Consider the following 72,089-nt stretch of genomic DNA (forward strand, 5'->3'; position numbering starts at 1 on the left):
TTCTAGCTATAGCCAAATAAATTTAGCATTGCTCCACATCAATAAAGACAAAATCGTGTGACAGGAACCCGAATGCATAGGAATCTATTCTCATAACAGGAAGTGAAAGTAACCAACGTAATGGCGTCTTAATTCTTTGAACTAAATTTGACATTGGGCAGCACTTACAGTTCACTAAACACATGTCTTAAACGATAGTAACAAGTGTCACTATGCTATGGGGGAAATGGCAAATGTTTTCCAAACGGAAACTTTTGCCATCCTGAATTTAACCGATTGGATAATCAGGAGGAGATGGAGCGGGAAACAGATTGGAGTTTTCAACTACAGTCAGACTGCACTGAAGACTCTGGAAAACGCGAAGCAAACCTCGAAGATTGTTCAAGAATGTAAGAAGAAGCTTAATTCTGTCGCAAGACAGAAAAGGCTTGTACTTATATCGGTTTCACAACACTCCGGGGTTCAAGGAAAGGAGATTGCCGATGAATTGACCAACCATGAATCAACGGTTCCAGGGACCAGAGCCAATAATCGGAATCAGTTCCGCAGGAATCATTAATTGCATCAGGGATAATGTATGCAATTTACATAAAGAGCGATGGTCCGGTCTAGAACGCTGCAGAACTGCAAAGTGTTTTATGACAAGTCCGAGCAGAAAACTGTCAAACTACCTACTACAACTTGGAAGGAAAGACGTTCGGTTGATGATCGGTATTATTACAGGACACAACCCATTGAGTCAGCATATGACCATCATTGGAATCATTGAGGACCCGATGAGCCTGTCTTGCTTGGAGGAGGCAGAAAGCACTGAACACTTTCTCTGTGAGTGTTCTAGAGCATGGCTACGAATTTTGGGCTCCGATTTGTTCTCTCAAACTGGAGAATATTTACAGATTTGCCAAAGAATTTGGAAAATTCTCACAGGACTAACCAACTTTGTCTCTCTCTCTCTCTCTATTCTTTCTTATCCCTTTCTCTGATACTTTTCTCCTCTCCTCCTTGACTATCTGCCCTCTTTCTAGAGCTCTTAATACAATGGGCTTTTTAGCCTGAGTGTTTTAGGAGCCCCCAAATCTCTTAGTGCTCCTTGGCTCGACCTATTTAAATTTCAAATTTCAATCACATGTCCAATAGTCCAGTATGTATGTACATATAATTGGCACGAACACCCTTTTTGGGTATTTGGCCGAACTCCTCCTCCTAATTTGTGGTGTACGTTTTGATGTTGTTCCACAAATGAAGATACCTACAGTTTCAAGCTGATTCCGAACGGCAGTTATTTTGTATGAGAACCTTTTTCAAGGCAGAAATACACTCGGAGGCTTACCATTGCCTGCCGAGGGGCGACCGCTTTAGAAAAATGTTTTTCTTAATTTTAGTGTTTCATCGAGTTTCGAACCTACGTTCTCTCTGTGAATTCCGAATGGTAGTCACGCACCAACTCATTCGGCTATGGCGACCAATAGTCCAGTAGCTCGCGCTTTTTCCCCCCGTCCTTCAGATGCTGCCTTAAAGTCTGTCTGTAAGTCTCGGGGTTAGTTAACTTTTTCTTAGCCCTCACGTCAACTAAACTCTTATTCAAATTTGTTAGACTTAAGTTAACAAGATAAACCGCCTCCACAGGGTCCTTTACAAGACCTTCGAAATGGCAGTACTTCACAACGGCAACATCAGCGACCCATTCACCACCAACGCAGGCGTAAGACAAGGTCGTCGCCTGTCACCCCTCTTCTTCGCCGTCGTCCTAGATGACGTTATGAGCCAATCAAACCTGCACAAAAGACGCATCGTAAGGAGTTTTAGCAGGCATCTTGTGGACCTGGCCTTCGTCGATGACATCTGCCCGCTCTGTCACAAACTCTTTGACATGCAAGCAAAGGCGGACTGGCACGCTGGTGTTTTCGAACTGCAGGTATGCATCGATGTGAGAGTCAACCACAGCAAAGAGAGAAATATTGATTGACGGGTGCCCGGTGGAATTTCTCGAAAGCTCCTGCTCCCTCGGCTGCACTATCACGACGGATGGCGGAGCAGAAGAAGATGTCAACTGCAGGCTAATAGTATGGGCGAGTTAGCAAATCTCCAGGCGCACTAAACTGTGAATATTCCGCTCATGTGTGGAGTCTATATTCTTAAAACATGGCTGGTCTACAACAACATCACACTGAAGCTACAATCTTTCGTCAACAAATGCCTCCGCATCATCTGTGGAATATTCTGACCGAACACTATCTCCACAGCAGATCAACGAGCCAAGAAGGAGCCAAATCAAATGCAGAAAGTGGCGATGGACACGTCACACGCTTATAAAACCACCAGAAAGTATCACGAGAATGAACTGAAACCCGCAAGGGCGCAGAGGTCGCGGTCGGCCAAGGGTCGGCGCAAAAACAACAGCCCAGAACCGCATACGATAGAGGAGTCTGGTCGAGATCCTATGCTCCCGAGCGGAGTGAAGAAGGATATAAAAAAGCTATCTCGTCTTTTCTTAGACGCTTTCCTCGTATCTTTGTTCACTTTCTTATATCTCGAAACACCATTATGGCCTTGTATCCAGTACAGACTTGTGCTATGCTGTATATTTTGTTAGAGAAATCACAAGCTTTATTCTCCGTACTGTGAGATAGGCGTTATAGACCAACGTAAAGATCCCAAGAGAGTTGGTTTTTGCGTTACCTCAGCAAACCGGACTTATACCCAACTGAACTTTGCTCTTTGAGGTCGCAGTGCTAAATCCCCTCATAATAATAATACAAATAATTATCCAACTGCCCGCTTAAAAACTTTCACAAAGCTTAGAAGGATCAAACTGACCCATTCAAGTAGAAGCGAGATAGTTCAAATCTTCTACACAAAAGTTGCTCACTAAATTTTACTATAGGTTTCTGAAGACCAGAAGTGTATTTGGAATAAAGTTATAAGTAATATTTGAAGTATTTGAAGTAAATTCAGATTAAGGCTTTAACTCTGTCTGAGCAAAATCTTTTTGTGGTTTGACCATTGATACTAACTTTCGGATTTCACTTTATAGCAGCCCTAGAGTGGTTCGCAATTATAGATCCGCAATTATGTTATTAAACGAAATGGAATTATAAGTAATGATTATGATTATAAAGAGATTATTTATTTTATTTTTTTTCTTTTGTCGACATATAGACATGCATACATACACGGATACACGTAGTGCAGTACATTCAAAGTGAAAGTTGTAAGTCAAAATCTAGCCACTCGGTACACATCTTTGTCGGCAGTCTGCAAGTGAGCAGTAACGGTTCGGATTACCACCACAACCATTATAGTGAAAGCTGGCACAATTTCTAGTTGCCGGATTGTACCACCATCTGGTGCCAGGTATACATCCTCTGCCACCGAATCCGCTATGAGGGAGCCCACCACATACGGTGTGTGCTGCGGATTTAATAATTATTTAGAAATATTTATGATTGATCCACTGAGATTTTTATATTACTTGCATATATTTTTTTTTTCACTTACATGGTTGATTCGGGCACTGAGCTTCAGTTTGGTCAAGGAAAACGCAAGCTGCTAAGATCAAAAAGTAAGCAAGAAACTTCATTGTGAACGATCAAAAAAACAGCTCCTGGTATTGGATAGAAGTGATTCCAGTTACTAATAAATTTTAAGTGCTCAGAGGGCGCTTTTATAGGGAAAAATTTTATATTAAATGGTTGACTTACAAAGAGTGAGTTCACTTGTTTTCCTTTTTTTGCAACTTTCATTGCCTTTTTACATTTTTTTTTGTGGCTAAATTTAATCACTAGGAAAATATGTTTTTGAACAAAAGTTGAATATGGCATTAAATAAAAAATGTGCAGTGCGTGAATAAAAAGTTTGCAATATGTGATTCACCCTCTATTCCAAAAAGAAACGAATATTTTTCAATGAGAAAATCCAGTGCATATTTTGTGGGAAATATTTTTTGTTGGTCAGTGAAGGCATTCAGAGTGCACTTGATAAAATACAATCCGATTTTCGATAATAATTTCCATGTATTTTCAAAAGATGATTTTCTTTTAGTTTTAATAAAATCTCGAAACTTTTCAATGCTTCCCAGGGATATTCTACTCTGCGGACGACCTGGCCTTTCATCGTCAGTAACTGCTTCTAAACCCGATTACATGTTTCTCGACCCGATTAACATCGTTTCTGCTATTCATAAATTGTTGCACGCGTAAAAAGTATGCTTCTTTAGGCATTTCATTTGTTTCGGTAAAAATATACTAAGTTCAACAAACAAAAGTCAATCGCAGCTCATTGGTTGAAACTCATTTTTTGATCGCACTAAAGCGCAAACTACCAAGGATGATGCGATAACTAAACTTCTTCTTCTTTCATAGCGTTACAAGGCGGGGTGCGTCAAAGCTTCCTTCAAATTGCTCCTCCAAAGCGGTCTATCTTGAACTGTTGCTTCGTAGTTACGTATTCCCAGCTTCTTAAGATCGTGTCCCACTGCGTCTATCCAACGGTTGCTCGGTCTGCCTTTGGCCTTCATGCCCATTAACTTTCCTGTCAAGGCTTTCTTCACGGTACAGTCAACAGGCATACGGATCACATGACCTAGCCTTCTTATGCGCTGCGCTTTAACAAAACGCACAGCTGTATCGTTCTGAGTTAGATCGTTCAGTTCAGAGTTCAATCGGATTCTATAGGTACCATCATCCATTCTTATTGGGCCAAAGATCTTTCTTAAACTTATTTGCATCCAAATTCCATTATTATTTCGCAGTAGGGTTCTGAGGTAGTATGTATATCGAACGAAACGTTTTTTATAATTTCTTTTATGAACAATTCGGTTTTTTTAGAACACAGGGTGCATTGCCTTATAGGTAATGGACGTTTCAGCCAAGGTGGATTGTTTACGAAAATCTGTTTGAAAAGGGATTTAATTTTATTCAACTCTTCGGCCAGTTATATACATTAGGATGCCTCACCAAACGAAAAGTTAGAGGTTTTCCTTATAAATTTCAAAAACTATTATATTTTAAGATTTACCCAAATTTTTCGGAAAAATATTACGTTTTATTAGAGATGCATTAATTTAAAAATTCCTCTAAAAATCGGGTCTTTTTTAAATAAAATTAGGTTGCAAACATTTTTTCTAAAAAATCTCCTCAGATTATAGGATAGTTCAAGCTCAAAAGGCTTGCATAAAAATGTGGAAAAAATTTATCAACGCAATCAAAATAATCAGATTTTTAGAGATACTTTCAAATCGATACAGCTCCCATAAATCCATTTAACATTTCGAAATATTTTGACGGAAATCTTATAATAAAAGGTGGTTAAATTTTAAGGGCCGATGTTGAATGTGAACCACATCTAAAGGTCAAGTTTTTTTTGCATTTCATTTAACATTTTTCAATTTCAGACTAACTCAATTTGAACCATGGAAAGATACATAATCGAGCAACGCGTTAAAGTTATTTAGGCTTGTTATGAAAACGGGCGATCAAATCAAAATGCATATCGCGCACTTCGTGATTTCAGTGATGGGCACATTTTCACCTCAGTGGATTCGTCAATAAGCAGAATTACCGCATTTGGGCGAATGATAATCCAAGAGTGATTGCCGAAAAACCAATGCCCCCACAAAGAGTGACTGTTTGGCGTGGTTTATGGTCCGGCGGCATCATTGGGCCGTATTTTTTCCAAAATGAGGCCGGTCAGGCAGTTACTGTGAATAGTGTTCGCTAGATGACATCGTGAGATGATAACGAACTTTTTATGGCTTGAATTGGAAGATATGGATGTGTACGATATGTGGTTTCAACAGGACGGTGTCACTTGTCACCCAGCTAACGAAACAATGGCTCTTTTGCCCGAAAAATTTGATGGCCAAATAATCTCACGTCGCGGCGATGTCAATTGGCCGCCAAGATTATGTGATTTGACACCGTTGGACTTCTTCCTTTGGGTTATTTTGAAGAAAAGCTGTATGTCGATAAGCCAGCAACAATTCAAGAGCTAAAGGTTGAGATAATTTGGCACATTAACGGCATAGAACCAATTATGTTTCAGCATCATCGAAAATTTGAACCATCGGATGGAGGTGTGCCGCCGCGGCCATTTAGCCGATATTTTACTCTATACGTAATTGAGCTATACCAATATTATCATAATGAAGAGAAATGATAATCATTTCTTAAAAAAGTTGTATTTGATTCAAAATCAACGCCGGCCCTTGAAACTTAACCACCCTTTATAAGAAACTTTCTAAATCGGACCAAAAAACCCGCATCGATTTTTTTTATATGGAGAGTGGTGCACCCTAATGCGCAATACATACATATTTATATTTATAAATCTGTGTACATAATTAACAATAGTATTAAAATAATTCTGTGTTCATAGCCAGAAAAAGAATTAACAATAATTTTTTCGCTTCCATTTCAACACCTGCAGTCAAACTTTCTAGTAGATAATTAAAAATCAAGCAAGCAATACTTTTTTTTTTTTTTGTAGAAACATTAAAGGTTCCTGGTTTCATTAAATCTTCTAGCATTCGTTTTTAAAAGAAAAAAAAATTACTGGGTACGTGAATGAGTTCCACCTTTTCTTCGCTAAAATTAATTCTTTACAATGAAAAAATTCAGCAATGTGTTCTTGAAAATAGTCAGTTGATCTTTTTTTTGGGGCAGTGTAAAATACAGTACTAAAAAAACAACTCATATTTTGAGATTATTCGCGAATCTTCTCCAATTTGTTGGCTTTATTTTATAAGAAAGATGCTGCTCAGAGAGAAGATGTATCACTGAAAGGAAGAAGTGGAAGGTGAATGGGAAATAAACATTTTCGTTTGAATAGTTTAGTACCCAACAAATCCAAACGTGTCGTCTGGAACACCTCGAGACAAAACGGGAACCCTCGAATGTGGCCATGTTCGGAACACAATTCTTTGAAATAGAAAACAATTCGCGCTTTAGTCGAAATATTTGACAGAGCTTCATTTAAAGGGTTTGAGTTGGCGTAAAATATATTTTCTAAATAGTCCTAATGAAAAATATTGCATGTGGAAGTTAAAGAAGAATGCGTTTGCTTACTGCATCCCTTCACTTAGGTCGCGTTTTCTCTCTTCTTTCTCTTCGAGCTTCGGTAGCGCATGTCGCATTCCCCCCCTTTTTCTTGATGCGCCCTGTAACAACTCGTTGTGGCTCATCGTTAGCCTCAAACTCATCTTCACTGTCGGATGCAGAGATCGGCTCGCCTTAAATTATATAGTCAGTTCATATTCCTATCAAAAATTGTTCAAAAAAAAGAGGTTGTCTATAAAGTCGGTTTACTGACGATAGTTTAACGTGACAACGTCATAAGAAAAGACTGATGTAATGGTTGCATTTTTTTAAATTCTTCAAATAAATCAAATTAATAATCCTCATAGTTCATTACCATGCACACAGGGAGAAGGAATATGCAAATATTTACAAATATGTGAATTTCTATACAAATGCGCATATACATGCATATACATATATGCTCACTCAAGTAGGACAGAGCCAGATGTCGAACGTTGCCGAACGCGGGGGCCGATTGTGCTCTTTGTCGTTCGTTCCGCGCTCTCGCTTGCAGTTCAAGCACATTAGCTTACATTTGCTTGCATACGGAATAGATTCGTATATTTGATATGTCCATATTAGACGGAGAGCTGGCGGCCGCGGAGGTACTGCGATAACTCCTCCGGCTAGAATTTTGAGAAGTGGTTGGGAGAACCATGAAACAGTGCCATTTGCAAGGATTTTGCTCAAAACCCCTGCAAAAAAGACGTCAGACGACTTAAAGTTGCAAAAAAAAGTTGCTAAAAAAATTTTCGTACCTCCGGCTGAAAATTTGTAGGCTTACTGTTTGAAGGTCACAAATGCTGTATATAAATCGTCAGACGTCTAGATCGCTGCAAAAGTAGTGTCAGACGACCCCAAATTTGTAAATTTTTTTCGAAATTTTTTTTTTTTTTTTTACCTCCGTCTGACGGTCTCACATATTATAGTAGGCACTATTTTAAGTGTATATTTAAATCGTCAGACGGAAATACCGCTGCTAAGTCATCCTACAACATCCGTGAAGTTCCGGTCTGCCTGAATTTTTTTTTTTTTTTCGGAATTTATTTTTGTTACCTCCGTCTGACATTTTTACATACTATTGCAAAAAGCATTTCAAGTACACATTTAAATTGTCAGACGAAAATACCGTTGCAAAATACTTATCTCAAGCTAGTATATACTTGATATAGAATGCGGGAAAAAAACAGGCGAAAATCGCATTTGAAATTACGATGAAATCGTGTCAAATATATAAATATGTACGTAGCCATAAATGTGTGTGTGTATATATGTGTCACGAACATACGCAAATGTGTCTTAGGGCCTAGCCGCTATGCCCGCTTTGTATATTGAGACGGGGAGAGGAATAGGGAACAGACTGGGGACTAAATATACTGCGTAGAATGTATAGATATATAGCCATAAATGCGTGTGTGTGCGTGTGTATGTGTTACGAGCATGCGCAAATATGGCTTAGGGCCTATCGCAGAGGTATTTTGCAACGGTATTTTCGTCTGACAATTTAAATTTGTACTTGAAATGCTTTTTGCAATAGTATGTAAAAATGTCAGACGGAGGTAACAAAAATAAATTCCGAAAAAAAAAAAAAAAAAATTCAGGCAGACTGGAGCTTCACGGATGTTGTAGGATGACTTAGCAGCGGGATTTCCGTCTGACGATTTAAATATACACTTAAAATAGTGCCTACTATAATATGTGAGACCGTCAGACGGAGGTAAAAAAAAAAAAATTTTCGAAAAAAATTTACAAATTTGAGGTCGTCTGACACTACTTTTGCAGCGATCTAGACGTCTGACGATTTATATACAGCATTTGTGACCTTCAAACAGTAAGCCTACAAATTTTCAGCCGGAGGTACGAAAATTTTTTTAGCAACTTTTTTTTGCAACTTTAAGTCGTCTGACGTCTTTTTTGCAGGGGTTTTGAGCAAAATCCTTGCAAATGGCACTGTTTCATGGTTCTCCCAACCACTTCTCAAAATTCTAGCCGGAGGTGTTATCGCAGTACCTCCGCGGCCGCCAGCTCTCCGTCTATAATAGGAGAAGGAGCTCAGCCAAACACCAGTTTGAGGGTTTCGCACTTGGAAAGGCAGCAGACTTAGGTCGTACAACTACTAGGACCAACTTTCAGGCTAACTTTTATATAGATAGTCAGGCAGCCGTTAAGGCAATCACACCGTTTAGTATATTATAAAGTCAAAGATAGTTCTTCACATCAGTAGAGAGGTTGACAACGAATTGTAAGCTGCTTTTCTATTGAGTTCCAGACCATAAGGGCATTGAATGAGAAGTAGAGGATTTAGCGAAAAACCGGGTCTCGCTTTCTTCGGATCTTGTTATCAAAATAGAAACATTATATAACGAACAAGACAAGAAATATGATCAGAAAATTCAGGTCAAGTGAAAGAGTCTGCCCACTTGCAGGGGCATGACGATCCTAGACGCACTCGATTTACACTATCACTAACACAAAGTGATTGTAGAACTATGAAAGGCGTGCTGACGGGGCATAGCCCAGTAGCAGCGTATGCTTACAAAATAGGAATCTCGGACAGCGAGGAATGCAGAAAATGTAGAGAGCAGGGTTCAAGGGAAACTGTAGAGCATCTCCTTTGCGTTATTCAAAGCACGCTTAAAATAGCTGGGGTCACAACGGATTGGGTGGATTGGAAATGTTTTCTTAATTTTGCGATAGAAGCAAGCACCATGCGGGTAGACTATTTCAAAACGCATAACTAATGAAGAACTCCATCTGGTATCGCTATGGACCGAACCGGACTACAAGTCAACCAAGTCAACCTAACCTAACCTGTTCTCTATTACAATAAAACTGCGGTATTGACGCAATGGATAAAATGTTGTCTGAACAGTCAACCATAAGAGCAACAACATGTGGGCCTTTGGCGATGTTTTTCAATTTGTTGGACATTTCAGCGCTGGCAGCTTTTTGAACAATTTTTGATAGGAATATGAACTGACTATATAATTTAAGGCGAGCCGATCTCTGCACCCGACAGTGAAGATGAGGTTCAGGCTAACGATGAGCCACAACGAGATGTTACAGGACGCATCAAGAAAAAGGGGGGGGGAATGCGACATGCGCTACCGAAGCTCGAAGAGGAAGAAGAGAGAAAACGCGACCTAAGTGAAGGGATGCAGTAAGCAAACGCATTCTTCTTTAACTTCCACATGTAATATTTTTCACTAGGACTATTTAGAAAATATATTTTACGCCAACTCAGCCCCTTCAAATGAAAGCCTGTCAAATATTTCAACTAAAGCGCGAATTGTTTTCTATTTCAAAGAATTGTGTTCCGAAAGTGAGTCACATTCAAGGGTTCCCGTTTTGCCTCGCGGGGCTCCAGACGACACGTTTGCGTATATTGGGTACTAAACTAATCAGATCAAAATGTTTATTTCCTATTCACCTTCAACTCCTTCCTTTCAGTGGTACATCTTCTCTCTGAGCAATATTTTTCATAAAAAAAAAGCCTACCGATTTGGAGACGATTCGCGAATAATCTCAAAATAGGAGTCTGCATTTTACGCTGCCACAAAAAAAAGATCAAATGGCTATTTTCAAGAACACATTTCTGAATTTTTCCGTTGTAAAGAATTAATTTTTGCGAAGAAAAACTGGAGCTCACTCAAGCACCCAGTAATTTTTCACTTTCAAAATCGAATGCCAGAAGTTTTAATGAAACCAGGAACCTTTAAAGTTTCTACAAAAAAAAAAAGTATTGCTTGCTTAATTTTTAATTATCTACTAGAACGCTTGCCTTCTGTGAACGTTGAAGTGAACTACATGCAACAGGTGTTCCTTTATGGTAAATGCGATTCAGAGTATTTTTAAGTTTGCCTTCAGGTGTTGAAATGGAAGCGAAAAATTGTTGTTTATTCATTTGCTAGCTATGGGTACAGAATTAATTTAATACTATTGTTAATTATGCACACAGATTTATAAAAGTAAATATGTATGTATTGTACATTAGGGTGCACCACTCTCCATATAAAAAAATCGATACGGGTTTTTTGTCCGAATTATAGGTTTCTTATATTTTAAGACTTTCGGCAAAATATTTCGAAATTTTATATGGATTTGTGAGAGCTGGATCGATTTGAAAGCATCTCCAAAAATCTCATTATTTTGATTCCGTTGATAAATTTTTTACATATTTTTATGCAAGCCTTTTAAGCTTGAACCATCACATAATCTGAGGAGATTTCTTAGAGAAAATGTTTGCAACCTAATTTTATTTAAAAAAACACGATTTTTGGAGAAATTTTTAAATTAATGCATCTCTAATAAAACGTAATGTTATTCCGAAAAATTTTAGGTAAATCTTAAAATTTTAATTTTTGAAATTTTTAAGGAAAACCTATAACTTTTCTTTTGATGAGGCACCCTAATGTATGTTTGTATATATATAATTGGCAGAAGAGTTGAATAAAATTAAATCCCTTTTCAAACAGATTTCCGTAAAAAATCCACCTTGGCTGAAACGCCCATTACCTAGAAGGCAACGCACCCTGTGTTCTAAAAAACCCGAATTGTTTATCAAAAATTATAAAAAACGTTTCGTTGGATATACATACTACCTCAGAACCCTACTGAGAAATAATGATAGCATTTGGATGTAAATAAGCTTAGTTTTCGCATCGTCCTTGAGAGTTTGCGCTTTAGTGCGATCAGAAAATGAGTTTCAACCAATGAGCTGCGATTGACTTTTGTTTTTTGAACTTAGTAAATTTGTTCCGAAACAAATGAAATGCCTACAAATGTATACGCTGATGATTGTTTATCCCGTGCCCTAAATTATGAGTGTCACAAGCGATTTTAATTGGGTATAGCAACGCTTGGTGACGATGAAAGGGCAGGTCGTCCGCAAAGTAGAATATCCCTGGAAAACATTGAAAAGTTTCATGATTTTAATATGTAAAACTAAAAAGAAATTGTCTGTGAAAATACATGGAAATTACTCTCGAATATCGGATTGTAGATTTACCAAGTGCACTCTGAATGCCCCTACTGACCAACAAAAAATATTTCTCACAAAATATGCACTGGATTTTCTCATTGAAAAATATTCGTTTCTTTTTGGAATAGAGGGTGAATCACATATTGCAAACTCTTTATTTACGCAATGCACTTTTTTATTTAATGCCATATTTAACTTTTGTTCAAAAACATATTTTCATAGTGATTAAATTTAGCCAAAAACAATGTAAATAAACAATGAAGGTTACAAACATAAAAAAAACAAGTAAAACCCTCTTTGTATGCCAACCATTTAATATAAAATTTTCCCTATAAAAGCGCCCTCTGAGCACTTAAAATTTATTAGTAACTGGAATCACTTCTATCCAATACCAGGAGCTGTTTTTTTGATCGTTCACAATGAAGTTTCTTGCTTACTTTTTGATCTTAGCAGCTTGCGTTTTCCTTGACCAAACTGAAGCTCAGTGCCCGAATCAACCATGTAAGTGAAAAAAAAATATATGCAAGTAATATAAAAATCTCAGTGGATCAATCATAAATATTTCTAAATAATTATTAAATCCGCAGCACACACCGTATGTGGTGGGCTCCCTCATAGCGGAGTCGGTGGCAGAGGATGCATACCTGGCACCAGATGGTGGTACAATCCGGCAACTAGAAATTGTGCCAGCTTTCACTATAATGGCTGTGGTGGTAATGCGAACCGTTACTGCTCACTTGCAGACTGCCGACAAAGATGTATACCGCGTGGCTAGATTTTGACTTACAACTTTCACTTTGAATGTACTGCACTACGTGTATCCGTGTATGTATGTATGTATATATATCGGCAAAGGAATAATAAAGTAAATAATCTCTTTGTAATCATAATCATTACTTCTGATTTCCTTTCGTTTAATAACATAACTGTGGATCTATAATAGCGAACCAAATACCAAACCTTTGTATTAAACTGTGATAGTCAAATCTCAAAAAGATTAAGCTACTTAACCCTTACTTGCAGGTTATGATCATCGTGCAGGATGATCATGGACCGTTGGAAAAAAAACACTTTTTTTAATACGCCAGATAGAGCTTGTTTTATTCCATTTCTATTTAAACCAGTTATTATTGGAAAGTCATCTAAAAGAGTAGCAGAATTGCAAAATGAGAAAGATTGCGAAAAGCGAAAATATTGTCTAAAAAAAACACTTTCAGAACACAGGCCCACCCTTCAATCCCAAAAAAATATTATATTAAACATTCCTAAACCTATTGAAGCTATAGTTGTTCAACATGAAATTTTTTGTGTACCTACTTTCCAATATTGACACGCTGCCTATATCTTAGCCAAGCCCGGGCTCAGTGCTCGAACTCACCAATTAAGTATTCAATTTTGTATGTTATTGGGCCAGAAATCATTGATGGTGCGCTAGAGAAATTAGCGGAAAGGAGACGAGTGTGGGTACGTGAAAATAATATGACGGGAGTACCAACGAGATACTGACTATTGACAACATGGCCAGCAGCTAAGCGGACTCGCTTAACAACTTCGGAGCTGAGATGAGGTAGTGAGAGAATCCATTCCAGAATCCTGCGAAAACTAACGTTTTTACATCGGGAACAGCACTTCTTGAAGGACTTGTGTAGTCTAGGGTCAGAGTTGCTCATCAGTTGAGTGATTTAATTATATGCAAGATTAAAACTGTGGAAACCATATGGCTGGTCCGGTCCGATCTCTAGTATACAAGATCTCGTTGGATGAGAACGAAATTTGTCAGTATAAAGCTCTAACAATGACATGGCGCTCTCCTCTCAGTGTACTTCCGCCATGAAAAAGCTCCTCATGCCATTCGGAGACGGCATAAAGTCGTAAGTCTTTCCATTGGCAGGAAAACATCACGAGGCACACAACAAATTGGGGGAGGAGATCAGCCAAGCCCCATACATCAAAAGATGTTTTCGTGACGAAACCGATATATGTTTCATTAAATTCACTTATATATACAAAATATCAAAATATACTCAGTAAAATAAATACAATTTTTTAATAAATCGCGGTTCTTTTTCTTCATTTTACATAGTTCTACTCCAAATTCCAGCCATATCAGAGAGATTAAGTTGAAATAATTTGCATCGCAGCATTTTAGAGGACAAGTACTGAATCAACCAAAGGGGTTGGTAAGGCGACTATTAGGATGAGTCGCTCTTTTTCGGAAGAGCTTTTTAATGCAATGCGGATGAAATTTCTCAAAAGTATGCATATTCATCTTTACCGACCATTGCTCTTTCTTTAGGTTGAAATACCTTCTGGCTGAGCAGCACTTCCATTCTTATAATAAATACCAAATATTTGAGACGATTCGAGAGTAATCTCAAGAAATGAATCTTTTTTTTTGAAACTGCATTCTTATATGTATATAATTGGCGCGTACACCCTTTTTGGGTATTTGGCCGAGCTCCTCCTCCTATTTGTGGTGTGCGTCTTGATGTTCTTCCACAAATGGAGGGACCTACAGTTTTTAAGCCGATTCCGAACGGCAAATATTTTTATGAGGAGCTTTTTCATGGCAGAAATAGACTCGGATGTTTGCCATTGCCTGCCGAGGGGCGACCGTTATTACAAATTTTTTTTCTTAATTTTGGTGTTTTCACCGAGATTCGAACTGACGTTCTCTCTGTGAATTCCGAATGGTTGTCGCGCACCTACCCATTCGGCTACGGCGGCCGCCTGCCGAAACTGCATTCTTACACTACAACGAAAAGAAAGAAAAAGCTATTGCCTACTTTCAAGAATATATCTCTAGTTTTTTTCATACTCATTTTATTTTCAATTAATTTTTGCGAAGAAAAAGTTTACCTCATTCAAGCTCCCAGTAACTTTTCCATTTTAAAATCGAATGGCAGAAACTTTAATGAAACCAAAAAAATTGTATGTTTCAACCAAAGTAATAAATTGCTAGCATAATTTTTAAACCAAGGATGTTAGATTTGAGAGAAGTTTGCTTTTTAACTATGGTGAAAAAGAAAACTTCGGCTGCCATATCACTTAGGAGATTCGGCTGCCGAATTCTGAACGATCATTTCACATGTATCCAAGGCGAATTTATTACAGGTGACAGCAAACACATATAAGTAAAACCCTACATGTATTTGTTGTTGCGTTTGGTGCAAGCATCATGTCAAAATCAGCAAGCAAATGTAAACATACGAATGTAAACATACCAATATATACAAACAAAGCATATCATTTTGACGTAAGCCATCCCTACGGCGAAAAATTCAGCTGGGTGAATGCTGTCACCTTATTAAATCCATCTTGCATGTATCCATACACTCGTCCAATCATTGATTGATTTTTTTCGTATATCACCACCACAGTCTCAGTTATTTCGTATATACATTCCAAGTGACATCAGCTCATCAGCTGTTTCTGTCGAATTCGCTCAGAGCCGAGTGACGGACTATTAAAGAGCACACCTCTAAAAATATTTTTACCACGCGTGAAAGCTTGCTTTGTGTGCGAGTTGAAGCGAACTACATACAACAGATGTTCCTTTGTGCTAAATGCGATTCAGAATATTTTTTAAGTTTGCCTTCAGGTGTTGAAATGAAAGCAAAAAAAGTTTTTTTTAATTCATTTTCTGACTATGAACACAAAATTATTTATAATTTATAAAATTTATTATAACTCAGAAAAATAATAAGATTTATGAGAGCTGGAGCGATTTGAAAGTATCTCTAAAAATCCCATTATTTTTATTCCGTTGATAAAATTTTTAGTGCACTTTGTTACACTCTTCCATCATCTGAGGCGATTTTTAAGAAAAGTTTATTTATAAAAAACTCGATTTTTTAAGGAACTTTTTACTTGGTCGTATTCTCATAAAACGTAGTTTTTTCCAGAACACTTTAGCGTAAATCTTGAAATACCACCTTGATCAAAAAGTTCCCGGAACAACCGCCAGTTGAAGCTCTATGTCAACCGATTTGCCCTCTTTTTTTTCTTTGTTAGGATACCACATCTCTGATTAAGATTCCTACAAAAATTGTATAGCCATTGCTGACATTTGTAAAAATTACGCAGCCTTGAGCAAATCTTCCTCACGTGCAGATTTTTTACAGTTTTAAAAATGGATTTGAATTTGTAACGAGTTTTCATTCGAATGCGAAAATATTGGAAATGTTGGGAAACTGTATCGGTAATGATAATCTAAAGAAAATAGCCGACAGCCCTTTACGAGTGGCAAGAACACTGCAGAAGAAATCGAGGATGACGGACGTAGAATGCAGCCCGGTGATATCGAAAACTGATGAAAACATCAATAAGGTGAAAGAGAAGTTGACTGGCGCCGAAGTCATAGCATATGTGTGTGCAGACTGTGTAGAGCGGATAGCAGGCAGTCACGTTAACGCCAACATCAGCATTAGCAGCAGTAGTAGGTGAGAGAGTAGCAGTGAATACAACTGTTAGCGCCGAAATTGTATTGTGCGAGTGTGAAGGAGCACTTGACTAAGCATTAGATCAAGATGGCAAATGATTAGCAGCGATGGTCGAAGAAAAGGCAGCATGAGAAATTAACGATGGCGGCGGTGAGCAAGTAGATTCAGCATCTATCACCTCCTTTACTGCAGCATTATCACTACCAAACTTCTCAATAGCAAACCAAATGTAAGAGCGTAGGTTATTAACCTCAGCGGTGAGTAAGGAAACCACATCATCTTTTTCCAGCAGATTTCGCTGCATAGAAAAAAGATCTGAGTGCATGTCCTCAGTTTTAATAACTAGTTTTCTGTTGTCTTCAAAGGAGTAAAATTGAACAAGGAATATTTAATGCACTATGAAATTCGTATAGCAATTCAAAACACGTCCGTTCAGCGCGACAACGAATAGCATATTCCGGAAACTTTTTGATCATTTGTGTCTTCTTTCATAATAAGCTTTAAAATACCTTTGGAAAACTTAGAACCTTTTTTTTTTGGTGAGGCAATACTGAATAGCTCTATTTCCTATTCCAATTCCTAATAAATAATATTTCTCCCAAAATATGCACTGGATTGTCTAATTGTAAAATATTCGGTGCTTTTTGGAACAGGGAGTGCATTGCATATCGTAAACTTCTTATCTACGCAAAGTAGTTTTTTTTATTTAATTAAATATTTAACCTTTGTTCAAAAACATATTTTCCATAGGGATTAAATTTAGCCAAAAAAATGTAAAAAGACAATGAAAGTTGCAAAAAAAGCAAAACAAGTGAACTCACTCTTTGTAAGTCAGCAATATAATATACAATTTTTCCTATAAAAGCGCCCTCTGAGCACTCAAAAATTTATTGGTAACTCTAATTACTTCTATCCAATACCAGGAGCTGTTTTTTTTAATCGTTCACGATGAAGTTCCTCGCTTGCTTTTTGATCTTAGCAGCTTGCGTTTTTTTTGAGCAAACTGCAGCTCAGTGCCGGAGTCAACCAGGTAAGTAGGAAAATATAATATGCTATAAATATTTATAAAATGTTTCGTTATATTTCTAAATATTTATTATATTTATTATATCCACAGCACGCACCGCATGTAGTGGGGGCCGTGATAGCGGAGTTGGTGGCAGACAATGTGTACCTGGCAAAAGATGGGCGTTCAGTACGGCGGCTAGATTATGTTTTAGTTTTGACTATCTGGGTTGTGGTGGTAATGATAACCGTTACTGCTCATTTTCAGACTGCCAGTCCGCTTGTGGACGGCGTGGTTAATTTTTAATTTAATTGAGTTTGAAATTTAAAGAGAAAATTTGTGTAAGAGTCACCCAATTTGAAAAGTTCAATGGCTGAAAGATGAGCTTAATTGTTCACTAAAATTTACTATATAAGTAGTTCTCTGAAGCCAAGAAGTGTATTTAAAATAAAATATGCTTAACACCACACAAAAGAAGTTTTGGTTTTTGGATTGGGATTACTTCATTCTAGCCAAATTTCTGCAGATCTTTTCAAATCTGTGGTCGAAGTTTCTATATCAGCTATGGTTTGGAAAGTATGACACATAGGCTGTTTTACAACAAATCGTCTTTTATTAAATTCTGTTTTTGTTTTTTTTTTGTTATTATTCCACTTGGAAACAAAGTTGTTATGTTAACCGCTTCTTTCTTTACAATATGCCACGTTTGGTTAACTGTTTCTAGTTCACGAAGTTTAAAACGCCTCAAAGTATTTCGTGGACGACCGTGTCGTCTGTGTCCTTGTTGGTTCCATTCCAATGCTATTCTAACTACAAATGCTTTCCCTGTACTTTCTGAGAGTGTGCCCGATTTATCCCCATTCACGATCACTTATCACCTTTTGTGTTGGATCTTGCTCGGTGATCTGCCATAAGTCCGTATTTCGCATAGTGTTCGGCCAAAAAACTTTACATACTATCCGAAGGCATATTGCAGTGAGCTTGATGGTATTAGAAGCCTGCTGGAAATCAATGAACACCATATAAAGAGTGGTGTTCCATTCCAAGGATCGTTCAATAATTATCCTCAGAGTATTCGCCTGATCTACGCAACTCCGGTCGGGACGGAAGCCTGCTTGTTCATCGCGTAATGACATTTCGTCCATCGTTGAAGTCTGTCCAATTTAATAGTTGCAACAATTTTATAAATAGTTTAGAGTAACGTGATGCCTATCCAATTGCCGTATTCCCGAAGGTTGCCTTCTTTTGGCACCTTGATCTCAATGCCTTTCGTCCAAGACGTCGGGAAGTTTTCGCTCTCCCAGGCTGAAGTTGGAAAAACCTCTCTTGCATAAGACTTACTAACAGAACTTGAAGTCAGAGAGCTTTTCTGAATGCTCCAGCAATATGATTACACGACAAAAGAGAATAACCTCGGCAAATGTATTGAAAATTTAGTAGACTTGAATTTGCTTTCAAAGTTCCAAAAACAGAAATCTTTAATTATCAGTTCGGCTTCAGTGGAAAATTTTACAACTTCAGTGGTTCTGGGAATTTGTGAAAATTTTTTGCCTTGTATAATCAGCCATCATGTTTCAGTAGCATTGATAGCATAGCTCTAACGCTATGTTCTTCACTTAGATTACCGTGAAAATAGTCGAGGTGGTTGTGATGAAAGTATATCCAAGCGTTCGAAATTTACTCATTCCTTGTCAAACGTTTCAAGAGGAATCACCACTTTTCTTATTTCCTGAAAACGGTTGAACAACCCAAAGAAAATCATTTCGTGCCTTTTTCTCGATTCCCGTAAAATGTGTGCCCTTTATTAATAATCTTATCTGTGGTCCGTCAAAAGTGTCCGCTATTATCATTTCATTTTGGGACATTTTTTGATAGACATTTTTCTGTTGATTTTTAGCTATACTATCCCACAAACAGGCCTTAGAAACCGCTCGTACCTCTTCAAAAACTGTTCAGGAATGTAAGCTGGGGCTAAACTCTCTGTAATATGAAAGGAGTTTAGACTTATGTGGCTGTTGGGATACTATAGTGTTCAAGGCAACGAACTGGCTGATGAATTTGCAAATTGTGGTTGCTAGGAGTGTGCAATTGGTCCGGAGCGAATTATAGTTCGAAGTATAGTCGGAACAGTCGGGTATGTCAAGGCTCTCAGTAATAAGTCTCATAAGAAACATTGCGACTTGCAAAACAACCAAGCGTGCCCTAAAAAGGGGTCTTTCAAGGTGGCAGCAAAATTCATTATCACACATGAGTAGTGAGCTATGAGCCCTGATAGGACTAACGACGCGGCACAAACCATGGAGACGACATACGGTCAGCATAGGCATCATCGAAGATCCTCTTCTTCTCAGTTCCTGTCATCCTCAGTGGAACATAGGGCATCAGTGCACAGTGAAGCTCCTCTGTGTATTTGTTATTTAGAGGAGAGGATAGTTCAGAGCATTTCTGCTGCTGCTGTTAAGATTTGCCAGACTTAGATGGCACATTTTTTGGTCGGACGTATTGAGAATGGACGACTGCATCCTCTTTTTCGCGAAAAATGGTGCGAGGTTTGTTCTTGAGTAATTCTCCCAGTTTAATTATGGGACTCTTCACTCCAACTGCCCTATAGACTCTTCACTCCAACTGCCCTTTCTTATCTTGTTAAATCCTTTCGCTTAGCCTTAAGTGCAATGGGCAATATCGCCTGAGTGCTTGGAAACAATTCCGGCGATCCACAATTCCATTCCATTCCAAAACTTGGTGTTTTTTGTTAAAACATTCTAGGCAAAAAGTCAGATTTTCCTCGCCATCGCAACCGAATGGGTTGATGCGTGACTAGCATTCGGACATGAAAAACCAAATGTAAGAAAAGGTCAGACCATTAACCGGCTCTCAATGAGCGGGCAGAATTCTTCCCAATGACGTAGCAGCCTTAGTTACTATCACAAATTTGTTTCTCTCCATTGTGGATGGTCAAACCTGGTAATCTATCAACCCTGATATAAATATAAGGCAAGCATTAAAATGCCATTTTGTGGTGCTATCGGACTGTTGAGATGACGATACCCTGTTTTCGTTTCCTCCAAAACGTGCTTCGTACTTAACATCACGACGTCTTGCTTGCCTTTCCATTTTGCCGGCGGGTATGCGTCCAATGAACTCCTCCCTTCGGACCTTGAGTTCTGCCGCGTCTATTGGATTTCCGCACATTGTGTTACGAAAATCGACGCTCTGTGTCAAAAGTCAGACCAACTTATGCTGTACAGCGATGATGCCTATTTTTGGCTTAATGGCTACGTTCATAAGCAAAAGTGTCGTATTTGGGCTTAAGAGCAACCCGAAGCCATTCAAGAATAGCCATTACATCCATTGAATAACAACCGTTTTGTGCGGCCTATGGACTGGAGGAATCATCGTCCCATATTTCTTCAAAGACGAGGCTGACGCCAATGTAACAGTAAATGGCAACCGATATCTCGCCATGATAAACGATCAACGACTTTTTGATGCCGGAAATCTCCACTCTCGGCGAACAAAACTAACACTCTACTAGGCTCTCATCATGCTTGTCCTAATGTATGGCGTACAAGCGTGGACGATGACAACATCCAATGATGCGTCCCTTGGGGTGTTTGAGAGAAAGATGTTGCGGAAGATTTTTGGACCTTTGCACGTTAGCGACGGCGAGTATCGCAGGCGATGGAACGATGAGCTGTACGAGCTTTACGACGACATAGACATAGCGCAGCGAATAAAGATCCAGCGGCTACGTTGGCTGGGTCATGTCGTCCGAATGGATACAAACGCTCCGGCTTTGAAAGTATTTGATGCGGTATCAGCTGGTGGTAGTAGAGGAAGAGGAAGGCCTCCTCTGCGTCGGAAAGATCAGGTGGAGAAGGACTTGGCTGCACTTGGTGTGTGTCCAACTGACGCCGCTTAGAACGAGAAAGAAACGACTGACGCACTTTACTAAACTCGGCCAAAATCGCGTAAGCGATTATCGTGCCAATCAAGAAGAAGAATAACGTTTTAAGCACCACCCGTAACGCTATCGACTTCTTCACAAGCCGCCTTAGAACAATTCCTCGTAAGGGCCTTCCTACCTAAGCTTCGGAGCTCGAGATAGCTACATGGTTGCAGTGTTGTTAGTGAGCAACCTCGTCAGGGGATTTCAATATGTTTTATGTGGAAAATAAGTCACACTGAGGAAGGGTTTCAGAGGTTTCCGAAAAGGCGAAGTTAGTATATTCAAGGTGGTGCAAAAGGCTATGAATCAGCGAAGGACTTTAGGCCAATCAGTCTGTCGTCCTTCCTTGTAAAAACTTTTGAACGTCTTTTATACGACCGGTCGGTTATACGACCAATATTATCGTATGGTTCGGTAGTTTGATGGAAAGTTCTAGGGAGAGATTACAATACCAAATTACTCGGCAGAATACAAAGAGCAGCCTGTGCAACAACGGTCAGTGCTATCAAATAGACCTACATATTAAGAAGAGGGCTACAATGAGTGCATTTAGGTTAAATGAAGCGGGTCGCTGGAAAGAAAAAACTTATGGTCATGCCAGTCTAGTACTGCGACAAACTCAGTAAACCTCGGTGAGGACTGACTACATCGTCCCGACGGTAACATTCAATAGGAATTTTGCCACTATCTTTCCATCTAAGGAGGAATGGTATAAGGGATTCTTACTAAGCAACTTCGACACTACAGTCTATACAGATGGTTCTAAAATGGATTGTGGTGTTGGAGCTGGTATACCATATACATAGGCTTAAAATTGAAGAATCTGTGCGTCCTCCCAAATCCTGCAGTGTCTTCTAGGAGGAAGTACTGGCAATTGGGGAAGCTTGTAGGCTACTTATCGCAGTTTTCTCTTTTAAGGGCAATATCGCTATTCTTTCGGATAGCCAAGCTGCAACCCAGGCACTGGATTTAGCTACTAGAAACTCTATGGGGGTGGAACAAAGTAGGCTCACCACCATGAGTGTAAACCATAAAGTTACCTTAATCTGGGTGCCGGGACATAGGAATATTGAAGGTAACGAAAAAGCAGATGAACTGGCAAGAAGGGGATCTGCCATAAATAACGCTCTTGCAGAATCGGTATTCATACCATTAGGTGATGTCAAGACTACAATTTCCCTAAAATACCTTCGAATCACGGATTGTAGATGGAGAGACCAGAAACAACAACCGGAGAAAAAGGAAACGATCTTCCACTTCCTCTGTGAATGCCCTGCCCTATGGAAGGACAGAATGTTAACCCTGGGTAGGCCGCTGTTCAAGAGTCTCGAACAACTGTCTGGCTTAGATGTCAACAACCTAATAAGATTCTTAAACCGCACAGACTGGATATAGTCATGCAGTAAATAACTGGTAAACAATTTGGTAACGAGGATGTGGCAACAAAATGGTGCAGAAGCGCTAGTTGAATTCTGGAAGAATCACCACAAAACCGAACCAACCTACCGATAGGGTGATTAATTTTGCGCCACCTCGTACAAGCGTATTTATGCACCTTAAAATAAAAAAAAACAGTGCTCCACGAGTAAGTTTTTAACTTTACAAATTAGGACGCCAACAAAGAAACATTCATAGCTAAGTAGTTTAAAAAAAAAATGTAAAGAAATATTTTAAATAAATACACAAAAGCATTTAAAAATAACTTTCAATTATAACTGTAAGTGTACGCACATATACATATATGATTGACGTGATTTCCAGATGTTCCGTCTACTATAAAAACTTGTCATTGTCTTTTATTCAAAAACAGTCGCGCTTCTCAACGCAAAGTTGCCAAAAACGATGGCTTACGCTATGAAATCGGTAATATTTTTCTGCTTCTTCCTGATTGTGTTCAGCCTTAACGCTTACGCCCAGCAGTGTGGACCGCTCAGTAAGTTTATTTTCGCACATATTTGTGATTTTTTGGGCAAATCCGCTTAACTAAGGTTTGTAGGCTATGCATTTCCATTAATAATTCATCATAATTTACCGAAAAAATTAATTTTTTTAATTCAAATTTTATTAAAATGGATTCATAAACTAAGACTCTAAATGATTAACTCTTTAAATACTTCATTAAAACTCTGTAATTTAGTATTTGACCGGTAGAAAGTCCTAAGTTGACTTAAGTTGTTTTATCAAATGTCCACAGATTTGTGTGCACTTCAATCATTTATTTTTTTGTATTATTTTTTTATGAATGTTTTATTTTATTATAACTGTTTTATTTATTAAACTACTAGATTCTCCGACATGCGGTGGATCAGCTGACCCGGGCTACGGTGGTGGCGGCTGTAATGAGGGCGTCAGATGGTATTACAATGGCGGATCAAGACGTTGTGAATCATTCTACTATTGGGGTTGTGCTGGCAATTCGAATCGTTATTGTACCCAATTTGCGTGCCAGCAACGTTGTGAAATATTTTGATGAGAAGAAAATTTGAGCCCCACTCTAATGTTGATGTTCGTGCACGCATAAAAAAGTAATAAAAATTTTGAAGAAATTAATTTACCTTTGAGAAATTTTGATCAACCCACGTATACGCTTTTTCTAGTTCATTCAAAGTTGGGGAGGATTATAAATACGAGGGGTGCCTTTTATATGTCGGGATTAGAGAATTTTAATCATCGAAAATCACTTTATTGTTTTTCAAAATATTCTCCATGAAGATCTATACCCTTTTGCATGCGTTTGAACCAATTGTCGAAGCACTTTTGCCACTCTGAATGAGGTACCTCCAAAACATGCATTCTGAATGCCGCAACCGCTTCTTCAGGTGTCGAAAAACGTTGACCTCTTAGTTTGTTTTTTACGTACGGGAATAAAAAGAAGTCATTCGGTGCCAAGTCAGGACTATACGGCGGATGACCCATTAATTCGATGTTTTGGGTGCTCAAAAATGCCGTTGTTTGAGCCGATGTGTGAGAGCTCGCATTGTCCTGGTGAAGAGTGATCCGTCTTTGGCGATTGGTTTTCCTAATTTCTTGGAAGACAACTGGCAAATAAATGGTTGTATACCACTCAGAATTTACAGTTCTGCGTTGTTCTAGTGGTACGGTTGCGACATATCCAGTTTTTCCGAAAAAACAGGCGACCATTTGCTTGGAAGTGCTTCGTGCACGAACAACTTTTGTTGGATTTGGCTCATCTTGAAACACCCATACAGTCGACTGCTGTTTACTTTCGGGCTCATACGCGTAAATCCATGATTCATCACCTGTCACGATGTCATAGACGTATTTCGAAGCCCTGCGATCGTATTTTTTGGTCCTTCGACCAATCGACGCGAGCCTTTTTTTGAGCGATTGACAAATTGTGTGGGATCCAACGCGAACAAATTTTTTTGACAGTCAAATGTTTACGCAATATTGAATGTATGCTGGTCCCACTAATGCCTAAGATTGTCTCAATCTCACGATAGGTCACATGACGATCTTGCAATATCAGTTCGCGCACAGCATCAATGGTTTTCGGAACAACAACTGATTTTGGACGACCTTCACGAAATTCGTCTTGGAGTGAACTACGACCACAATTGAATTCACCATACCATCGATAAACACTGGTCCTTGATGGAGCTTTATCGCCAAAAAATGAATTAAGTTCATCCATGCAATGTTGCTGAGTTAATCCACGTCGAAAGTTGTAAAAAATAATCGCACGAAAATGTTCACGATTTAATTCCATTTTTGGACCGAGATGAATCTTTTAAGTTACTGTAAACAACACAAATAGCGCTGGTATTTCAAAACGTTCTGAGTACGTAAAAGCCAAAAAATGTCAAACTTTGCGATACAGCTGTCAGTTGCCAGATTGCAACACCAGGGTTGCCAAATCCCGAAATATAAAAGGCACCCCTCGTATATTCTACGATACAGATATCGTAGGCCTTATTTCTTCTTTTTCCTCTCTGCAATGGTTTGTCGCTTTGCTGATACCAAAAAACGTCACCAGTTACCTTATCCCTTACAAAAATACACGCATTTGTTGGTAAAGGTTGTACTGAGCTGAGCTTTTTTTGTGTCCACTTTTTTGTTCTACTGAGCTGAACGTTTTTTGTGTCGACTTTTTGTTCTACTGAGCTAAGTTCTTTTTGTATTCTTCTTTACTGTAAACACCCAGGGGTACTACATTCAAAGATCCTTTCACCGAAACATCTGTGCCAATCCATATGATTTCAGTATCAGCGGAGTCGTTGTATTTTTTATGCGGACAGATCCATAGATCTTGTATAGAATTATTCTCCTGAATGCTTTTGGTGCCGTCTCGTCTTTGCTCGAGATTTTCTACGTTTCTGCGCCATATAAAACTGCACCCATAATGAAATACTTGTAGAAAGGGTTTTTGTTTATCGATCCACTTTACCCTTTTTATAGCCAGACTAAAAAGATATTTATATGTGATTGGCGTTCATTTCCATGAGTGTTTGGCTGAGCTCCTGCCCCTATTTGTTGCGTGCGTCTTGATGTTTTTTCACAAATCGAGAAACCTACAGTTTTATGTCGCCTGTGAAAGGCAGATGGTGTTTATAAGAAGCTTTTTCATGGCAGAAATTCACTCGAAGTTTTGCTATTACCTACCATGGGGCGATCGCTTTTAGAAATATCTTGTGTAAAATTTGCGCCACAATGGGTCTCGAACACGGACGCTACTGAATGGTTGTCTTTCGGCTACGGAGGCGCAAAAAAACGGCGGATTAAGGCGTATGTTTCAGTACACAGAGACCTTTTATACATACGTAAGCTTATTGCAAGGAGGTCTTTGGTTTTTCTCATTCACATCCAATTGCGATTTGAGAAACCCTATAGCAGCTCCTATGCTACTGTCCGGCTCTCTCGAAAACTGGACTATGCTACCTGACCGCTTTCAGTTTTGAAAGGCTAGAATGTATACCTGAACTGAAGTTTGAGCGACTTCTGAAATTCGCTAAAAGAGGACTCTGATCTGGTAGTGCTATAGACTAAAATGGTTTTTGCGTGGCTTCGGCCAGCCAGTATAAATTAACTTGACCTACGCACGTTTTGAACATCCTTCATTATCGTTTTAGTATGTCTAGGGTTAGCTTGATATGGGGGACAAGAAAGCTCACACTACTTCAGAGACAACAGTCCGTTGAGTGTTCATGCAAGTTTTGCATTTTCTTAGCGGAAAAAGAGAATCATTTAAGAAACGGATTGATGCTGGAGACAAGACCTCATGACAAGACCTCATGAGTACCTCAAGTCAAAGTGAGACTTTATGCAGTGGCACAAAGTAAGATCAACATCATCTAAGGAGCTCAAGGTGTCGCAATCGGCTGTACTGTACTCGAGGTGTGCTTCTTTTGCACCATCCTGCGGCCGTTTACAAGAGTCATGCTCCAATTATAAGGGTCATGTGCAAATCTGGAACTGCGCCTTCTCTAAATTTTACACCTTCCAGTTATATTTATTTACTTGATTTTATCAGCGTCCTCGCCCGCACAACCGTAGCCAACAAACTTTTTCCGTATAAGATTTTCCTAAAATTACTTATTCATCCCTTCTACTCAAATATGAACGAGATGGTATCAATAAAACGGTCCGCGGATGACATATGGCAAAAATAAATTTTTTGTTTTTTGGTAGGACTGTTATAAGCTTACATGGCAAATTTCATCGTGATATGTCACATAGTTTGTTTTCTGTGCTACTGTAAACAAGTCAAGCTCGAGTGTGTTCTTCGAATTCTCTTTTATGACTTCAATTGTCTCAAAATGTTTTTCACGGAGCGGCAACTTGAGCTAGGGAAACAGGAAAAAGTCACATGGAGCCATATCAGGCGAATACGGTGCTTGCGGAACGAGGTTAACAAACTATGTGACATACCACGCTGAAATTTGCCATGTAAGCTTATAACAGTCCTACCAAAAAACAAAAAATTTATTTTTGCCATATGTCAACCGCGGACCGTTTTATTGATACCGTCTCGTTCATATTTGAGCAGAAGTTATGTATTTTTTCTTCTCTGGGCTTACGTAAACCTGTTTTCTTACTAAATTTTGGGAGTAAAATATTTTAAATTTTTTCTCAATGTATGTTGTTTTTTCTGGGATGACGCCCGTGGAGCGGAAACTCTCATGAGAATTGCTATACTGGCCATCAGCACGACTTGTAGCCCCACAGCTACACCTACGTACTAAACAACTCTCTACTCTCCCAGGAAGGTATTACCTCACGCGCCTGGTTAGCTTAAAGGCCCCAAGTTATTGTTGACGTCTACGAAACTGCGCGCGTCTCAGATCGTTATGAATGTGTGTTACATGCACGCAGATTCTCTTCCAGATATTAACTGCTTCAGCATATAAACCACAATTTTTTTTCCGCTTAAAATTTTTTTGGTTTCGGGAACATAGCCTGGGCATTGGAACAGGACATGATCAACATCTTATTCCCTCTCCGTGTAGATTGGGCAATTTAGTGAACTGTCATGGCCAAATCAATGGAAGTATTTTCTGAATACCCCGTGTCTGGAAAAGAATTAGGTTAGGTGGTTAGGTGAGGTTTCTGTGGCTGTCGGCTTAGAGTAGTCAAACTCACTTAGACCATGTACGCCCGCTGTGGTACCTCGGTATAACACGTTAGTTTTCATGGAACCAGTTAGACTCTCTTATGAAGCGTAGGATAGGTTTTATCCCAACACCGGATAGTTCCATAAGAGAGTCAAAATGGTATTTTTCCAACAACTCGGATCTACTTCTAGCTAAGGGTGGACAATTACAAAGGAAGTGTTCTACTGTTTGTTCCTCTTGCTCTAGGTGGTAGTAAAAATAAAAATTTAGAAGTATCCCTCTTTGGCTACTAGGATTTACCTATTTTTAGAAGTATGCAAATTATTAAAGTTCTAAAATAACTTTTACGTAGCACCCACAGGGACTGAATTCCATTTATATAGTCACCATAGGCGTCGTCGAAGATCCACTGTGTACATCTTATTTGGAGGATGAGGATAGTACAAAACATTTTCTCTGCCGCTGTCCGGATTTCGCCAGACTTAGATGGTACATTTATGGGTGGGATGTTTTGAGAATGGATGAGCTGCTCAAAGCAAACCTCAAAGATTGTTCAAGAATATAAGAAGAAGCTTAATTCTGTCGCTTGTACTTATATGGGTTCTAGGACACTCCGGTGTTCAAGGAAACGAAATTGCCGATGAATTGGCCAACCGTGGATCAGCAGTTCTCCCACAAGGGCCAGAGCCAATAATCGGAATCAGCTCCGCAGGAATCATGAATTGAATCAGCGATGATGTATGCAATCTACATAAAGAGCGATGGTCCGGTGCAGAACGCTGCAGAACTGCAAAGTGTTTTGTGATAAGTCCGAACAGAAAACTGTCAAACTCTCTACTACAATTTGGAACGAAAGATGTTCGGTTGATGATCGGTACTATTACAGAATACAACTCATTGAGTCAGCATATGACCACCATTGGAATCATTGAGGACCCAGTACCTGTCGTGCTTGGAGGAGGCGGATAGCACTGATCACTTTCTCTGTGAGTGTCTTTGAGTGCCTTTGCTAGAGCACGGCTATGAGTTTTGGGTTCCGATGTCGGGAGAATGAATAATATTCGTTCTCTAAAACTGGAGGATATTTACAGATTTGCCAAAGAATCTGGAAAATTCTCACAGGACTAACTATCTCTATCTCTGCCTCTATTCTTTCCTATCTCTTTCTCTGATACTTTTCTCCTTCCCTCCTTGACTATCTGCCCTCTTTCCAGAGCTTTAAATACAATGGGCTTTTTAGTCTGAGCCTGTTTTAATAGCCACCAAATCTCCTGGTGCTCCTTGGCTCGACCTTTTCAAATTTCATTTCAATAACTCCCCACCTCAACCATCTCTACCTGCCTTTTTAGATCCTATTTCTTGGCCCAAAATGCGATAGGCAATATTGCCTGAGAGCTTGGAAACATTTCCGGCGATCAACAATTTCATACCGTTCCGACTATGTTTTGGAGTCGGGAGACCCTCTGCATCACTGTTTTTTAACAGTTTTTTTTTTTGCTTATGCTGCTTATGCGATTTTCCGTGGTAGATGTGCTACATCGCGTTCGTGGAAAATATCTGTAAAAACATGTCTTGGCTTGGACTTTTGGAGTATTTCTTCTTCAGACTGTGTGACTTGAATTTGTACTGGAATATGATGTCGGCAATGTATACCGATGAAGGTCACGCTGATATTCTAATCAGTTACATACTCTGCAGAGGATAATTATCCAAATTTACAAAATTTCAAGAACAATACCCCACTATACTCTTTTTATACGTTCTTGTAAGAAAAATAATAACACTTTTCCTTGAGCTTAAGTGGGCACTTCCACCGATTTCGTAATTTTCTACTTCTGGGCGTTATAGTTCAATGAATCGCAAAAGTCCTGTTATGAAATGGTTACCCCCTAGCATAAGAGACACACAAAACCTCTTATACGGTCGTCCTGTAATATATCATTAATCCACCACTTCTTCTCAACTGAAAATTAAATCGGCAAAGTATTATTTAATGTTTAAAAATTGCTTGGATAATATGGGTAACACACAAAAAACCATCGCATCCTTTGAAGAATCGGACCACTAATTCGATTTATATAAATATCTCGGCTTCAGCGAGTTCTAGTGGGCCGACATACATTTTTTCTAGACACATTTCTGTTTAGGTGTGTATGTATGTTCGCTAATAAATATGCACAAAATGCTTTGATTTTCACAGTGTTTTTTTGTATTTCGAAGTTGATCTCTCCTGGAAGGTTTTTGATAACAAAAATTTTATAAACTTACTCTTTAACGTGCCAAAATCTGTTGAAAAAACATGAAATTGATTTTCAAACTGCAACACCACAAAAATGCCTCAACCGATTGGGGTATTGTTTTTTTTTTCGCTATAAAACTTTGAAATGTTTACCATGACTCCACATTAATCAAACTTACCAATTATTATTTAAATTTCAATTATTCAAATTTGAAAACAAAAAAATTTTTTTTTTCAAAATTTTTTTCCAAAATTTTATTTTCTTATTTTATTAAATAATTAAAATTTTGAGAACAAAAAAAATGTTTAAACTTTTTAAAAATTTTTCTTACATTTTTAAAATTTTTTTTTTATTCAGTTATTAAAATTTTGAAAACAAAACAGGCTTTTCGAAAATTTTTCGAAATTTTCATCTTTTTTAATTGAATTCTTAAAATTTTGAAAACAAAAAACATTTTTTTCAAAAATGTTTCCAAACTTTTTATTTATTTTTGACGAAGCATTGACAAATTAGTTGAGAGATAGGAGAAATACCAGGCAAATAATTCGAAACTTTGAAATGTTAAGAGTCATTCCTCATTAATTAAATTTAACAATTATTAAAATTTTGAAAACAAAAAAAATTTTTCTCAATTTTTTCCAAAATTTTATTTTCTTTTTTTGTTCAATAATTAAAATTTTGAAAACAAAAAAGGCTTTTCTAAAATTTGTCGAAATTTCTATCTTTTTTGATTCAATTATTAAAATTAAAAAAAAAAATTAAAAACTTTTTCCAAAATTTTATTTTTGTTTTTTATTAAATTCTTAAAATTTTTAAAACACTTTTTAAATTTTTTAAGCAGAAGCATCCGTGATATGCCTAAATCCCCAACAAAATGTATACTGACGGAAGCCGGCCCACCCAAAAAATTTTTTTTAATTTTTTTTATTAAGTTATTAAAATTTTTTGTTTATTCAGTTATTAAAATTTTCAAAACAAAAAAACAAATTCTTTTTATTTTTTATTCAATTATTAAAATTTTGAAAACAAAAAACAAATTTTTGTTGTAATTTTTTTTATTCAGTTATTAAAATTTTGAAAACAAAAAAAAACAAATTCTTTTTCATTTTTTATTCAGTTATTAAAATTTGGAAAACAAAGAAACGAATTCTTTTTAATTTTTTATTCAGTTATTAACATTTTTTGTTTATTCAGTTATTAAAATTTTGAAAATAAAAAAAAAATTCAAATTTTTTATCTTTTTCGATTCAATTATTAAAATTTTGAAAACAAAAAATATGTTTCCCAATTTTTTTTTTGTTTGCCTAAGCATAGGAGAAGTCCCTAGTAAATACTTCGAACAATTTCAAATAATAATCAACTTTATAAAAAATAATAATAAACGTGTTTTATTTCATTTAAAGTTTCAGAAATATACAGCTGATACTTTATCCAACAACTACTCTTGGTCCTGCAACACAATTTCGTTCACATGCAGCTCGCGAACAATAGCGATTCGGATTGCCATCGCAACCCTGATAGGTGAAGGCTGCGCACTGTCTGGTGATCGGGTTGTAGGACCAGCGAGTGCCCGCCACACAGCCAGGACCAGTTCTGCCTGGATCAGCTTGCCCGCCGCATGTAGGATTAGCTATTGAATAAAAGGGATTACAAAAGTAAATAAAAAATTGTAATTTTCAATAATAATAAAAAAATTGTTGATGAAAGGGAAAATTTTACTAGAGGGATTCTTGGATTCAAAGTAAGCATTGGGAGTTTTTTGGCTGTATATTTGAGAAATACAAAATTTGCAAATATGATTTTTGATTTATTTTGTATTAATTAAAAAAATGTTTTAATATTTTTTCATTAAAATTTTTTTTTTGGTATTAAGAAAATAATATTTTTTAATTAAACTTTTTTTTTATATTAAGAAAATCATATTTTTTATTTAAATTTTGTTTTTATATTAAAGAAATAATATTTTTTTTCTTATATTTTTAATATTAAAAAAATATAATTTTAATTACAAATATTTTTTTTGTTTAATATTAAATAATAGATAAATTTATTTAAAAAATTCTTTTTTTTTTAATATTAAAATATTAATTTTAATAAAATATATATATTTTCTTTAATTTAAAAAAATGTTATTTGTTAAATATGTTAAAAATAACATTTTTCTTAATTTTTAATATTTAATTTATTTTTAATATTAAAAAAAAATATTTTTTTATTTTTATTATTATTATTTTTCGTTATTTTTTGCTTTTCATTTATATTTGCTTTTTTTAATAGCCCTTTTCACTACTCACAAAAAACACTTACCGAGCGGTCGGCAACGCTGTGCGTAAGCGGTTAAACTAAATGCTATTAAAAAGCATAAAAGTATTAAAAATTTTATATTTAGTGGTGCCATACCGGGAACTTCGTATTGTGAAAGGTGACTGTTAGTGCAGAAAAGTAGGCAAGTCATTTTATGCAATAAGACTTTTGAGTTATTATTATAAAATTTAATGAATTGTTTTTTAATTTTAACAGGAACAAAATGTAAAAACAAAACACAAAGCATTATTTATTTAAGTTTCGAAAAATAGGGCATCAAGTGAATATACTCGTAAAGGTACATACAAACACACACACATGCATACGTTTAAAAAAGAAGTAATTATTCAAACCACCTGTTTCCATTTATTCAACTTTTTTAAGCGGCATAAGTGCAAATATGTACTTAAGTGTGTTTCATCTCCTTTCCGCTTAAGATTCATCAATAGGCTAAGTCGACAGATTTTGACAGCATTATTTTATGTATTTATTTATTTAAAAAAAAATACCAAATTGTTGGTTTAAATATAGAACCTTTTAGATCCCATGTGAATTTCTGCCCAGTCGTTGTGCAACCGAATTTATCAATTTGACTCTTCGTGAACAGTTCACTTCGAGTTAGTTTAGGTTAGAATGGTTGCCCAAGGAGCCGAATTCGTCCTTAGTGATACCATTGGGAAGGAAATAAGGTGAAGGAAAAAACCGATGGGATGAAAAGAGAGGGCGGAGAGAGGTGGTATGGGATGGTTAGGGGGATAGGTTTAGAGTGTGTGGATTACGAACGATGACTGTGCTGCGTTTGCGTCAACCGCTTTATGCTGCTGATGAAGTTCATTAGATTTTCAATGTCAAGCCCTACTATATCAGCAGGCGTAGCAAAGAAGTAGGCGTCAAGATGCCTAAGTCCACGAGAGCAGGGCAGCTAAGGAGAAGGTGCTGAAATGACTCGAGGTAATTCCAAGTCTCACGGCATGCACACCTCTCGGAAAGTGTCCTGTGAGAAAAGCTATCAGGTTTGAGAGCTGAGATTTTGTCAACCTCAGAAGCTCGCTCGAGCGCCTCCGATTCACATGTGGCCAGAAGGATTTCGCGATCTCACAAGTTTTTGTGCTTGCCCAGCGCTCGCTGAGTTAGTGCGAAGCCCATCTTTCTAGGAGCAGACCGTAGTTAGTCAGAGGGATCCCAATTCTCTCCCTTCGCGGGGAATTCACCTCACATATTCCTGGTCTGGCCAGCTCATTTGCCTCACAGTTTCCGGCAATGACGCTGTGACCAGGAACCCAGAGAGCTTTATGTGAATGAATTCGGATGCAGTCGAAAGTGGGCCAGGCATTCCCTGTCCTCAACTTCGACTTAACTCCTTAATACTTATTTATGCTTCATTTCTACTCACTTTTATTCAACACTGTGGCCCTTTGTTCCTCCCTGGATATATAGGAAATAATAAATAAATAAATATTCAACGCGAGCCAATAATTTCGTAAGCCCTGGTTAATTTTTAACTTGAGTTGAAAACTGTAAAGATTTAAGAACCACCTACTATTTTCAATTATTTTACTTCATTTTTTATGAAAATTTCCTTTTCTATTTGAGTTTTTATTTTATTCCTACATTGAGGAGCGCAATCAGATCGGAGTGCTCGGGTCATAAGCTAGGCTTAAGCTACGGACCCTCTAGTATTTTTAAAAACTTTGAGTTCATCCCCATGTTAAAAAGGATATATTTTATAATTAATTTTTTTTTTTTTTTTTTGTAATATAAAAAATTAAATAATGAACAAGAAAATTTTATATTTAATTGAACTGCTGAAGAAGAATATCGAAATCACCTGTGAATGACAAAAAATCGTTGTAAATTTGTGGCAGCAGCGCGAAAAAGTGATCTGTCATTGTTATATAGGGTGCTTTTTTAGTTGCATGAGAACTATACGATCGCTTTCGTTCGAAAACGAGCAAGCGAATAAAGGAGAAGGAGAAAATACTATGGTTTGAAACCTGAAAATGGCAAAGTATGTTGATATTTCTTTTGAATAAGACTTGCAAAGCCATCATGAATCTTTTAACGTCAAAAGCAACTCTCATTTTGTAAATTTACTTTGAAAAAAATTATATCTATTCGCGAAGTTCATAGAACGAAATGTTGAAGAAGACGCCGAAATGTCGATTCGTCGTCGTTCTTAATTTGCTGGCCTTTGCCCTTCAAATACATGGAAAATTTTACGTAAGAATCTTAGCTTGCGTGCCCATAAAACACAGCTCGTGCGAGAATTCAAGCCAATGACCATCGTTTGAGTCGCACTTTTGCTGATTGGGCTCATTTAGATTTATTATTCAGATTTATTGGAAAAAGTAGTCAAAAATGGAACTGATCGAGAGGACAATGTATAATAAGTCGTAGACGCAGCGGCCATATGCCGGATGTCATATTCAAAAAATAAATGCCATGAAATTATCTAAAAGATTTCAATAAAAAAAAACCGGGTCTCTGCATTAAAACAACGAGATTTGGATCTTTTGAAGCTGTGAAGTAGAAAGGAGCTGACAGAAGAACAGCACCAATACATATTCGACAATTGGCGGATTGGAATGTAACGTTTTAGGGCCAAATAATACGCGTCAGGCTCTTTATTTACTAGTCACATGACCTAGATGGGCTAAATAAAAAAGTTAAGTTCTTATAATATTGATTCACCTTCTAAAACTGGGTGTCATTATAGGGTTAAATGTTGTAATATGCAAAAATGAATTTTCTGGTAATTTTGTAAAACAATCTAACGGAAATCCAAGTTAAGTTGCTGAACAAAGAAAGAAACACAGTGGCTCTAAACCTTTTCAGGGTTCGATCGAACATAATAAAAACTGATACTGGGTTGCAATCCCCAGAAACGGGTGAAGAATATTTGATGGTGTTACAACAACATACTGAACCTTCCATTTTTGGTGCAACGTAAATATGTATGCACATATATGCATATGTACATATCCACCTAGTTGAGGGTAATAACCTTAGTGGCTGCAAAACTTCTATTCTTTGTATTTGTGTTTACAACCATTCACAGTTTGAGGGTCGGTGCTCTAGCTTGTATATCGCTTTTGCATTTGTTTGTACTGGCTGCTAAACTGTTGAATGAATTCATTTTACAAGCAACTGATATTGATTTGAATACCCATACGTAAAATTGGATTCTTAAAAAAATGAATATAGAAACTTGAGAAATAGGCACATATACATACACACATATGCACGTTTAAGTATGTACTATATTCGCTACTTAAGGTCATTTGATGAGTTATATTATTAAAGGAAAATTAGTGAGAGATGAATTCTTTAACGAGAAAATGAACGCTAGTTGATAAGCTATTTTTCTTTTTAGTTGAGCAAATTGCTTCAAGTAATATATTAAACACATAATTTTAGCAATTAAATTATTTATTATACTTTTTATTTACTTACTAGATTTCTAGTTTACTAGAATTAATACGGTATGCATTTCTTTTCTGCATGCATTTCTATTGGTTTATTAAAATATATTTTCCTGCAAATTCAAAAAATACACAAATATTGGCAACACTGTATTTGATCAGTTGCCACTTCCGCTACATGAAAAACAGTTACTTGCGTTGTTTGTGCTCAGTGATTGAAAAATTTAATAAGTGGCGAAAAATCAAGGAATTTCATTGATATTTCGCGAAAATATTTCATTTTTCAATGAAAATACAAAGAAAAGGTGAAAAGTCGGTTTTACGTTAATGGACAGACCCGAATTTACAACCGGACAAGGACTGTCAATTCGACAGCATTCCCCAAAACTGTGTGGAGAAGGTTTTATGCTGTTACAAGAACAACAACACAATTCTTGAAAATTCAAATGCGATAAAGTGATTTTTTTGAGTTGGTTTATTCCAATTCAACGAATTTCAATGAATTCTTTGCCTTATCTTTAATTAATTCACTTGTAGCTGGGGGAGCTGCTAAGTCTCTGCAATGGCGAAGATTGCTGTAACGTTTATATGTAGATGATGAAGATGATAAATGGGGTGATCACCTTTTTTTTTTTGAAGGAGTAGCTCCTACTGACTATTTTTAAATGACGTATAAAACACATAACCTTTACCTTGTGAGCCCGAAAAAATGACAACCGTCCATAATTTTTTTTAAATATGTTTTAGAACTTTTATTAAAATGAGGCATATATCATACTGAAGGGTAGCTCTCGAAGAATACATTTTGGTGTTTTTATTAAAAAAAAAAATGTTATTATTTATTGTTGAAATCGCCCCTCCCCCGAAATGCCATTTTTTAGAAGAAGGTTGGGGTGATCACGGTAGCGCATGAGCAGCTCAACTGAAATCAAAAAAATTAAATGATTATTGTAGAAAATTAATTTTTAGTGAACCTGCACGTTTTATTTACCCAAAAAAAATTTTTTTTCTCCATATGAAAACCGCTTTGCAACAAAAAAATACGATTTTTGAGGGGTTGAAAAATTTAAAAAAAAAATTGATTCCAGCGAACTATGCAAATATTTATAAAAAGAGAACCGTTAAGATTCACGAGGTTGTAACTTCGAATAAATAAAAAAAAAGTGTATGCAAATCGGTCAAATAGTTTTTGAGAAATAATGATCACCGCGACGGTAATTTTCAAAAAACACGACTTCGAGATAATTGCGTCTAAAGCTTTGCGTGCACTTCTCGTTCCAAGAAAGGTCGCGCGCTTGCACGGTCTGTAACTTTCGTTCTAGTGCTCCGATCTTTATGAGTTTTTGAATTTATATTTTTAAGATGATGTACTTTTAGAATATACTTAATAATATAAAATAACTTATCCGAGCCATTCAGCACCGCTCGAGGTTTCAGACAAGGCGATCCACTGTCATGTAACCTCTTCAACTTCGTGATGGAAGGGCTGCTCCGAAAAGCAGGTGTGCATCGTAATGGCACTATTTTCTACAAATGTGTCCATCTCCTTGCGTACGCCAATGACATTGAAATTATCGGCCGCTGTAAGCGATATGTCATCGCTGCGTTTTCTGCTATCGAAAAGGAATCATCACGAGTGGGTCTGGCGGTGAACGAGGGTAAAACGAAGTATATGCTGTCTACAACGCGGAACTTTTAGAATATGCCATAAAAATTTTTTCGATTTTTTAGTCCAACACAAGGTACCTATATAACCCTTTAAGAATACACACAGAAAATTTAATATCGTTCTAGGGAATATTTTCGAAGTTACACGCAAATTTGAAAAGGCATTTCAGAGTGCTTGAAAGTACAAGGCAAACTTTAAACGCGTTTTTCTCAACATGGTGTTTTCAAAGTCGGTGACCAACATTACTCGAAAACGACTTAACCGATTAGTCCCAAATTTTAACACGAGCTTCTGAAATATATTTTTTAGTAATTAATAGAAGATTTTTTCTCACCGATAAATATTTTTTTTATAAACAATTTAAGGCCGAAAGTTTGGTCAAAAATCGTTTTTTTGAAATGAAACTTGTTAGGCGTCGATGGACGAGCGAGAATGAAGAGTAAAATTTCAAGCCGATGCAACGTTTCGGTCATTTTCGTTCCGCGAGAGAGAAAAAAGATATAACGTAGAGGAAAGGGAGAGAGAGAGAGCTATACTTTATATATATCTTACATACACTTTAGGCTATTTTTCCTGAGTTTTTCCTTGTGGTTGCTAATTTCTAGTGAGAAATAACACTGCCTACTTTTTGGCGCAGCTTGTTTGTTGGTGCAAACTTGTAGGAAATATATTTTTGATGCTTACTTTTTGGCGTTATATTTCCTTGGTCCTACTGTTTGGGGCGTTTTTTGGTCCCAATTTTTTTGGCGTTTTTTTGGTGCCTCCTTTTTGGCGCTTATTTCCGTTTCCTGGCTAGTGCTTGTGCGTACTATAAAGTGCTATCCATTCCGGCGTCGGATTTATTGGTATTGCTTTGCGGTAATTTGTGACGTTGCTGCGCCCCTGGAATCGCTGCGTTTGTGCGGTTGATAAACGCTCGGAGTGTACGCGTTGTTGCCACGGTTCGTGTCCGGCGTTTACCTACACCGGTCGACCCTTCTGCGTTTTTTGTATATTTTGTCTATTTGTATTCTCTGCAAATGTTGTGAATTTATTTAGATATATATTATATTCTTTCTCTCTCTCTATCTCTCTCTCATTCTCTCACGGGTCTCTCCCTTTTTCTTTGTCTGCCTTGAAAGTTTCACTTCTGTATGAGAAATCGCCATTTTGTCAAAAAAAAATTATTTTGTTTACTCCTTCGATTAATTACTAGATTTAACATTACTTTAACGAAATCTGTTTGGTTTTTAAATTTCAGAGGTTCCAGTTAAGAGATATAGTGATCACCGCAAAACGTCTTTTTTGAAAAAAGGTCCCGGAGATCAGCTGTAGCTCCTTTCCAAATAAATATTTTTACTAATACCAAATCTTAAAATACAGTTAAAGGATAACATGATATGTGTACATATTTTTAGAGCAATAAATTTAAAAGTGTTCTCAAAAAATTCTGGAAACTAGCTTTTTTTCGGCCTTCTAATTGTATATAACCCCTTAACCCCATCTGTTGAGATTTTTCTTTAGAATATACCTGGCATTCTCTCTTACAAGTGTAAATTTACACATCCTATGAATTTGTTCCCGCATCCTAGTGAAGTTATTAAATATACCCAATTAGAATCAAATCATCATATATATATATGTGTAATACACATTGTGTATGTATATATATGTGTGTAGATACATATTTTCATGTATCGAATTTACCCTTTAATATCTCTTTTGCTTAAAATTCCTTCCACTTCACTGGTTCGTGTATATTCACATACATATCTACATATATACGAAAGTAGTTAGACAGCCACTTCTCCTAACAATGACAATTTAAAATTTCTCTACATTGTCTGCGCTTTGATCCAAAAATAGCAACATAAACCTAAAGCAAGTTAGAAACTGATATATGTACATACATACATACATACATAAATATTTATAAAATGTAAATTTTACTACTTAAAATGTGACCTAATTTAATGCTACTACAAAACAACAACAAATAAAACAACCTAATTTAATAATCATAATCCCAAGCACACCAGACTTAAGCATGCATTTGAGTCCACTCAAGTAGAAAATGGTTTTTGTTAGTGTATTTTAAATATTCTCTGAGTTTGTGCACACTACGTATCGTAAATTTTTCCCCTTTCTACCATGAACATCTTTAGTGTTGTATGGACCGTACCGATATTACCAAATGAAATTCGATTTGCGTATTATAAAGGGTGGTTAAGTTTCAAGGGCCGGGGTTGATTTTGAATAAAATACAATTTTTTTAGGAAATTATTATCATTTCTCTTTATTATGATAATATTGGTATGGCTCAATTACGTATGGAACAAAATATCGGCCAAATGACGGTATGGTCGGCGGCACACCTCCATCCGATGGTCCAAATTTTCGATGACGCTGAGGAATAATTAAGGTTCTATGCCGTTAATGCGCCGAATTATCTCATCCTTTAGCTCTTGAATTGTTACTGGCTTATCGAAGTACACCTTTTCTTTCAAATAACCCCAAAGAAAGAAGTCCAACGGTGTCGTTGACGTTTAGGTGTGGTTCACATTCAACATCGGCCCTTGAAATTTAGCCACCCTTTATTTGAACTGGAAACTTTTGAAGCAAATTTGAATACTTTGTTTTTGTAGTTTAAATGATATTTATTTAGTAGTGAGTGGTGTTATGTTTGCAACTCTCCATGAAGGTTGTATTCTTCACTCCTTGCTACAAAACTACCAATTTAATGTAATAAAATATTAACAATTTCATTGACCATTTATAAAGGGTTTTCCAATAAGAGGTGTTATTTTGATATTCAAAAAAAAATATTTTTTCCTCGTCGTTAATAGTGGAAAATAACATCAGGCAAATGACCTCCACGACCACGCTTACAGGACAATATGTTTTTCATGAAATTTTCCATAACCGAATTGCAAAATGGCTGCCCTATGTCCTCGATAGCCTCACGAATTCCATCTTTGGGGTCTTGAATGGACCCTGGGCTGTTGGCGTAGACCTTTGCTTTCACGTGGCGCCAAAGAAAAAAGTCACAAGATGTTAAATCACAAGAACTCGGTGGCCAATTGTGATCACTTCTTCGAGAGATAACACGGTCCGGAAACTTTTCCCGTAAAAGATCAATGGTTTCGTTGCTTGTGTGGCACGCAGCGCCGTCTTGTTGAAAATAAACGTTGTCCAGTTCAATACCATCCAATTCCGGCCACAAAAAATCGTTAATCACCTCTCGATAGCGCATTCCATTCATTCATAACAGATGTTATTGGAAACTATTACTATAACTCTGACTGCAATCATTAATTTTCGCAAGAAAGCGTTGTGAGCTTACTTTAACCCTAGAGTACTAATCATATTTTACATAATTTAGTGGGATACGGGATACGGTACACTAGACAGGGCTAGTTTACTGAGGCGGCAGCCCTTGGTCGGGAAAAACCCGAGTCAATCCCGTGACGTAGAACCAGCTATCATAGGAATGTGCATAATTTAGTACTAAAAATCACCTATTCGAGGAATTGTTTTCAAAACTATCCTTTTTTACAAATGGCTAAATAAACTAATGTCACGATTACACTCTTCAGTAAAGAGAAAATGAGAGTGTCAGACGTTAGTGCTCATAAATGCTCATTAATTCTCCGTCGGGCATCCAAGTCTGGCCAGACTTTATCGGCTTCGGACGTTATTTTACATATTTCTATTATAGCTAACGACTTGATCTTCTGGATAGCTTCTTACAATTTAATTTCGTACCGATTTATGGATATAACCTTTTAAAAGGAATACTCGAACAGGACGAAAGAAGGGCAAATCCAAGTGCCTAACCGCAGGTTTTAAAAAGGTACCCAACGGTGGGCTAAATACGCAAAATTTTCAATTTATAAATTTCAATTTTAACTTTCTTCCTTGTAGTTTTGGTAAAAAATATAACTCTCGTCGAAAATATTTGGGGAACGCTGTAGGAATGGCAGTACCTGCACAAAGATATACTCCAGTCGTTTCCGTAGCGTCGACTGTTATTGTTGTAACATCCTAAAAATTCCTCCTATTTTTAGCGTGCGTCTTGACGTTGTTCCACAAATGGAGGAATCTATGGTTTTAAGCCGACTTCGAACGGCAGATATTTTTTGTGGAGCTTTTTCATGACAGAAACACACTCGGAGGTTTGGATTGCTTGCAGAGGGGCGACCGCTATTAGAAAATAACTTTTGCTGTCATTTGGTGTTTCATGCACGGAGATTCGAACCTCTGGAGAAAGTGAAATCCTTAGCTCGATACAACTGCGTGCCGTTCCGGTAAGGTACAGAATGGACTGACGCCTCAAGTGGTTGTAATTGTTGTTGTAACAGCATAAAAACGCTTTGGATATATTTTTGTGGAATGGTCATCATTCTTCTTCTTAATTGGCGCGATAACCGCTTTCGCGATTTTGACCAAGTTTAAAAAGGCGTACCAGTCGTTTTTTTTTCGTTCTAACCGCCGCCAGTTGGACACACCAAGTGAAGCCAAGTCCTTCTCCATCTCCATCTTTCCAAACCAGACCTTCCTCTTCCTCTGCTACCACCAGCTGGTATCAGATCGAATACTTTCAGAGCCGGAGCATTTGTATCCATTCGGACAACATGACCCAGCCAACGTAGCCGCTGGATTTTTATTCGCTGCGCTATGTCTATGTCGTCGTAAGGCTCATACAACTTATTGTTCCATCGCCTACGATACACGTCGTCCCTAACATACAAAGATCCAAAAACCTTCCGCTGAATCTTTCGCTCAAACACTTCAAAGGACGCCTCATCGGATATTGTCATCGTCCACACTTCTGCGCCATACGTTAGAACGGGCATGATGAGAGCCTTATAGTGTTAGTTTTGTTCGTCGATAGAGGACTTGGCTACTCAATTGCCTTCTTAGTCCAAAGAAGCAGGGTTAGGCTAAGGCCTTTATGCACTGCGACCAATTTGACCTATTGTGCGCCCCTAAGTGCTTAATTTTAATTGTTTAGTATTGCGAGGAATCGAACCAGCCCCTTAGGAGGAAGTATTTGTAAGTCTTCACCCAGTATTTTGTGTCTCCTGTGATCTAATGCTTCACAGTTGGTGATTAAGTGTTCCATGAACTCCTCTCCATCACAGCAGAACCTGCATAAACTAGTGCTAGATAATCCTAGGGTTAGGTTAAAGCAGTTGTCCACAGAGGAACATACTTAGGCTCATAGCCCATGAGATGCCGAATGGGGAAGATAGTCCTATTGCATTAATATATTTATTTTAGGCAAAGTGACCTGTAAAGGCTCCGCAAGGTAATCTGAGGCCCTTTTTGTCTAGGGTTAGAGCAGATTTCGCTCTGTCGGTATTCAAGCTCAGGAACATTTTGGAGTGATTAAGGCCATTTGTGCCGTTCCAGTATTCCTTGGTTTTTATTTGGGGTCATTTTTTGATTTCCTGTTTAGGTTGTTTTTTGTTAAAGCCGAAAAATCGCTTTGGGCCAATAAATGGCCCTTCCGCGCCATTTTTGGCATAAAAGTCTGCCTTTTCGTTTCATTCGTGTCCTTAATGTCTCAGTACCCAAATCAGGGAACCTGATTGAGAGTTGCCAGTTTGTTGAGCGCCTCGTTGCGCTCTATAAGAACTTTTGAATTGAACGTAAAGCTATTTAAGCATATTCAACTGGATATAAATGGGGGATCACTCCGGCAACATATAGCTGATTGTTGTTGTTGTAGCAGCGTAAACATTCCCCATACAAATGTATACGGGGAAATCTGCTGAAGTGACGGTCCTTGACCGGATATAGGTTAGGTTAGGTTAACCGGGTTAGCTGAAAACCATGACATAGGCCTATTGGTCCTTACTGATACCAGATGGAGTTTGACTCTTACGTTTCCTTGTAGTAGGCTTGTGGTAATAAGCCTGCGTCTTCTGGTAATAAATTCAGGTCGTTCTGATAACGTAAAACCGATGGTCGTGGGAAGTATAGACCTGCCTGTTAGTCGACGAAGCCAGTTTTTTATCACTTTTTGTGCTGAAATGCTTATAATTCCAAATTTTCATCAAATAAATCGTGTAAATAAAGCATATTTTAAGATAGCGGGAATATTTTTATTCTTCACTAAATGAATTACACTTTCTACGATTTTCGCCAAATAATTTAGGGTTCGGTATTAATTTTTTTTCTATTTTTTTTTTTTTTGTAATATAGCATACACTGCTTTTGTAATATTGTACTCTTCCATTACATACATTTTCGCATACTTCAAATATTGTATTCAAAATCTCTTTTCGCTTATGCTAAACAAAAGATCCAGAACGAACCTTCCACTTTTCATGCACTGCTGCAAATAAAAACATTCATTTCATCCCTTTTATTTATTTTAATTGTTTTTTTTTTTTGTTTTTTTTTTTTTTGGTTTGAGAGGCGAAACAAGCTGATCTCTAATAATTTGTTTTTTTTTTTTTTGTTTATTTTATTTTACTTTATCTCATTTTGAAAGTATTAATGCTTTTATTGTTCTTATATTTTATATACATTAAGAGTTGCTCAGAAGCATTAGTATGCCATGCCTAAATTAATTCAGGGTCTACCGCGTAGTATTAACTGGCGCATTGGTGTTGTGTGCCTCATAATCCATAACTTCTTCGTATATAAGTCGCTTCCATTGTTCGACGGTATGCTCCCTCTCGTCGACGCTATGGTCATATGGTTCGGGTGCTGGTGCATTTACCTCTTCAGCATCATACCAAACATTAATATAACTATGTAATAGTGCTTGTTCCACCGAAATACGTTGTTCGGGATCAATCACCAACATACGACTAAGTAAATCACGTGCTTCGGATGCCTTCCGTCGACTTTGCTCATTATTATCATTTGGAAAGAGTACATCTGGGAAAAGTCGATCGAATGAATAACCGGAATAACGTGGCCGATTTTCAACATAATTACGGACAGTTGGTTGCAAACGTTGCATAAATGATGTAGACGGAGTACCCAATTGCTCAATAATCTTATTCCATTGATCAATATGATCAGTGCCGGGGAATAGAACACCACCCCTTATCATTTCACCCATAATGCAGCCCACAGACCAAATGTCAACATTCTCTGTATAGCCCATGCCCAAAATAACTTCGGGTGCACGATAATAACGTGTGACTACATATGGTGTCATCATGAACGTCGTACCAGCTGTACGTGCCAAACCGAAATCTAATATCTTAAGTGTGCAATCCGCTTTAACCACAATATTTGATGGCTTTAAATCCCTATGTATTATGCCGGCTAGGTGTAAGTGCTTTATGCCGCACAACATCTGATATAGCAAATACGACATACGATCATGATCCAAATCCATTTGTATGACTTGACATAGATTTGCATCCATCAACTCCATAACAAGGTAAACATCTTGAAACTCTTCCAAGCTACGTTGAGGTGTAAATGCATTGAGTAATCCAATAATATTCTTATGGTTTACTAATTTCATTAACTTAAACTCTCTATAAGCCCGCTTAGCATGTGTTACATTTTGGAATGGTCGTGATAGCTTTTTAATGGCAACATTTTGCTCGGTTACGGTATCGTAGGCAGCACATACTATGCCCTGAGCGCCCGAGCCGATCGGTTTCAAATTTGTATACCGATTGAGAATTGTAAAATTCGTATCCCCCACTTCGATGGTGTAATGACGGGAACTCATTGCTTTTGGTTTGGTTTTGCTTCGGTTGCTTCGGTAATGGTTTTGGTGTTTTAAAGTTGATATTTTCAATTCACACGTTCATTTTTCGTTGCTAATTAATAATTGGTTGATTGGTGTGTCACTGAAATTCGTTTGGGAGATGCTGTGGAAAAGTGAAAACGCACTTTAGTAAGATGAATAGTAAAATGGGTATTTTTTCTTTGGAAATAATAAAAGTTAAAAATTTTTTATATATTAGTTTGGTGGAAAAGAAATACATTATTTTTATTTTGCATTTTGCGCAAATGGTTTAAAACTGTTTTATGGTCGATCTTTAGCTCCTGGGCGATGCTACGACTACCAACATCCCGGTCGTCTTCGAAAATTTCTGTGATTTTATCGACATTTTCTTTAACACCAAAAATGCCTGAACAGAATCGACGAAACCAAAACTGTGCTAATTAGCTTTATCAAAGAAAAACTGTAAAATGCAATTTTCTTTTCGTTGACTTGCATGGTAATCACCCTGTAACTCATAACTGAATGGAACAAACAAAAAACAGCAAAATATTTTTTTAAGGGGGCAGCTCCCCCAGCACTTTCAAATTTTCAATTTTTTGCTTTTTAAAATTCATTTACTATCTAAAGAATATCTTTTCAATATTGTATTTTTTAAGCTTAAGAGAAAATCTAAAAAGTCCCTATATAGTCAGCGAAGTGATGAGCGTCGAACGAAAGATGAGTAAGAACGAAAACTTTAATAGCCTTTTTCTCGAAATACGTTTTTTTTTCAACAAAAATATTTTTTTAATCAATTTGTTTATGTGTGTTTTTTCCTTTTTCACTTCAAATTTTCATTTTTTTCTTTAAAAATAGGTAAGTGCAAAACGGAATAACTTATTTTAAAGAAAAATTTTTGTCTGGTTGATTTCAGTTGATTACCAAGAGGTTGTACATTCAACGGCGCAAATTGAAGGAGCCACGACGTTTGAGCTGCTGCAGCGCCGCCATTTTTTTTTTTTCTTATTTAAAAAAGTTTTTGTATATTCATAAAGCATGAGGTTTTCCTATAAGAGGTGTTATTTTGGTAAAAGATCAATTGTTTCGTTGCTTGTGTGGCACGTAGCGCCGTCTTGTTGAAAATAAACATTGTCCAAATCAATACCAGCCAATTCCGCACATAAAAAATCGTTAATGATCTCTCGATAGCGCAATCCTATTCACCGTAACTGTTGCTCCAGCTTCATTTTCAAAAAAGTGAGGTGCAATGACTCCGCACCAAATAGTCACACGTTGAGGATAGAGAGGCTTTTCAACAATATTTCTTGGAGCCCCTTCTGAGCCCCAGATCCGACAATTTTGCTGGTTGACGAATCCACCGAGGTGGAAATGAGCCTCATCACTCAAGATGATTTTTCGATGGAGTTCCGGATCATTTTCATGAATTTCAATGACTCAATCAACAAAGACACGACGTTGTTGATGATCGGCTGGCTTGAGTTCTTGTGTTAACTGGACTTAATAAGTCTTAAGACCCAAATCTATATACAAAATACAGTGTATTGACGTTTGTGGAATGCCTTAATCCAAAGAACGACGGGGAATGGACAAATCTGGGTTTTCTTCAACACTTTCGGCTACAACAGCAATATTTTCGGCTGTTCTTGAGCGACGTGCACGGGTTTTATTCTTCACATCACTAACTTGCCCCAACAGCTCGAATTTTTGTACCAATTTCTGTATAGCGGTCCGACAAGGTGCTTCACGAAGTCCAAAAAATGTTCGAGTTTTACGAACTGTCTCTGCCAAATTTTCACCATTTTTATTGTGAATTTTAATAATTTCAATGCGTTGCTTAGGCGTGAATCGTTCCATTTTTATTAACGGTGTAGTTTCCACTTGTCAAATATCAAAAAATTACAGCTTCAAAAGTGGCACCTACCGAAATAGTGGGCTATTCAAAATAACACCTGTTTTTGGAAAACCCTTTATGTCATTTTTTTTAAGATGATAAATACTCTCAGTTTTTCGCAAAAAATGATTGAAAAACTCGTTGTCTGTGAAATTTCACCTTGACAGCGAGCATAAACTTGACCAATACTTTAGGAGATATCGATCCGATACTTCACGACATATCGATCCTTACATCCATCTAACGAGAAAATAATGGATTTCTTTTTCCCCAAACTAATATTTTACTGAGAAAATAGTATGAACAAAATATTTAAAAAATATTAGATGATGTAAAATGTGCTAATTGTTTTTGTAATAACTGGCCATATTTAGTGAATCAGTTTTGGCTTACAACGCTCCAAAATGGAGGTTAAAAGAGTAGATATTATTCTACTAGTACTACTAGGACCAAGCTGAAAATTCGGAGCAGGGCACCAAACAAACTTGTGCCCTTTATAGCATGAAATGGAGCAACAGCAAATCGGTGATTACAAAAATTTCGTTATGGTAGACCAATCGTCGAAAATGTTGATGAATCATGGAAATCGGTGAGTCGGAAAGGCATGTGAACAATTATTAGTGAGCAAAAATTGAAGATTAGGATTAGGAAGATTAGGAAAACGATTTGGAACCATTTACATCATTAAAAAGGGTCTTTCAAAAGTAACGCCTAGATGACAATAGTGAATAATTCCTAGAAGGTACCTTTCTGTAATGTCATTTTTGATATTTGACAAAAAGCCAGATATACTTAGTCTTGCCATAAAATCTATGAAAAATTTTAGAATGGGTACGGAGACAACAAATTCGCAGAAAAAAGTTCCGTTATTTTTGCTTTTGTTCGTATGCATTGTCTACTCAAAAATCAGTTTCGTGGCAAATTTCGCTTATTAACAATGGAGTGGGAGCTAAGGGAAAGCCATAAAAAAGGGTTTTAATAAGCAAAACGACAAAATGTATGCTAAAACTTCTAAAGACGCAAACAAAGTTGTTCCAAGGGCCAAATGTTGTTCAGCGTGGCCACCATCCAGCCTCCGTAATGGTTTGGTGGGGAGTGTCTTGTAAAGGCGTTATAACTCTTCATATCTGAGAAAAAGGGGTTGAGGCCGGGGCAAAAGTGTACTAGGAAAATGTCTTAGAAGGCGTGGTGAAGCAGTTGAACAGTACTCTCTTCTATGGAGACTGTTGGATCTTGAAGCAAGATGCCGTTCCACCACCCAGCAGTGACTAAAAAAAACAATATTCCTGATGTCAAAGCCGTAGAAGATTCGCCGTCTGGAAGTCCAGATCTCATTCCATGGGATTACAATTTGCTGTCAGAATTAGAAAACATGACCTGTCGAAAACCTCACCGAAATTTGGTGAGCCTCAAACAATATTTGGTTCAAGTAGCGACGTCAATATCCATGGAAACCAATGGCCTCATCATTTTAAGGCTTGTGTAAAGACAAAAGGTTACCATTTCGAATGAAAATTAAAATTTTTTCTTTTATATTTACATAATTAAACAAAACGAACTTCATTAAAAAAATGTAGTATAATTTCATATCTATAACGGACTTAACTTGTAACAGAACTTATGGCAAGACCAAGTATAATATATCTCTAAAGTTAATTAAGCTAAGGAAATGAAATTAGGCATGAATGAAAAAAGTATATATCCCGTTTTTATGGTGAAAAGTAATGGTAGGTATTAGGAAAGGCAGCGTGGCACCTCCCATATAATCTGAAATTACCGAAACGCTTTTCTCCGGAATCGTTTCAGCTGAGGAACCGAAATTTCATAGTTAAATTACGAAATTACAGAAGACGAAAAGCATTACGTATTGCAAAAGGGGTCGTGGCAACTCTGATACAAACTTAAATCTCATATCGTGTGTACAAAATAAATGAATCAACGGAAAATTAAAAATCTATAAACCATTTTTATATGGTTACAATGTACAGCTCAATTGAAATGGGATAAAACCTACTACTTACAGTGAGAATTGCTATTATAAGGATAATTATAACTATGTTAATTTTATCTTCAAATAAAGCGAGTTTTTTTTTTTTTACTTTTTACTTCAGCTAAATCTAGTCCCCATGACAACCTCAACTACTCAACCAAACCGACTATGATTTAGCGTGCGCATAAGAATCGGGTCCATCCAACGTGAGCAGCTAAGATTTATAATGTTCCTGGGACAGTTGGTTCTACGTTACCGAAACGACCCGGATTTATAACTGGCCAAGGACTGTCACTCCAGCAATATTCCCCATAACAGTCCCATGGGGAATGTTTATGCTGTTAAAACAACAACCAGGATTTGAAACTATCGAACAAAGCATTCAGGATATTGTAGCAGCTTAAACATACATACGGGTTCCTTCACATGCCAGACATACTCAACATATGGCGTGTGAAGGAACTCGTACGACACTAATCATCTATTCACGTGCCTCCACAAACTCACTTATCTCACACGACAATTGCGTTGGATTCTCCCTGTCTAAGCAACATATTTCTTGGCTATACTGTTAGATGAAGTTGAGGACGACGAACACGGACTTCATTTGTCCGGCAGGGTTTGATAAACTGCTACAACAACAATGACCATTGAATAAAAGGTTTACTCATTAAACAGCTTTCTCGTTCCCTCTTGACAAATCGGCGCCCTTAGCAAGACGCTAGGTTGCTAGCTCAAGTAATTTAAAATTTTTAGTAGTAAAATTTGTAGAAAAAACATTTCACTTTCAAAATAGTCTGCTTACGAGTAACGACTCACTGAAGAGTTTGTATCGGTATGTGAATATGTCTGACATAGAATGCATCCTGGCTTACCGCTTAAGTCAGGACATAATACGCTAGTTGAGGCCATCCGAGATCGATACATTAATGAAGCAGAAATTCAAATGCTTTATTTCTTATGATGTGGTGATTTTGAAAGAGTTCATGTTTTGCAAAGAGCTACTGTTTCTCAAAAAGTTACAATAGGGAAAATAATTGGATAGTTCCGAGCTCTATCGATAACATTTCAGGCTTCATTATAAGAAAGTTGGGTTTGCCGGAACTTGTTTCCAATGAGCCTACCTTCACATGGGTGGGTGAAGTGTCCAGAGGAGGCTTAGAGTAAAGCACATTACCAGCTTTCTGAGTATTGCTAAAAAATTGGAACTATAATACAAACGTTTTAACAGTACAACTATTCTGCATGCGGCAGCTATTCCGTGTCCAGAGCAAGTGAATGCCAGTGTCGACGACAAGAAGCGTTCCCACGACAGTCGATTCTACGTTACCGGATCAACCCGGATTTATATCCGGCCAAGGACTGTCACTTCAGCAGCATTCCCCTTATATGTATGGGGAATGTTTATGCTGCTACAACAACAACAAGAAGCTTTTTTCAAAACAGGAAAGTAGGAATGTAGTTAGTAATGCAAGAATAACCGTGACTTTGAGGTTAAAACTTTAAACTTACATAAGCAAAGCATAGTAAAATAAGATGTAAATATCTTCTAAGTATGTTTTTATCCAATGATGAATGAATGTATGATGAATCCATTTCTTCTATGAAAGAATTCATGGGAATGGCATATGAAGGCACCCCGCACGACACTAACCACCTTTTCACAAGCCCCATCAAACCCACTCATCTAACACCCCTATCCCTCTGGACCCAACCTGTCCAAACAGCAAGTTTCCGAGGCTGACCGTTAGATGAGCTAGAGCTAGAAATTACGGCCGGTAATTTACACTACACTGACAGGGCAAAGTTACTGCTATAACAATAACAACAACTAAATATGGACATACATACATATATGAAGTAGATTTACATTGCCCATAAAATAGGCTTTCATCAAATCATTTAGGTTAGGTTAGGTTAGGTTTGGCAGCCGCATCGCACATAGAGACAACGATACCACTTAGACACGGAATGGGTCCGTTGTGAGCCGTGGGGGCTGGGCTACATTTCCCTCTCCATATTGAACCATCCTGAGCTTTTGACAAAGCGTAAAAGGTTGTTGATACCTAAAGTGTATAGATTATCTATATTCGTTAAGAAGTAGGAATTTAAAAATCGGTTCCTGCTTCTGGCAAGAGCTGGGCATGTGCAAAAAAAGGTGTTGAATTGTTTCCAACTTCTCCTCATTTCTGCAGCTACGACAGAAATCATGCGTGTAAACGCGTAGTCTCCTTGCATGGTTTCATATGAGACAATGTCCTGTGAGGGCCCCTACTAAGGTCCTGATTTGAAGTCTACTCAGTTTTATAATACTCTTGGACAGACGTAAGTTTAGCCTTGGCAATGTTTGCCTAGAAATTTCGCAGGTGTTAGCGCTAATCCATCTCTGATTTGCAGAATTTATTAGTGCGTCCTTAATGAGAAGCTTACAAGTTGCGAGAGGTATCTCCATAAAATTACTTGTGTCTGGCATACAGGTTCCTTCTCTTGCATTTTATTATTTGATCAAAATATTTGTAGTGAAAACCGGTACATGTGCGACAAATTTCGTTAAAAAAATTATAGCTATTTAACTCGGCTGCTCTTTTTTTTAATTCCGCGCCGTCAGCCAATATTGGGCTGACTAAAAATTTCGTTGACTAAATAATTTGCAAAATTCGGAACATTCGGTAATCAATACGTAGCCCCTTAACTATGGACATTTATTTTGTTTATATTCTCATTAAAATTCTGGCATTTAGTTCACTAATACATGTAAATACGGTTGTTACTATAGATACTAGACCCTATAGATTTCGTATAGATTCGCCTTGGACAAAAATAACAAAGAAATAAGACCGGATATTATCTGACTTTACTAACTAGCGTAGATCCATTAGTGTAGAACCGAATAGAACCATAACACCTCGGAAATGGTCGAGGACTAAGCGAGCTGTAGCTTCTCAAATTTCAGCAAAGACCGGGTGTAGGCGTGTTTTGAGTTTGGGGGACTCTAAGTTGCTACCATCTGGTCAAACGTCTAATTCTGATTTCCAATGTTAATAAGTAATGATATTGAAACATAATCTGAACAATAAAGAAGATTTAGTGTTGTATAACGACCTCATCGCCTTGCTTTTGATGTCTCAGCGTAAAGCGAGAGCCTGGCTGAACAGTTTTGTTGCATCCATCACATATTTGACTTTCCAAGCTTAAATAATTGTTAGTTATTTCATTCTCTGAATTATTCAAAAGATAGTTGATTTGAATTCAAGTGTCTTTAAACGAGCTTGAAACTTTTTTCGGTTAAAATTCGGAACTTGTCTTTTGATGGGTTTGCCAGAAAAATGCCAATTAATCAAAAATTCTCATTTTACATACTTGGTTGTTGTTGTCGTAGCAGCATAAACATTCCCCATACATACTCGTATATGTATGGGGAATGCTGTTGAAGTGACAGTCCTTGGCCGGATATAAATCCGGGTCGTTCCGGTAACGTAGAACCGACTGTCGTGGGAACGCATACTTGGTTTTATAAAGTGCTTTAAAAAATGCTACTAAACGCTGTAGACGGTTTAATATTTAGCGCGTTTTAATTAAATTAAATATATTACTGCAGAGAGTAGTTCCAGATTCGGGCTGGAGTTTAGAACAGTGCCGATCTTGGAATTTCTGGCAAACTATAATGTTTTTTTTAATGAAACTTGGTGGAGATGTTAGTGAGGTGTTAAGTAACACTCTTTATAACTTTAAATTAATCGGGAAATAATAATTTTTTAATTATTTACATTCAAAATGCCCTTGGGAACATCAGTATAATTTGCCACATTACACTCTATATTTTTTAACATTTCACTATAAATCACCAAATATACACTCACACGCGTGTTTGTACCGATTTTTATGCTAATATTCTAATTATATCTATTAAAATTAAATGCAAATTCATTTCCCTATGCAATCACATTCCAATTTTAAGCGCGAACAAGAAGAAGTTGGAATTACAACAGTATGGTGTTGCCGGATGCCTACAAATGAAAACAAAAATTAAGTACTTGAGTTTAGTGTTAATGATGGGAATGGGGGTTATTGTGCCTGCTTACTACATACACGCATATGACGTTTTAATTTTGGGTTCAATGGTTTTAATACGGAAAGGAGTTTTACGCAAAAATACTGTGCATTGCGTAGCCGGAGTTGGACTGATGAGGGTTATTTTTTTGAAGTGCGGCCGAAGGCCGCCCACGCGAAAAGGAGTTTAACGCAAAAATACTGTGGATTGCGTAGCCGGAGTTGGACTGATGAGGGTAATTTTTTTGAAGTGCGGCCGAAGGCCGCCCACGCGAAAAGGAGTTCTACGCAAAAATACTGTGGATTGCGTAGCCGGAGTTGGACTGATGAGGGTTATTTTTTTGAAGCGCGGCCGAAGGCCGCCCATGCGAAAAGGAGTTCTACGCAAAAATACTGTGGATTGCGTAGCCGGAGTTGGACTGATGAGGGTTATTTTTTTGAAGTGCGGCCGAAGGCCGCCCACGTGAAAAGGAGTTCTACGCAAAAATACTGTGGATTGCGTAGCCGGAGTTGGACTGATGAGGGTTATTTTTTTGAAGTGCGGCCGAAGGCCGCCCACGCGAAAAGGAGTTTAACGCAAAAATACTGTGGATTGCGTAGCCGGAGTTGGACTGATGAGGGTTATTTTTTTGAAGCGCGGCCGAAGGCCGCCCACGCGAAAAGGAGTTTAACGCAAAAATACTGTGGATTGCGTAGCCGGAGTTGGACTGATGAGGGTTATTTTTTTGAAGCGCGGCCGAAGGCCGCCCACGCGAAAAGGAGTTCTACGCAAAAATACTGTGGATTGCGTAGCCGGAGTTGGACTGATGAGGGTTATTTTTTTGAAGCGCGGCCGAAGGCCGCCCATGCGAAAAGGAGTTCTACGCAAAAATACTGTGGATTGCGTAGCCGGAGTTGGACTGATGAGGGTTATTTTTATGAAGCGCGGCCGAAGGCCGCCTACGCGATAAAGAGTTCCACGCAAAAATACTGTGTTAATTAATTTAATTTAATTTTAATTACCTTATTATTTTTTGTGATACGCTTAATATCATTGTTTTTAAGTTTAAATGAGTTGTATGTTTTTATTTTCAAATTCATTTCTCAAGTTTAAATTACAGCAAAAAATACTGCAGTTTTACAATGAACCTTCCACTGAACATCCCTGCGTGCGAACTTCGTTTTCATTTCAGGTGTATGGCAACACCAACTTTTCGCTAAATTATAGAACTTTAACATTAAATTACTTAAAAACTATAAGCCTCCGGCAGGTTCTGTTTTCAGTTTTAAGATGGGGATACACCCCTCTATCACCCCCTTTTTACCGTTTTTTCCAAAGCGATCGGCACTATACTAAATTCTAGCCCAGATTCGATATGAAACGAAACATTTAGTTATTTATTTTTCAACACTTTCGCTTGCACTTGCATTTTGCATAATTCTGCTATTTTCCCCTAACGCGGGTTATAATCAATAATACATTTTCACTGCGGTTGCTATCTACTTATCTAATAGTCGTTCATAATAAATATTTTTCACTTACATGCACCTGTAAGTGCACGGATGAAGAAAATTGTCTTTGTTTAGCCACCGTCTGGAAGGAATCTTAACAAAACCATTTCGAAATGTTTGCTTTCTTTGATTCTGCTTAGTTTTGGTAACCCCCACTGATTTAAGATGGGAAAATCTACTGATATGTTCGGCGCCGGCACGTCGTGCGATTGCCCGACTATTTCGTTGTCGTGCCCGCCACTGTATGTATTGTGTGCACAAACTGACAAATTATGATTTTTTTTGTTACTTTGAGGGCAATGCGGCATATCCTTTTGCTGCATTCTCCCCTTGTGACCTTATTTTACAGTAACAGTTCTTACCTTTGATACAAATTTTCTGTTTTTCGCAAAAAAATTGCAACTGCAACGTCTGACTGACTTGATTTGTTGTTATGTTTTGGCTGGGGTGTTAGAATGATGGGTTATTGATTTAGCCGCAAATGCTGAAAGCGCAGCTATGAATTTGTGATTTAGCCAAAAAATGTAGATGCTCTTGGACGTGGTAATGAACGCGTTTTTTGTTTTTTGATGGCCGAATTGTTTGATTTTCTTTTTTCTTGAATTGTTTTTGTGAACTTTTTACTTAACGCTATTTCTTAATTATAAGCCGGGTGCCAACAATATTTTTTTTTTCTTCGCTGGGCTGTAAAGGAAAGGGCGTTAACAACAATAGTATGAAAAGAAATAGTTGCAAATAATGCGACTCAACTTGAAAAATCATATTTACAAGAAATCGCATACAAAATTTACTTCAATAGTCTACGAACCGCTTTTCTCGCCGACGAGTAGAATACCACCGAAAAAAATTGCTATAAACTTTACATGAAAAAATCGATTTTCAATCTGTCACCAAAGACGGTTGCCTGTCTGTCTACGGCTTGCTGCCGTACCTTTTTCTGGTCGTAATAGCCAGATTTAATATACCGCAGAAATTTCGTACATTTTTACACTAGCGCCATTGTAAGCTACAAATATAAAAGTTTTTCGCGAATTCGTTTAAGAAAATTTTATAAAAAAACACAATTTTCTTCCAGAGAGAATACACAAAAACTTGGACAGAAATTGGCACCGCGCTTGTCAATTGGAAAATCTGACAGCAGCTAAAAATTCTTTGACCGCAACTGCGCCGCTGCTGACATTTCGTCGTGGACGTCTGCGAATAGCTGAACACTGTAGTGCGAGGGAGAGAGCAGCTTAGTGGATCTGCGCAATTATGATGCAGTGGTAGTCAAATATCGGTTTCTGTTTCACCGCTTTTCAAATGTTTGTGCATATAATAATTGAAGTGGCGAACGGTCTGATTCGATTTTTCGCTGAAAGTGAAAAACTATTATTAACTAATATTTTCTTCTATAGACAATATTTTAAAGATTTTTTTTGCGATTTCTGGTTTTTGTTAAACACATAAATACGCATATATTTTGCAGAGCGAGCTAATTTTTGTTGCTCAGTTGATAAAAGTTTGAGCTCAGCTTTAAAAAGCGTTTACATATCTGATTGGATATTATAGGAATAAAGGGTGTTTTGATAGCCGTTTGAATAAGTTTCTAAAAATGCGCAAAAATATATTTGGCACTTAATTTAATTTCACTGCAAAACAAAATTTTTGTATAACTAAATAGTCGGAATATTTTTTAAATTATAATTAAAAAAATGGAAATTTTGAGAAAAATATTTGTAAATTTTTTTTAATTTGCACAAAGTTTTAAACTTGTATTTGAATGGATTTTGTAGTAGAATGAACTATATTTTCATGTAAAAATTATTAAAATTGGTTAAGGAATAATTAAATTGCCAAAACTTGTCAAGAAATAACGGTACTATGATACTATAGGTATTTAACCCACTGTATGTGCGTTGGTGCGTGCGTGACTAACATTCGGAATTCACAGATAGAACATCGGTTCAAATCTCGGTGAAACACCAAAATTAAGAAAAAGATTTTTCTAATAGCGGTCGCCCCTCGGCAGGCAATAGCAACAAACCTCCGAGTGTATTTCTGCCATGAAAAAGCTCCTCATAAAAATATCTGCCGTTCGGAGTCAGCTCCCTCCATTTGTGGAACAACATCAAGACGCACACCACAAATAGGAGGAGGAGCTCGGCCAAACACCCCAAAAGGGTGTACGCTCCAATTATATATATATGTGATGTATGTATGTATACTTTAGTATACTTTAGTCCTAGTTAAAAGCCTAAATATTTCCCATGAATTCCGTGATGAAAGGCTCGCTTACTCCCTTCTATTTCTCTATGTCCAGGCAGTCAGTAGATAGTGAATCGTCTGTTTATGCAAAGTGTATCTACTTTGATTTTGCACTGTCACTCACAGTCAATTAGTTGCTAATGAAGATATTCGCATAAGAGTCGAGAGTGATTTATTCGGCTGCCAGCTCCCATTTACCCAGCTATCCAGAGATGATAGACTAAAGTTATCAAATTCGAAAGGAAGTCCAGAATTGAACTGCATTGGTACACAGATGGCTCGAAGACTCCAGAAGGCATCGGCGCTGGAAATTGCGGCACCAAAACCAAGCGCTGTGTGCCGATGGACAGTTTTCCAAGCTTAGATGTATGTCATTTGTCTATGTGCAGAGTTGAACTTAGACAGAAATGTCCGGAATGAGCGAATTTTTATTCTGAGTGACAGTCAGACGGCACTCATGGCCCTATCGTCGTGTGAGATCAAATCCTCACTGCTCCTTGAATGTAACGAGAAACTTAATCTACTAAGAACGCACAATCACATCCGGCTAATTTTGAGAGAGGCTGCGGCCCCGTCTTTAATAGGACCCGAGTCCTTCCTTGCTATGGGATAACACACCATCAAGGAGAAGCTTAGGAGTGAAGAGTTAGGGTTAAGGGAGGTTTGCTGGAACCAAACTATGGGGCTACACCAAGCGAAATATATACATACTGGGAGGGCACAACCAAAGAGGGTTAATAAACTCATAACCCTACCCAGTGATAAACTGAGAATACTCATGGGCATTCTCACAGGCACTGCAGACTGCGTAGTCATCTGCATATGGTCGGGATTTGGTCTAAGCACTCTTGTCGTTTCTGCGACCAATCTCAGGAGACTACAATGCACCTTCCCCTGGAATGTAGCGCTATAGCGCGGATAGGCTGAGACATCTTGGCAGCCAAAAGAGGAGCATATACACCCAGCAATATTCTGAGTTTAATAAGGGAACTGGGTCTGGATGTGGCACTGTGACGAATAGAGGACATAGAAGACCATGAGATCTAAGTGCAAACCTCGTGAAGTATCTATCTATTTGGCTGCAAAGCTCAGTCGCTTTAGCTGTAACGTAGATCTCGGCTGGAAAAAAGCTACAGTGTACCTCGGAATTTGTACGACTGTTGGAGATCAAGTTTGGAATAGAATACAGCGAATCTCATCCCTTCAGTTACTTCAGATCCATGCGCGAAGAAATTATTGATGTGTCGTTGTAGTCGAAGTCTTTTCCTACATCCATCTTGATGTATTGACATTATGTGTGGCCCTTTATTTAGATTTTCTTGAGTAATTACTTGGCCTGAGCTGCGGTTCAATACTGGCATCCCGAACGGCCGTTTTGTCAATTGTCTTGTTATTAAGTCCTATAATAGGCTAAGTGCCGACTTCTCCACTAGAATTTTTGCAATTTAGTTCTTCCAGTGCAGATTCAATACTCATATCCTTTCTAGTGCTGTTGTGAGAGCAGAACATTGTGACAAGTGATCCAGTTATCCAACGTTCTTTTAGCCGTTGCACATCCTCGAGCTTTCTGGAATACATACGTCCTTTTGTCTATCGCTCTTCACTTACTCAGATATCATGACAATCGTGTCGATACTATGTGACGTCTTGTTGTCTACTGCTATCCACAATACTCAGATATAATCATGCAGATACAATATGAGCGTCAGGTGTGTCAGTTCCATGTCTTAGCGAGCGGTTTCTGTAAGCGTATAAGGTGGCTCGCCGGACCATTTTCGTCGACGTTAAATCAACATTCTAGCTAATTATATGGAATGAACCGCTCTTCGAATAATGAGCTCTAGCAGACCACTTCTTTAAGGATCTGAATAATTTAGACACGCGGTCAAGGGCTTTTTGGAATCACCAAAAGATGGAGATGGTTTAAAGGCATGTGAGTAGAACTGGGAATCTATTTTTTTAACTATGAATCTCTGAGGACACTGAGCAGGTCAACTTGACTAAGCTAACCTGGGTGCAAATTTAGTGATGCTATCAGTTATTGGACATTTTGACTGTTTTAAGACAATAATTTTTTCGCGCACATTTTATTTTTGTAACTATTTTCTTCTGCAGCTAGGCAGCCAAGTGAACTTGTTCTGATATTTTTTCGTTGTTCTTGGTATTGTTGTAGCAGCTTATAAAACCCTGTCAGTGTAATGTAGGCTCTAACTCATCAAACGGTAGACCCAGAAAGGGGGATTGGTAGGAGTTTAGTCTGCTACAGAATCCAGAACGTAATTGGACCGAAGTTACGCGGATCTCTCGGAGTAGCTGAAGCTCTTCGTCTGCAATAAGTGGTGATGGGACTCCGATACCGGCATTCGGAGGTTGGGAGTTTAGGAAGGTGGTAAGGGTTTCCCGATGAATGTCGTTTAGTACGAGTATTTGTTTTTATAATGTCCGGTCCAGTAGTTGTAGTTGTATTTTGTCCTGGATCTCGTCAGTGTAGTTTAAGATATGTCTCCTGACATGCCTGGGAGGCGGCTCAGGTTCTAGCAAGTGTCTGCAGGAATGAAACCTTCGGTACCACCTAAGCAGAAACTGTTTGCTGAACATTTTATTGAGCTCCGTGACATTGATGTCTCTTTGTATAGGTGTTGTAGGAGGCATCCCGTGGCTGTCCTGAATGCAGTATTTTGACATGTCTTAAGCTTAATCCACTGCGAATCACTAGTTTCAGGCGACCAGACAGGCGCAGCATAGTTCAGAATTGGCCGGCCAATTGCTTCGAATGTTGCCAGCAACATTTCTTTGTCTTTGTCCCAAGTACTGCCGGCAAGCGATTTGAAGACCTTGTTGTGGTTTTGGACTTTAGTAGCAATTGCGGTTGTATGCGCAGAAAAGGAGAGCAATGGTGTTCCAACGACTTTGACCTTAAGCTGACCTCCTTGTGCAGGTGGTAAAGAGAGTGGATTTAGTGGGGGGAAGTTGGAGTTGCCTCTCAGTGAAAAAGCGAGAAAGGCTGGTGAGGTAACCGTTTACTTTGGAACACAGGCCATCGATGTCATTGTCCGATGACCTTATCGAACAATCGTCAGTAGAGGAGACCGGGAAGACTCTCTCTGGTGGCTGGAGAAGCTTCTATACGTCGAAATTGAAAACCAAGGGTGATAGGACACCATTCTCCGGAACACCTTGCTTTATCCTCCTCTATTTTGTTCCTCTTCTCGTTCTTTAGGCACCAGCAGTTATTTATAAAATTTGTCTCAAAACATTGTGTAATTAGTGACAGTTATGCTGATTGTGCTTCTTGTCTTACTTTACCTTACTAAAAAACAAAAACAAAAATAAAAAAAAAAGGTATTTTGGCTTAAAGTGCGCTAATATTCCACTTTGTTATGAATTCTGAGAGGAATTCTGCATGCGGTTGGTTAGCTGCCCTTCAACTTGCAAAGGTATTTAATGTCTCTGTCGCCAAAGAACGAGTATGAGTATGGATTTCTATGCTTTGCATGCTAGAGAATTTATGCTGACATGCTGACAAGGACATGGTGAGAATTTTACGCATTTTTGTTCTTAATTTCACTGAAGGCAAAATGAAAACGAAAATGCTTTGGCATATTCGTCCGTATGGCATGTGGACAGAAAAAGAATTAGACCAAACATTTATGGAAATTTATGTGTGTAATGGGTGTGTTTAAATATAACACAGGTATGACTGAAGTTTAATGAAATGGTGAAATTTCTAATTAGTTTTATATTGGAATACTTACGAGAGAATTTTCAGCGGGATGTATAAGTAAATGTGTGATATTAAATACTCCAAGACATATTTTTATTGCTGGCATATTTATGTATATAAAGGGTGCATACGATAGTTGAGGACATGAAACCATTAAGTTTCTTTTTGCTCTTTTTCAGATAAAACATGAAGGACTACAACTTAACTCAAGAAATGAAGAGACATGCAGTTATCGTCGCTATATCTCCAAATCACACCAATTTAGAAATCTCTAATTTTTTTAAGTGCGACAGTTCATTTGTTCATTACACTGCGTTACAAAAACGAACTTTTTTTCTGCCCTATGAACCAAATATACTTTTTCAGAAAGGGGAGAAAAAATAAAAATACACGTGTATCGGCAATTTTCATGTACACGTCAGAATTTTTGTTTTTATGTAGTCCGCCTGTGTGAAAAATTTTGAATCAATTTTTAACCCTTTTTCCGTGATCCAATTGCGTTGAATATCTGCAGGCAGACTCATGGAAATGTTTTTATTATGTAAAATTAAAAAAACAAATGTATCAATTTTCAGACTTTCTTGAATTAAAAAAAAAAAAAATATAATGGACTATGAATAAGTTCGTGCGGTTTTTTCGAAATTTGAAACTTTATTGACGTAAAATGGTTACAAATTTAATATTCAAAGTATTGTCCATCGCTTACTACTACTTTTTCCCATCTTTCTGGCAATTCACGGATTCCCTTTGTGAAAAATTCGGTCGGTTTTGCCGCAATCCACGAATCGATCCATTTTTTGACTTCATCGTAATTACGGAAGTGCTGGTCAGCCAGGCCATGTTGCATCGATCGTAAGAGATAGTAATCGGATGGCGCAAGGTCTGGACTATACGGCGGGTGGGGTAGGACATCCCATTTGAGCGTTTCTAAGTATGTTTTGACCACTTGTGCAACATGTGGCCGAGCATTGTCATGTTGCAAAATAACTTTGTCGTGTCTATCGGCGTATTGCGGCCGTTTTTCTCGCAGTGCTCGGCTCAAACGCATCAATTGTCGTCGGTAGACATCCCCCGTAATCGTTTCATTCGGTTTCAGTAGCTCATAATACACAACACCCAGCTGGTCCCACCAGATACACAGCATAACCTTCAGGCCATGAATATTCTGCGCCGACGTCGATGTTGAAGCATGGCCAGGGTATCCATACGTTGCCCGACGTTTTGGATTGTCGTAATGGACCCACTTTTCATCGCCAGTCACAATTCGATGCAAAAAACCCTTTCTTTTGTGCCGTTGAAGCAGTTGTTCGCATGCCATAAAACGGCGTTCAACGTCTCTTGGCTTCAATTCATACGGCACCCAATGGCCTACCTTTCGGATCATTCCCATGGCTTTTAAACGTTTGGAAATGGTTGATTGATCAACTCCCAAAGTTTTTGCAACCTCTTCTTGCGTTTGAGCCGGATCTTGATCGAGCTATTCCTCCAATTCGGTATCCATGAACTTTGGCGGCGCACCCTCGCGTTCTTCGTCTTCCAAGCCAAAATCACCACTTTTAAAGCGTGCAAACCACTTCTGGCACGTTCGCTCAGCTAGAGCATGCTCACCATAAACTTCCACCAAGATACGATGACTTTCGGCTGCTTTTTTCTTCATATTAAAATAATGAAGAAGAATTCCCCGCAAAAACACATTATTTGGCACGAAATTCGACATTTTCAAGTGTGGTAAAAATATTGTTGTTTACGCTTCAAATAAAAAACTTATACTGACGTTTGTGCCTTACGACAGTAGCTCTCCAATGAATGTTTGGAAATGTGGATCGATGGAATAATAATCAAGTTACGCCATCTGTTGTAAAACCGCACGAACTTATTCATAGTCCTAAATTTTCTAAATTTTCGGCATAACTTGAAGGGACTCCAAATTTTTAAACAACTTATTAACCTTTAATTTATTGTTTCATACAACACACTCTGTGCCGTTTGTGTGTTTGTTACAGTTCCGGAAGTTCCGATCATCTGACAGTTCCGCTACTAGGAGACGTATACTTTGACAATTTTTTTAAGTTCTGTTGCGCGAAAACGTCTTTCTGTATATTTCGTCTTACGAAAAATGCAGTGCCCGACTCGAAATAACTTTTGTTACGCTTGCGGCTTATTCGCACCAAGTAAAAATTTTAAAAATATTACGAAAACAGTGGTTAAAATATTCAAGACTGCTTATGTTCCTTACTTGTGGTAGACCCCGGAAGTTGTGTGCGACTATTGCTATAGAAATTTATGCAAGTTTACTGATGGAAGGTCAGCAATAAAGTACTCTGTACCAACAATTTGGCTACCACGTACGGAGCACTGCAGTGAACTGTGCTACTTTTGCGTACTTTGGTTTTATATCTCTATTGTAATGCGGAGTGAAATACCTTTCTTTTGATACCCACATCGGCATATCTCATGCAATTTTTTTTTTAATTTCGAACAGCTGGCAACCCTGTGAAACATTGTCAGTGGCAACACCTAGGTGAAAAGTCTAGAAATGTGATACACTATCTGTGTGCCCAATTTCATTCAAATCCGTTAAGCTAATCCTGAGATCGTGTGGCTATACAGATATGCATACAAGAATTGCTCGTTTAAAGTTATAAAATACAAAAAAAAAAAAAAAATACCAGTCTAACGGTTAGACGCGATAGAAGTGAAACCTTCCGTAAAACAAACTGAGAGAGAATGAGACGAAAGCAGCATTAGGAGCGGGATAATTATAGGTTCCTTATAATATTGCTATAAAGTTCATATTTTATTTTCTTCATTTTATTATTATTCATCCTCAATGTTTTCAATTTCAACAAATGATACGAGTGGCTTATGATAGCTAAAATATGATACAAATGCTTTGGTTTCGATGTTGTCAACATATCTTTGAAATACCGCGTCAATGGTTGTTTTTGATCGTGTTGTCGATTCAGTGCGATTGTTACACATTTTTAAATTGAATGTTGTATTGAGAACGTCAATTAAAGGAACCGCTGTGCCCAATGCAAAATTTACGTTAAAATCGCCACTTAAAATCATTGGAACTTTATTGTAATCTTTTCTAAGTATCCGCGATACTTCTGGTGTATACTTTATTAAATTTTCGTGAATGAATTCCGTGATGCTATTTATTGATTGATTCGGTGAAATATAAATTGCCACAATTAAAACTGTTTTTCCATTGCTCAATCTGGTTTCGCATGCACATATTTCTCCCACTTGAGAGAGCTGAATAGAGAGTGATTCTAGTTGCTGTGCATTCAGATCTATCTGTGGAGTTACAATACGAGCACCGTCATTTTGATTGTGGTATATTGCAACACCGCCTGCTCTCGTTTGTGGTCTTTTAAATTGAACTACAATATCAAATTTTTTCTGTCGAAATTCACGACACTTTTCTGCATTATTTTTCGGCATAATTGCGGTAAACATTTAAAAATGAAAATATTTAAAAAAAAAAAAAAAATAAATAAATAATTGGCGCGTACACTTCTGTTAGGTGTTTGGCCGAGCTCCTCCTCCTATTTGTGGTGTGCGTCTTGATGTTGTTCCACAAATGGAGGGACCTACAGTTTCAAGCCGACTCCGAACGGCAGATATTTTTATTAGAAGCTTTTTCATGGCAGAAATACACTCGGAGGTTTGCCATTGCCTGCCGAGGGGCGACCGCTATTATAAAAATGTTTTTATTAATTTTGCTTTCACCGAGATTCGAACCAACGACCTCTCTATGATTTCCGAATGGTAATCACGCACCAACCCATTCGGCTACGGCAGCCGAATATAAAAATACGGACGCAATACAGCACACGCGGTTGCTATTATGAGCGTTGTAAGGCGTATAATACACAGACGTACTAACATACACGCAAACATTCGTAGGACGCTTGGTTTGAATTTTTTATACATATGTATGTATGCTATACTATGGCCTAGCCTATGTACGTACATACATATTTGTGTTCTGAACTTCCAGCAAAACAATGCTTATTAATATACACATATGCATCTACATACAACCGCACACACAGGCCACTCACTTTATTCCTGTAAATGCGTATGTCGTCCAAAGCTAAAATTCTATGCCTAGCGACTACAAGAACAAAATGCATTAATAGGCGCAGCCGTAGCGGCCATCATCCTAGTTGACATAGCGCTGAACAGTCGCGGCGGCGCCGAACAGTTTCAACTATTGTACTGTGCAACAAAAACTCATCATCAAAAAATTGATTTATAAATTCGAGCTCATAGTTCTAAGAGCAAGTACTTTCATTCATAAAACGAGCCGCCCATATGCTAATTTTCTCGACAATTCGAAAATAGTCAATATTGGAATATTTCGCGTAGAATTATTTGCCAATATGCAATTTTTGTCAAGTCGAGTGCCCGCGGCTCCGTAAATATGTTTGCACCCATATATGTATGTAAAAATATGTTTCTAAATGCTCGACAACCGCAGCTGCCTGTTCAAGGTTACTGTACATTAGGCCGGGTCGATTTGTGGGAAGGCAAAAAAATCGCCCATTGCTCTGTGAAAATCATATTCTAGGGATCAGAATAAGAAATTTTGCCGAAGGAACCATACCTCTAAAACGATTTCTGATGTCCCCCAATATGCGTCGAACTTTTTAGTTTCTTTTCTATAACTCACATTCATTCATTTACATATGTTCTGACTAAATAAATTTCTTAAGAGAAAAAATAGATAATATTATATTGTAAATAAATAAAAATAAAGAAAAAACATAGCCATTTAGCTGATTTTTTCATGTAAAGGCCAAAAATGGTGATATTTTGAAATTGGGGGACATCAGAATTCGTTTCAGAGGTATGGTTCCTTCGGCAAAGTTTCTTATTTTGATCGCGCTGGATTTCTTGAGAAATTTTACCGTATGTTTTGCTGTGGCGAGGCACATATGTACATACACACAACATATATACATATATCCGCATATATACAATACATACATATATAAATTCACAAATTTAAATTTGCTTATGCCATCCTTCTGTGTGCCTGGTAATGAAGCATTTTCTATACATACATATATATACGTATATCTTTTTTCTTCTTCTTCTTGGTGTCGCTTTTTCGTTTCATCGAGTCTCAAATCACTCCCAACGATTCTAAAGAAGTTTTCACTTCAAAAATTGTGACGTGTACATGAAAATCGCCGATACACGTGTATTTTTATTTTTTGTCCCCTTTCCGAAAAAGTATATTTGGTTCATAGGACAGAATGTGTGTAACGCGGTGTTAGGTTCGCCATGAATTGGAAGCATCAGGCGGGGAAGCAGCAAAAAAACGCAAAAAACAAGAGCAACGTTCTAACGCTGTACAAACGGTGGAGTTTATTCAAAAAGTGCAAGCGATCATTGACGAGGACCCTTCGAAATCAATGGGAGCCCTTGCTAGAGAGCTTAAGCTTCTGAGGCTCTTATTGATCGATTTTTCCATGAAGATCTTCGGTTATGTTATGCACAGAAGACAGTTTATGTCGGAGCAAGCACGAGAAGAGCGATTTATACGATCAATACGAGTGGGATACGGTACACTAGACACGGCTAGTTTACTGGGTGTAACCTTGGCACAATTACGTTCTGGATACTGTAGCAGCTCAAGGGGTTATACAGTTAGAATTTTCAAAAAATCGATTTTGTTTTTATTTTATTTTCTTAATGTACAAATATTTAAGAATGCACACAGAAAATTTAATATCGTTCCGGTGAATATTTTCGAAGTTAGACACAAATTTTAAAAGGCGTTTCAGAGAATTTTTGTCCTATGTAGAGTGCTTTTCAAACTTTAAACGCGTTTTTCTCAAAACCGTGTTTTCGAAGTCGGTGGACAGGATTTCTCAAAAACGGCTGAATCAGCGATCGTCTTGAAATTTTAACACAACCTTCTCAGATATATTCTCCAGGTATTAATCGAAGGAATAAGAATTCTAATGATTTTTTCTATTTTTTTTTGGCAATTTTTCGCGAAAATTTTTCGTAGAAAGTTCGATTTTTTTTTCCTATAGCCGCCATAGCATCAAAAATTAAAATTTTGACTATTCCTTCTATTAATACCTAGCTTTATCTATCTACAAAAAGAATCTAACTGCTTTTTCGATAATCCAAACCGGAGATATTTTGTCCCCCGCCGAACGCTTTTTTTCGAGGACGCTTGGGAGATCATCTGCAGGAGCCGTGCAGTTCAATATTCTCACTAACTTTACGTGCTATAATTAACTTTAAAGCAGACATTATTTGAATAATTAAAAATTGTATTGGTTTAATAAAATCGTTCTTTGTAAAAAATTCTCAAACAAACGTGTTTTTTCAGCCATACAAGTGTATATAACCCCTTAAACTCCTACCTATCCAGAATCGATACTAATCATATGTCCGGCATACTAATCATATGTCCCCGCTCGACACTAACCACCTTCCCACATACCCCATCAAACTCACTCATCTAACACCCCTCTCTCTCTCTGGACCCAAACTGTCAAAACAGCAAGTTTCCTGGGCCTACCGTTAGATGAGCTAAACGAAGACGACGGGTGATTACACTACATTGACAGGGCAAAGTTACTGCTACAACAACATCAATACGAGTTATTCTCCTAAACAAAATTAAACACTCTGAAACGCATGACGAAAAAAAGTCCACCAAAACCAAAAGACCAACCGCAGAAATTACTAAATTGACAAATGGCTATGTCGCAATCCTACAGAGGTTCCTGTTGTCATGCATACGAAGTTGCCAGTCATTGTTATGGTTTTGGGTATTGTGGGCAACAAAGGACATGTCGTGCCACACTTTTTTACTCAAGAATTTTGCGTGAATTCTGCTGCCTATATCAAGGTTCTAGAGACCGCAGTGAAATTCTGGCTTGATAGTGCATGCGTTGACAGCCCAGACATCGTTCAGCACTTATACTCTGCCCTTTCACACGAAGCGATGGTTATACAAGATGGGATGGATGAAAATTTCCATGACCACATAAAACCGAACTTATGGCCGCCTAACTCACCAGATCTTAGGTCCCTGATGCTCATAGTTGAGCGTGAAACCAAAAAGCATCCTCATAACCCCACTTCTGTTCTGAAGGCTCCAATTAAAACCGTTATGGTTAATTGATTCGGGCATGCCATCATTTTCGGACCCGGATAGAGTTTATTGTAGCTAAGGGAAATTTTATTGAGTTATTTTATAGATAATAAGTTATTGTTGTGTAAAAAAATCTTGAAGTTTCATTAACGTTTTTCAAAATAAAAGCTAATTAGTTTTACTCTCAAGTTGCCCTCAAATAGCGGACACACCCTGTATATTAGTAAAAAAAAAGTTTAATTCCTTACTGAGATGCTAAAATGTGTTAATTTGAGCTATAAATCGCGAGGTTTTATTTTAACATTGCGGCCAGGACTGTTGAATTGCAGATACCAATCTGCTGAAGTGCCTTAAAATTCAGTGGCATTTGCTTAGTCTTCCTTTTTCTAATATACTCGAATTCTTCTTCTTCTTCGTGATTGGGGTGATAAGCGCTTAAACGATTTTGGCCGAGTTTAACAAAGCGCGCCAGTCGTTTCTTTCTCGTGCTAACCAGCGCCAGTTGGACACACCAAGTGAAATGGGGCAGGGGTTAGAATTTGCTCGAGGTAAGGTATGCCTGTCGTAAAAAGCGACTAAAATCTAGGGTTACCAGTCCCTGAGCAGTATGGAAGCTCAACTGGTAGTGTCCACGCCGAACAGGAGTCCTCAGAGTTCGCTCTGACCTGCTCACGGTAACGGCTCTTCGTGGAGTTTAGCAAAAGCATGTAAATCTTTGCTAGTTAATGTGGAGTTGTATTGAAACCGGCTGCTGGGACCCAAAGAACGGCAAAGGTGTAGATGGGTCTAGAGCCCTACCAAAGTGGTTAGTGTGTCCATGCCCCACTGCCAATTGGTACCAAGACCTATAATTATTTAGATAATAAAATCAAACTTTGAACAATAAATTGATACAAAATTAAATGAAATAAATATCTTGGCTTTTGCTAAATAATATATGTAATAGATTTGTGTGCTTTTAAGCCCCGTGGGTATAGACCGTCGCTGGCAGGTACTCACATAATTAAAAAAAAACATCGGACACCAAGTAAAGATAAGTCCTTCTTCACCTGATCTTTCCTATACGAAGACCTTCCTCTTCCACCATCTGGTACCGCATCGAATACTTTCCGAGCCGGAACCTTTGTATCCTTTCGGACGACGAAGCCATTTACGGTTGAAATACTTATCTGAGTGAATTACCTACATAGTTTGAAATTATTATTATTATATTAATTATTAATGATTGACCTTAAGAATAGTTTACATAATCAAATCTAGATAAAAGGATTAACAATAAAATCAAAATTAAAATTAAGGTTAAAATGATAGCTAGTGGTAAAGAAGTTGAAGTTGGAGAAGATATTAAAAAAGATAAGTAAAGTAAGGAAAGATAAAAATAGTAGTAATAGGAGTAGATTGGATTAATTGGAAAAAGAGATTACTGTGGGCAAAAAGTAAGGGGAATTTGGTTGGTTGTAAAATGAAAAATCTTTATTTATTCTTGTAAATCAATTTCATCCCCTTCAAAATAATCCCCTCTCGATGAAATACCCTTATGCCAACGATTTTTCCAATCCCCGAAATATGCCAAATAGTCCATTTCCGGTATAGCCATCAGCACCTTCTTCGATTCAGCTATTTATCTCCTCAATCGACTCGAAACGCGTTCCCCGGAGTGGTCTCTTGAGTTTTGGGAATAGCCAGAAGTCACGCGGAGCCAAATCAGGCGAATACGGTGGTTGCGGAACGATATGCGTGGAATTTTTGGCGAAATGGTCACGAAGAACGAGTGCAGTGTGAGACGGTGCAATATCGTGATGCAAAAACCAAGAGCTGTTGGCCCAATTCTGGTCTTTTAGACGAATTGCTTCACGTAAATGACGCATAACGCTCAAATAATATTCCTTATTAACAGTTTGGCCAGGTGGAAGGAATTCATAGTGCACCACACCACGAAAATCGAAAAAAACAGTCATCATGACCTTTATTTTTGAACGACTTTGACGTGCTCTTTTCGGTCTGGCCTCGCCTTTAGAACGATATTCGCTTGATTGGTCGGTTGTTTCAGGGTGGTAAGCATAAATCCAAGTCTCATCTCCCGTAATGATGCATTTGAGCTTGTCCTGATAGTCTGAAAGCATTGTTTCACACACATCAACGCGACGACTTTTTTCCAAGAAATTGAGAGTTTTCGGTACCAAACGAGATTTGACTTTTCGTAGGCCCAAATGGTCTTTCAAAATGGTTTTCACAGATCCTTCTGATATTCCGATCATATCAGTAAGGTCTTTAACAGTTAACCGACGATTTTTGAGCACTAACTCCTTCACTTTATTGACGTGTTGGTCATCTGTTGACGTCGATGGTCGTCCGGAGCGCTCCAAGTCATCAACACGTTCTCGACCCCCTTTGAAGTCTTTGTACCACTTATAAACATTTTTCTGCGACATGGTCGAATCACCAAATACCTTCTGCAATATTCTAAACGTTTCCGCAGCCGAAATTTCATTCCGCAAACAAAATTTGATGGCACTTCTCTGCTCAATCAAATAAGACATTGTAAAAATCGAAAAATGCGCTCTTGGTCGTTTGGTAAACACAAGCGTAAATATATTACTGATAATGACATTCACATGAAAGTTGGCCCAGATGTTATTAAAGTGCTCCCAACTCATGAAAAAATAACTAGAGCGAAATTTTAATCCCGCGAAGTTTGACAAATAAATTCCCCTTACTTTTTTCCCACAGTAGTAGATTGAAATAATGAGAAATCATTTGAGTACTTACAGCAATGTTCGGCAAGGTAGCGAGGCAATTCATGTTTGAAACGCGAGCTTTCTTTTATACGTTTAATTTTTTGAGGTAAGGTATTTCAAAGACGGACGACATATTGACGTTCAGTCTCCAAACTATATTTCTCCGGGACTAAGTTCAACGAACGGCAGGACTTTGAAAACATAAGCCGATTTTTGAGGTATCTGGGTTCTTGAGTGTTTATGACCTTCTGGAGTATAAAGGAGAATTTTAAAAGGGATATTTTTGTAGAATATTTTAACTCATAAGCTCCCTAAAAATAGGGTCGTTTGATCCCTTTTTGGAGAACTTTGATAAATAACGCGATTGTAAGGTCACCAGATGATTAAAACTGTATAAATACTTATAGAAAATTAAACCTCGGAAATTTTCACTACAGGTATTCTCAGACAAAATCTTCATAAAAATAACGTAAAAGTCTACAGAAACTAAAAGAGTAAATGTCCTCCTGTTCTTTTAATGCATGCAACACTTTTCTTTTCATTCTTTCACAGACATTTATGCACGTTGCGGGCGAACAAAATATGCCATCTGTTTTGGTAATTGCATTTTTTAGCGCCTTAAGAAAGGCACTGTGTGCCTCTGCGCAAGTCTTAGGGCGATTTAAACCATCTCGGAGTTTGTTCATATTTTCTGAAACTATAGCTATCGAATAATAATTTGACTTGGGTCTTCTCAGGCACAAGCTTTCGGCCATTTACACAAAAGTCCTTAGAGAAAACAAAATTCGCACTACCTTCTGGTCCTATAATAGGAAGCATTCCCGATGCATTTGCCTAAGAAGCCATTTGATTGAGCTAGAAACGAATGTAGGCTACCAAAAAATGCTTGTGGCTTGGCTAATTTTCTCACAACATATTTTTAGAACTCGTTTAATGTTACTATGATTTTTAGATTGTAGTCGAGCTTTTTCGTGGCTGATTGGTATGGAAATTTAGCAATTTTACTATCAGTAATGGTGCTTTAAAGCCCCGAAAACCCCAAGACTTATGGCCAAATAATTGAAATTAAAAAACAAATAAATACACAACATTTTTCAATATGTCGCGCTGCTATTCTTCTGTACACAGCTGCATATGAACTTGTCACAATGCCATCTCACTATGGAAAAAGTTATATTTTATTTTACAAGTGCTCACTTCATTTTGTTGTTTCAAAAATTGTAGGAAAATGTCATAAATATGTTGTTGTAGCTCTCCGCTTAAGCTATTAATTAGTACTTAATTAAATTTTCTCATTTATTGGCCTCCGTCATGTAACCAAAGGCAGTTTAATGATTAATTATTGATAAATTTCTAGAAAATTCAACAAACTCACGCACGTATGTGCTTTCCAAATGTGTGTGTATGTGTGTAGTCACTTAAGTATGTAAGTTTACTTTATTTCCGACCAAACGTACGAAATGCGTCTGAAACTT

At 37.6% G+C, this 72,089-nt stretch overlaps 4 protein-coding genes across 7 annotated transcripts; 1 reads left to right on the forward strand and 3 right to left on the reverse strand.

Annotated features, from left to right (window-relative positions):
* Positions 1-3,105: 3,105 nt before the first annotated feature.
* Positions 3,106-3,615, reverse strand: LOC129249463 (male accessory gland serine protease inhibitor-like). Its single transcript, XM_054889291.1, has 2 exons — positions 3,499-3,615; positions 3,106-3,411 (listed from the first exon to the last, which is right to left on the reverse strand). The coding sequence occupies exons 1-2, from the start codon at positions 3,578-3,580 to the stop codon at positions 3,224-3,226; spliced, it is 270 nt and encodes an 89-aa protein (XP_054745266.1). The 5' UTR covers positions 3,581-3,615; the 3' UTR covers positions 3,106-3,223.
* A 13,832-nt stretch (positions 3,616-17,447) lies between these two features.
* On the forward strand, positions 17,448-23,924 carry LOC129248679 (boophilin-G2-like). Its single transcript, XM_054888309.1, has 4 exons — positions 17,448-17,529; positions 17,617-17,799; positions 23,265-23,387; positions 23,740-23,924. The coding sequence occupies exons 1-4, from the start codon at positions 17,448-17,450 to the stop codon at positions 23,922-23,924; spliced, it is 573 nt and encodes a 190-aa protein (XP_054744284.1).
* A 7,769-nt stretch (positions 23,925-31,693) lies between these two features.
* Positions 31,694-32,721, reverse strand: LOC129248680 (male accessory gland serine protease inhibitor-like). The gene is made up of 2 exons (XM_054888310.1): positions 32,574-32,721; positions 31,694-31,896 (listed from the first exon to the last, which is right to left on the reverse strand). Exons 1-2 carry the CDS (start codon positions 32,719-32,721, stop codon positions 31,694-31,696), a joined length of 351 nt encoding a protein of 116 aa, XP_054744285.1.
* An 11,007-nt stretch (positions 32,722-43,728) lies between these two features.
* Positions 43,729-55,917, reverse strand: LOC129247772 (stress-activated protein kinase JNK). 4 transcript variants are annotated; one of them, XM_054887069.1, is made up of 3 exons: positions 55,579-55,917; positions 55,133-55,454; positions 43,729-45,490 (listed from the first exon to the last, which is right to left on the reverse strand). In XM_054887069.1, the coding sequence occupies exon 3, from the start codon at positions 45,346-45,348 to the stop codon at positions 44,230-44,232; it is 1,119 nt and encodes a 372-aa protein (XP_054743044.1). In that variant the 5' UTR covers positions 45,349-45,490; positions 55,133-55,454; positions 55,579-55,917; the 3' UTR covers positions 43,729-44,229. The 4 variants fall into 4 exon arrangements, with proteins under 4 accessions (XP_054743044.1, XP_054743045.1, XP_054743043.1 ...); XM_054887070.1 differs by having other exon boundaries at positions 55,562-55,917; XM_054887068.1 differs by having other exon boundaries at positions 55,521-55,917.
* Positions 55,918-72,089: the final 16,172 nt, after the last annotated feature.

The sequence above is a fragment of the Anastrepha obliqua genome, chromosome 5 (genome assembly GCF_027943255.1).
Source record: "Anastrepha obliqua isolate idAnaObli1 chromosome 5, idAnaObli1_1.0, whole genome shotgun sequence".
NCBI lineage: Eukaryota > Metazoa > Arthropoda > Insecta > Diptera > Tephritidae > Anastrepha > Anastrepha obliqua.

Coding starts and splice junctions, on each gene's coding strand:
- LOC129249463 (XM_054889291.1), bottom strand. CDS start 3,580: ATGAAGTTTCTTGCTTACTTTTTGATCTTAGCAGCTTGCGTTTTCCTT. Junction 3,412..3,498: donor TCAGTGCCCGAATCAACCAT/GTAAGTGAAAAA, acceptor TTAAATCCGCAG/CACACACCGTATGTGGTGGG.
- LOC129248679 (XM_054888309.1), top strand. CDS start 17,448: ATGAAGTTCCTCGCTTGCTTTTTGATCTTAGCAGCTTGCGTTTTTTTT. Junction 17,530..17,616: donor TCAGTGCCGGAGTCAACCAG/GTAAGTAGGAAA, acceptor TTATATCCACAG/CACGCACCGCATGTAGTGGG. Junction 17,800..23,264: donor GTCCGCTTGTGGACGGCGTG/GTTAATTTTTAA, acceptor ATTCAAAAACAG/TCGCGCTTCTCAACGCAAAG.
- LOC129248680 (XM_054888310.1), bottom strand. CDS start 32,721: ATGACTTGCCTACTTTTCTGCACTAACAGTCACCTTTCACAATACGAA. Junction 31,897..32,573: donor ACAGCGTTGCCGACCGCTCG/GTAAGTGTTTTT, acceptor TTTATTCAATAG/CTAATCCTACATGCGGCGGG.
- LOC129247772 (XM_054887071.1), bottom strand. CDS start 45,348: ATGAGTTCCCGTCATTACACCATCGAAGTGGGGGATACGAATTTTACA.